This window comes from Vipera berus (assembly GCF_964194415.1).
Source record: "Vipera berus genome assembly, chromosome: 5".
NCBI lineage: Eukaryota > Metazoa > Chordata > Lepidosauria > Squamata > Viperidae > Vipera > Vipera berus.
This window is the reverse complement of record NC_138207.1, coordinates 2860856-2931230: the sequence shown is the minus strand read 5'-3', so window position 1 is coordinate 2931230 and position 70375 is coordinate 2860856. Positions and strand designations below refer to the sequence as shown.

Sequence of the window (70375 nt, the reverse complement as noted above, 5' to 3'; positions counted from 1 at the left end):
TGGCATGTGCGGGGGAACCTTTACCTTTACTTTTTAGCATAGCAGAGAATAGAATAGAATAACAGAGATGGAAGGGACCTTGGAGGTCTTCTAGTCTAACCCTGGTTTATATCTATGACGGTGGCAGTGTCCCAAAGTCACGCGATCCCCTTTTACGACTTTATGACAAGGAAAGCCAATGGGGAAGCCGGATTCACTTAACAACCGATGGTGGTTCACTTAACAAGCACAGCCAGAAAGCTCATAAAATGGGACAACATTCACGTAACTAATGTTTCACCTACCAGCAGAAATTTTGGGGTCAGTTGTGGTCATAAGTCAAGGACAACCTGCCACAAGAAGCCACGAGAAGCCCAGGGCTCAACATCTGGATCTGAGGGTTCAAAAATTGCTGAAACTTCTTTTTTTTTTTTCAGGCCGGATGTGGAGGCCCCAAGCTCTAATTACTCTGGCTTTAAATAAACTTAAATCAGCTTTCGTCTCAAGTTTAAGTAAACGGTTTAAAAAGTTTCCTTTTGAGAGATTTTTCTCTTCCCCTCCCAAAAATGTCCGGAGTATCTCACAAATTCCTCTCTGATTCCTCAACTCTTCGCTGTGGCTAAACTGGCCGAGAGTCCCCACTTCTTTATAGATAGTCCTCGAGTTACAACGGGTCTATTTAGTGACCGCTCTAAGCTTACAATGGGGATTTTAAAAAGGTAACGTACGACCGTTTTTCACACTTAACAACCGTGATAGCACCCCAAAGGGTCACGTGATCAACATTTGGGTGCTTGGCCACTAACTCATATTTATAACGGTCGCTGCGTCCCAGTGTGTGTGTGTGTGTGTGTGTGTCTGTGTCTGTGTCACACGATTCCCCTTTTGCGACCTTCTGACAAGCAAAGTCAACTTAACGACTGTCTTACTTAACAACTGCAGCGATTCGTTTAACGACTGTGGCAAGAGCAGTTGTGAAACGGGGCAAAATTTGCAACGTCTCGCTTAGCCAGAGACCTTTTGACCTCAATCGTTTGTCGTAAATCGAGGATTACCTGTATTTAGGGGACCAAGGAAGCGGAGCTGAGTCGGTTGGGCAGGGCATGTGCGTTGGAAGGGCAGGGTCCACAGCCCCCTCCCTAAAGTGTGTGTGGGGGGGTCTTAAAGCCTCTTTTATTCCAATTGACTAATAAAAACACCCAGTTCCGGGGGAGGCGGGCGCTCCTTTTAATGCATTTCCCTTTAAATATGTCTTTTTTTTGGGGGGGGTGCAACACAAGGCCAACCCCCTTTGCTGAGCAACTGCTGCGATGTGTCACTCCAGGAGGTTTTGCAGGAGAGGAAGGGGGTCTCAGAGGGGGGCAAAAAAGTCAAGATGGTGGCTGCAACCCTCCATTTGAAGCCCTGCCCTCCCCTGCCGAGAGGCGGAGCTTTACATGTTAGCCATCCTTCTGCAACCTGGCTAGGGGATTCTGGGACTTGAAGTCCAACCATCTTCGAGTGGCCCAGGTTGAGAAACGTCTATTGATTCCACTCCATTCTCCATTCTCTCTTCTCTTCCCCTTCTCTACTTTTCATTTTCATTTCCTCCCTTCTCCCATTCCCTCCTGTTTCTCTTTCTCTCCCTCCCTCCTTCCTTCCTCCCCTCTTTTTTCTTTTTCTCCTTCCTTCCCTTATTCCCCTTCCCTTCCCTCCTTTCTTTTTCTTCCTTCCTTCCTCCCTCCCTCCTTTCCTTTTTCTTTCTCCTTCCTTCCTTCCTCCCTCCCTCCTTCCCTTCCTTTTTCATTTTCTCCTTTTCTCCTTTCTTCCCTTATTCCTCTTCTCTTCCCTCCTTCCCTCCCCTCCGTTTTCTTTTTTCCTTCTTCCCTCCCTCCTTCCCTTCCTTCCTTTTTCTCTTTTTCTCCTTTTCTCCTTCCTTCCTTCCCTTACTCCCCTTTTCCTTCTTTCCCTCCCCTCCTTTTTCTCTTTTTCTCCTTCCTTCCTTCCTTCCTTTCTTCCTTCCTTCCTTCCTTCCTTCCTTTCTTCCCTCCTTCCTTCCTTCCTTCCTTCCTGCCTTCCTTCCTTCTTCCCTCCCTTCCTTCCTTCTTCCTTCCTTCCTTCCTTCCTTCTTCCCTCCCTTCCTTCCTTCCTTCTTCCTTTCTTTTCTCCTTCCTTCCTTCCTTCCTTCCTTCCTTCCTTCCTTCCTTCCTTCTTCTCTCCCTTCCTTCCTTCCTTCCTTCCTTCCTTCCTTCCTTCCCTGCTGGCTGGAGAATTCCGGGAATTGACGTCTATGTGTCTTGGGAAAGCCTCCTGGAAGCAAAGCAAGCCGAGGAATCGGGATGTGCTTTGGGTCCTCGCCTTTAAGGCCCAGGGTGAACCCTCTTTCTGTGCTCACCCTCTCCAGAGTCCAGCATCGCAGGCCTTGTGGCTTGCTTGCACAAGTTGTATGCGCTTAGAACACGTGCCCAGGGTAAAGCTTCACACATCGGGCAAAGGCAGACTTGGGCAGTGGGTTGATTCAGTCAGCAGGCAATTCCGTCTGTTTTGATGACGGCACGCTCGTGTCTATTTGTCTGTATCAGACGGACCTTCCCTTGGAATAAAGTAAACAATTATATGGGCTTTCCTTGCACGCTCCGCAAGGGTGGCTGGCTTGCTGCTTGGATGCAATATTTGTTTTAATTACACCACCCAAACTTCCCCGCCAACACATCAACACTGATTTTTTTTTTTTAAAAAAAGGAAATTTATCGCTCGCTTGCAAACCTTTTATGGCTAGTCCTTCGCTTACAGCCAGAACGGGAGGCCAAATTTACTCTGGCTAAACAAGACAACTCTGGAGTGAGTTTTGCCCCAGTTTGCAACCTTCCTGGCCACCGCTGTTAAGCAAATCAGGGCAGCGATTCACGTGGTTCAGGGAACGTGGCTTCCCTGTGGAGTCTGCTTCTGTCAGACGGTCGCAAAAGGGGATGGCAGGATACCCACCCACACACACCCCGCCGGGCACGGCAACTGTCATAAATACGAGTCGGTGGCTGGGTGGCTGAACTTTCCATCACGTGACCGTGCATGAAAAAAATGGCCATCAGTCCCTTTTTTTTTTCCAGGGCCGCTGCAACTTCAGTCACTAAATGAGTGGCTGTAAGCCGAGGACTGCCCGTGGCTTGTGTTTGTTTTTTTTTCCAGCTTTCCATCAAGGCTTTGATGGTTACTGTGTTTCTTGCGCGACGGACGGGGAGCCTGCCCTTTAATCTGGCTCGTTGCTACATGCAGGAATGCGGGCATGTTTTTCCAGGCAGGGAAGATGGAAATAGATGGGATGGGCGCTGTAGTCTTTGCAATTAAAGGTAGCCCATTAAGGCTTCTGACTCATCCCGCCCACGTCTTCCGTGGATACCCTCAATGGGACTGCTTGGAGCCCGGCTAGACGGGCATCCCGAGCATGCAAGGCTGGATGCTGAAGGACGCTAATGGAAGATCTGGGTGATTGATGGTCCTCCGTGGCTTTATAATGATAACGATAATGATAATGATAATGATAACTTTATTGTCACTTTGAATGTACACCAATCGGCATACATCAAAATGAAATTTCATTGCATACAGCTCTCAAAGGGTCACCACCTCCGATATATACTCCTTGTTCGTGGCCCGCTCAAATTTCACATTGTCCATTTTAGTCTCTAGGGAGTGAACGATGGCAAACAGGACAGATGGAAATGGGGCTTCATGTGGATTAGTCCTCAAGTTAGCTTGTATTCTGACAACCTCGCCTTCTTTCCTTTTCCTGACTCTTCCACCCTTTCCTTAAAGAGGCCTTGCTTCTTTTCGCCCCTGGAGCACGCTGCTGCCGCCGCCACCCACTCCTCCAAAAGCCTCTCTCTCTTCCTCTGGGCCTGCCGACAGCCTCATCCAGTTCCTTCGCCCCATAAGCTCCAGGTCCTCTCCTCCTCTGCCTCCCCTGAAAACAGCCCTGATTTGCAGTAGAATCCATCACTGGGCCAGCAGTCAGATCTTGCTGCTGGTAGAACAAATCCAAACAGCGCCAACGACTTTAACGGTCTCACCAACAGTTCCAAAACAACTAGAAACTCGCCAGGCCAGCAAAGATTGTCAGTCGTATGTCGTATGTTACCTTAGTTCCACCACGTTGCTCAAACACGTTACAATCTTCCTGATCATGTGGCCTATAGCCCTTACTATCCCTCCCAAAACTATTCGCCTTCAAGAGCCAATGCAGCCGCAGCCATTCCAGGCGCCGCCATCTTAGATCAAGATTTTATATATATATATAATGTGTGTGTGTGTGTGTGTGTGTGTGTGTGTGTACCAAAACACTGCATAGATAAAAGCTTTTGGCCTCTGCAGGGCAAAATTAGTCCTCTGGGGAAAGTTTGCACACACAGCAGGAAGCAGAAAAGGAGGGCGGGGGGTGGGGGTTAAAAAAATGTTGGAGATTTTGTGTCCTGTCATGGAGAAGGTTGAGACACAGGCAAGGAGCTGGTCAGGGCATGGGGTCCCCTCAGGGTAGCCCTGCAGGGCTGGTGGAACAGCGTGGGAAGGTTAGGAGAGAAAAGAACTACTTCCACCGATCCGTCCATCCATCCGTCCATCCATCCGTCCATCCATGCATTTTTTATTTATATGCATGTTTACATATTTATCAAATTTATACAACTGCCCATCTCCTTCCGAAGGGGACTCTGGATGATAAAAAGCCGGCTGGGTGACTTTGTGCCAATCACCGGGAGACGGTGAGTTCTAGTCCTGCCTCAGGAATGGAAGCCGACTGGGTGACTTTGTGCCAATCACTGGGAGACGGGGAGTTCTAGTCCTGCCTCAGGAATGGAAGCCGACTGGGTGACTTTGGGCCAATCACCGGGAGACGGTGAGTTCTAGTCCCGCCTCAGGAATGGAAGCCGACTGGGTGACTTTGTGCCAATCACCGGGAGACGGTGAGTTCTAGTCCCGCCTCAGGAATGGAAGCCGACTGGGTGACTTTGTGCCAATCACTGGGAGACGGGGAGTTCTAGTCCTGCCTCAGGAATGGAAGCCGACTGGGTGACTTTGTGCCAATCACCGGGAGACGGTGAGTTCTAGTCCTGCCTCAGGAATGGAAGCCGACTGGGTGACTTTGTGCCAATCACCGGGAGACGGTGAGTTCTAGTCCAGCCTTAGGCATATAAGCCAGCTGGATAAGTTGGGGCCAGTCATTCTCTCAGCCTAACCCACCTCACAGGGTTGTTGTGGGGAAAATAGAAGAAGGAAGCAGGTCCAGTCAGTCCTCGACTTACACCCATTTGTTTACTGACTGTTCAAAGTTTGGATGCTGCTGAACAAAGCGACTTACATCCCTTCCTCAAACTAACAACCGTCACAGACTCATCATGGTCCTGTGGTCAAAATCGTCACCTCGGGGTGTGGTGATCACCATCTGCAACCTTCTCAGCCCAGTTCCCACAAGTCAACGGGCGAAGCAGGATTTGCATAACAACCATGTAACTCTCTTTAAGGACCACAATAACGCTGGCAAAAGTGTTCATGAAGTGGGGCACCCCTCACTTAGCCACCGTCTTGCCTGGCAACGGAAACTCAGGTGCCAATTGTGGTCGTACTTTGAGTTGTACTGGCTGGCTTGGGAATTCTGGAAGTTGAAGTCCACGTATCTTAAAGTCGCCAAGATTGAGGAGCCCGGCCCTAGATCGTGGATTGTTATTTATTTGAATTTCTAAACTGCCCACTTCCAACAGGCTCTTTCAGGGCTATGCTTAAAACAGGCCTTTTCAACCAGTGGTACGGGTACCACCCGTGGTACATTGGCACCTGGCAGGTGGTACGCGACCATCCTAGAAAAGTGGTAGCGGGGGAGGGAATGAGCTGAACCGGTGGCAGCACCGCCCAAGCCGGAGCGAGAGACGGCTGGAGCTGCAGGGCTGTCGGGGCTCAGCGGAAGCGCCAGGATCCAGCTGGAGCTCAGTGCTAATTCTGGCACTTCTGAGCCCAGAAGAAGCGCCGATCAGCTGGAATGTGGCAGCATCTCCAGGGTCTTGTGATTTACATACAGATGCTTGGTAACTGGTTCATATTTATGATGGTCAGTGTACCAGGGTCATGTGAAGTGACCAAAACCTGCTGCAACCCTTCAGCAGATGGGGGTGATAAAAACCAAACACCCCCCACCCCACCCCCGCTGCCAATCCGCAACAGAAATGCTCACAACCATGAAAACCTCGGACAGGAGGAAGAGCGCCGCGTGGGGGGCAGGTAGGTGTCTTGCTCGGCTGTGGCTTGGGGGGCCCTTTTTTCAGTGCCATTGTAACTTCAGTCACTAAGCGAACTGTTGTAAGTCGAGGACTACCTGTACTTCATCACTTTTTTCCTTTTTTGTTTTTGGGTCATCAAGTTTTTGACACCTTGCTGGGCGACTGGTGCTACTCGGATGTTGCCGTGTCCTAAAAGTGGTACAATGGGTGAAAAGGTTGAAAAGCCCTGCCTTAAAACACCAAGCAAATACTTTCTGGCTTTCAGTTACTACCCTAACTGGGCACCTGCCTGCCGTCTTCTGCCACCCGCTTCTCTTCAGCCAGCTTTCCTGTCTCCCCGTGGATGCTTCCACCCATCATCCCCAGCGAGACCGCAAGGCATCCCCCCTCTTCTCCAAGAGCTTTATTTGGATTTCCAAAAATCAAAGGGCAGCTGCTATCTTCGATGGCATCAAGGATGGTGCCAGAGGCAAGTCTGCAACGAGATCAGGTTGGGATCCAGCAGGTCACTGCCCGGAGGCCTATCAGCGAGTGGCGCCTTCAAAAAAAGGAAAATATTTACTCACCCACGCGTGGCGAAATGCCCCAGCCTGCAAGAGACTGCGGAAGCTCCTTACCTGAGAGGGCTGCAGCGGGCAAAAGGTGTAGGGATGGTTACCCCAAATTTTGGACCCCATTGAAAAACCTCTCGTCGGGAGGAAACCCAGATAGTCCTTGACTTACAGCCATGTGTGTAATGTCCTTTGGAAGTGACAACGGTGAGGTGAGTGGGAACCAATCTGATTCTCTTCTCAGCCCAGTCTACCTCGCAAGGTTGTTGTGAAAATAGCAGGAGGCGGGGGGGCTAAGCGCATCGCTCATACATGTAGGACCATTAGCTTAGTCCAGGGGTCTTCAAACGTAGCCCTTTTATGACTTGTGGACTTCAACTCCCAGAATTCCTCAGCCAGCGTCCCTTTTGGCCTGCTTGCTCTCTTATAATCCCTTCCTCTGCAATCTCTCCAATCTAGAGAGAAGGAGAGGGGGAAGAAAAAATAGGCAAGCTGGCTGAGGAATTCTGGGAGTTGAAGTCCACAAGTCATAAAAGGGCCACGTTTGAAGACCCCTGGCTTCGTGTTTACTGCTCAAAGGGTGTGTAGATTCACACAACAAAGGCTTCGCTTAGCAACAGAAACTTTGGGCTCCACTGTGGTCATAAGTCAAGGACTACCTGTAACACTTCCGGCGAGGGCATTCTGATTCGCCAGTTGTAAAAAGGGGCCCTTTGCAAAGTTGCCAGATCAGGGACCAAACCCAGCACAGTCCGGCTGCACAGATGAATGGGTCCCCCGCGCAGACGACGCTGCCTGTTTACTGCTGTATAACCACCACCACCACCACCCCCAAAAAATTCCACAACTGTGGCGATCAATCCCACCCACGAACTGCGCCTTTCCTGACAATCGTTCAAATCCGAAAAGCCGCGTTGGATTGATTAGGCAGTAAAAGCTAGACCGAACATGTCCTGGAGAACCCCAGATCCAAGCGCAGAGGCAGCTGCAAATGAACCGGGGTGGGGCCTTTTGCAAAGCGAGTGTGAAAATGTGCAAGCTTTGCCACTCGGTTTGGTCGGGTTCGTTAGCTGGGAAACTTTTTGCCCCGCTTGCAAAACGTCTGGCGAGGATACACACAAGCCCAGCCCCTTTCCTCTGCCTTGGAGGGAAAGTAGCCGGTCACCATTGTTGATGCTCCGCCTGGCACGTACTTCTCCCACGTAGGAGCAGTTGACTCCTTTCCCACCGGAGGCAAGGCAGAAATCATAAACAAGACAGGACGTTCTTGCAAAGTTGGCTTGCAGGATCGTCCTCTCTGGCAAGAACCAGAAAAGACATCTCGGCTTGCAAATCTCCAGTTGCGCCGAGGTGCAGAGATGATGAGCGCAAGGATGCAAGGTGGCACCTTGGCCACTGAAGCCGGCTGGGTTGGCTTCCCCTGGCCAGATTAAAGGCCTAACGAGTGCGTTCACAAGACGTGCCAAACCTGGCTAGCATCAACGTGGTTTAGCTGGTTTGTGGTTTAAAAGGTGGCAGGAGCCCAGCCTGTTTGGTTGTTATGATTCAGTGGATAGTTGGAATATAACATATAAGGAACGGTTGCTGGAATTGGGGATGTCTAGTTTAATGAAGAGAAGGGTGAAGGGTGACATGATAGCAGTGTTCCAATATCTCAAGGGCTGCCCCAAAGAAGAGGGAGTCAAGCTATTCTCCAAAGCATCTGAAAGCAGGACAAGAAGCAACGGATGGAAACTAGTCAAGGAGAGAAGCAACCTAGAACTAAGGAGAAACTTCCTGACAGTTGGAACAATTAACCAGTGGAACAACTTGCCTCCAGAAGCCGTGAATGCTCCAACACTGGAGGTTTTTAAGAAGAGACTGGACAGCCATTTGCTTGAAATGGTACAGGGTTTCCTGCCTCAGCAGGGGGTTGGACTAGATGACCTCTAAGGTCCCTTCCAACGTTGTTGTTATTATTATTGTTATTGTTATTATTAAAGTTGATTTATACCGCTATACCAGGAGATGCCAGAGTCGAAGAAAAAGAACTGGAAAAAAATTACAAAATACCGCGACCTGGCCATCGAAACTGCGCGATTATGGATGAAACGCGTAACAGTGATCCCCATTGTCATCGGGGCACTGGGAACCATGTCCAAAAACTTTGCAAAATACATCAAGAACTTGCAGCTTCCTGCAATAACTCCAGCAAAGCTGCAAAAAACTGCGCTACTCGGAACATCTTCCATTTTAAGGAGATACCTGGTTGATACCTAGGATGCTGGCAGCAACCCGTGTCAACCATTACTGCCAGTCAATCTGAGTGTTCATTTGACTGAGTATCATGTTTTATGAATAAAAGTTTTATTTAATAATGATAATAAAATAATAATAACAACAATAATACATTATTTGCAAAATACATCAAGAGGTCACTCATGCGCTCATAACCTCCCGATTGGACTACTGCAACACTCTCTACATGGGGCTGCCCTTGAGGACCACCCGGAGGCTTCAGCTGGTGCAGAATGCAGCCGCGCGGGTTGTGATGGGGGTTTCCCGATACTGCCACGTAACACCTCTGCTCCGCGAGCTGCATTGGCTTCCGGTTGCCCTCCGGGTGAGATTCAAGGTGCTGGTTATGACCTATAAAGCCCTAAATGGCGAGGGTCCGGGATATCTGAGGGAACACCTGCTGCCGGCATCAAGCTCCCTTCGTCCAGTGCGCTCCCACAGGGAGGGTCTTCTCAGGGTACCGCAGGTAAAAGATTGCCAGTGGACAATACCCAGGGGGAGGGCCTTCTCTGTGGGTGCGCCTGCCCTTTGGAACCAGCTGCCTGTAGAGCTTAGGACTGCCCCTGACCTCCGCTCATTCCGCCGGGACCTGAAGACCTGGCTCTTTGAGCTTTCTGGCCTGGACTGAGAGTATTAACTGGGGTTTCAATTGTATTTTAATTGGGGTTTTTATTTCAAGGTTAATGTAATCATTTTAATTGTTTTTAATTTTTGTAATTTGCTGTATTGTTTTTAAAAAACCTTGTGAACCGCCCTGAGTCCTACGGGAGAAGGGCGGTATATAAGTCCAATAAAATAAAATAAAAAATAAAATAAATAAATTGCAGCTTCCTGCAATAACTCCAGCAAAGCTGGAAAAAACTGCGCTACTCGGAGCATCTTTAAGGAGATACCTGGTTGATACCTAGGATGCTGGCAGCTACCCGTGTCAACCATTACTGCCAGTCAATTTGAGTGTTCAGTTGACTGAGTTTCATGTTTAATGAATAAAAGTTTTATAATAATAATGATAGAGAAAAAGGCTTAATCTCTATCCAGTCAGTGAGCTGCAGGATTTGGGGAGTTGAAGCCCACCCTTGCCGGCTGGGGAATTTGAGGAGTCGAAGCCCACCCCCGATTGGTGCAGGATTGTGGGAGTCATAGCCCAGGGATCCCCAACACTCGATCCATGGACCAGCATTGTTCCACAGCACACCAGGCAAACAGGCTAAGCCCCATCGGTGGGATGCAGGCAGCATGCAAAATCAGACCCCCTCTGTTCCGCAGAAAAACCTTTCTCCACGGAGCCGGTTCCTAGGATCCAAAGGTTTGGGGGCTGCTGTCATAGCCCCTCCCTGATGTTTGGGGAATTCTGGGGATTAAGGAATTCTGGGAGTTGAAGTCCTGCCTCCCCTGACCAATAGGTGAGAGGTCTACGGCTTGACTGCTCAGCTCTCGTGCAACTACATCTCCCCACCCCACACCCACCCAGTGGCATAGCGTGGGGGGTGCAGGGGGGGCCGGCCGCACCGGGCGCAACATCTGGGGGGGCGCATTAGATGCATTTTACTTTAATTACATCAGTATTTTCATAACAAACAATACATGTGCTTAGGGGGTAAGGGTTTCTTTAACTAATCTAGTGGAAGAGACTCGAGTGCTAAAATCCACGGGTTAAGGGGCGCAAATTACTTGCCTTGCCCCGGGTGCTGACAACCCACGCTACGCCACTGCACCCACCCACCCCAAAAAATGGGGTAGGCGAAGCAGGGGGGGAATCTTTCGCACCCAAAGCCCTAAAATAAGGGGGAGGCTCCAAACTTGACAACTTTTAAGACGGGTGGGCTTCAGCTCTCAGAATTCCTCATCCAGCATGGCTTGTGCACTTCCGCTCCCAGAATTTGGACACACACACACACACACACACACACACACACACACACACAGAGACACACACACACACAGAGACACTCTCTCTCTCTCTCTCCCTCTCCTTCTCTCTCTCTCTCTCCCCCCCTCTCTCTCTCTCCCCCTCTCTCTCTCTCCCTCTCCCCCCTCTCTCTCTCCCCCTCTCCCTCTCTCTCTCTCTCTCCCCTCTCTCCCTCTCTCTCTCTCCCCCTCTCTCCCTCTCTCTCTCTCCCCCTCTCTCCCTCTCTCCCTCTCCCTCTCTCTCTCCCTCTCTCTCTCTCCCCCTCCCTCTCTCTCTCTCCCCCTCCCTCTCTCCCTCTCTCCCCCTCTCTCTCCCTCTCTCCCCCTCTCCCTCTCTCTCTCTCCCCCTCTCTCCCTTTCTCCCTCTCTCTCTCTCTCTCCCCCTCTCTCCCTCTCTCTCTCTCTCCCCCTCTCCCCCTCTCTCCCTCTCTCTCTCTCTCTCCCCCTCTCTGCCTCTCCCCCTCTCTCTCTCTCTCTCCCTCTCTCCCTCTCTCTCTCTCTCTCCCCCTCTCTCCCTCTCTCCCTCTCTCTCTCTCTCTCTCCCTCTCTCTCTCTCTCCCCCCCCCCTCTTTCTCTCTCCCCCTCTCTCCACTCTCTCTCTCTCTCTCTCTCTCTCTCTCTCTCTCCCCTCTCCCTCTCTCTCTCCCCCTCTCTCCCCCCCCCTCTCTCTCTCAAAGAATATCTGCCCAGGCTTAGCCCGGAAGGATCAGAGCTTGTTTTGTTTTTTCCTTTGAAAACATTTTGCTTTTCATCCGAGAAGCTTCTTCGGTTCTCATGGACTGGTGGGCAGTGGAAGGATTTATTAGTACATTCCTTGCCTGCGTCTGGTCGGTGGCACTTTGAGAGTCTTGGAGATTTATCTGTACCCTCAAAGGTGGGCCTGGAACTTTCTTGGGACTGCTCCCCCCCCTTCTTTTTTTTTCTCAAAGGGAGAAAAAGGAAAAAAAACTCTTTGGCAAAAAAGGCACTTTTGCAACAACCAGGACCTTGGGTGATTAAGAATCTCCCTAGACAGGAGCTGCAAGGAGAAAACTGGGTGTTAGAGCAAGGGGTCCCCAAGTTTTCTGGTTTGGCGGCCCGGTGGGAAAGGGACGGCCAGGTGCCTCTATGCGCATGCACAAGCACGAACAGAGCCGCAAGCATGCGCACGGCATAAATGGGGGCCAGGAGCGTGTGCGAGGTGGTGCGAGGGGTGGTGGTGAGTGCATGCACATATGCGCTTGTACTGGCCAGCCGCTCGTGCGACCCAAGTAGCCAAGAGACTGTGGCCCAGTCGTGGGCCACGGCCCGCAGATTGTGGACCCCCCTGCTCTGGAACATCTTGTCCCTCCGATGTGAGGTTGGCCCCAACCCTCCTATCCTTCCATAAGGGCCTAAAGAGCTGGCTCTTGCCAGTTGGCCCGGGAACCCAACAGGGGAACAGCACAATGATCGATCAAGGAAGAAGAGACCCCATCTCCACACACCCCCTCCCCACCGGTCCTTGATTTTAATCTCTGGTTTTAATTTCTTCAGGTTTTAATCTAGGTGTGGGTGGGTGTTTGGGTTTGGTAGCTAGGTTGCGCGTCTTGTGTGAATCGCAGGAGGTGGAGAATGGCAGGTGCTCATGGAGCGCAGCGACACAATAATAACAACAACAACATCTTAGGTTTTAAGGAGATACCTGGTTGATACCTAGGAGGCTGGCAGCACCCCGTGTCAACCATTAGGGCCAGTCAATTTGAGTGTTCAGTTGACTGAGTTTCATGTTTTATGAATAAAAGTTTTATAATAATAATAATTATGATGATGGTGATGATGTCAACCATTAGGGCCAGTCAATTTGAGTGTTCAGTTGACTAAGTTTCATGTTTTATGAATAAATGTTTAATAATAATAATAATAATAATAATAATAATAATAATAATGTCAACCATTAGTGCCAGTCAATTTGAGTGTTCAGTTGACTGAGTTTCATGTTTTATGAATAAAAGTTTTATAATAATAATAATAATAATAATGATGATGATGATGATGTTGGAGGGGACCTTGGAGGTCATCTAGTCCAACCCCCTGCTCAGGCAGGAAACCCTATACCATTTCAGACAAAATGGCTGTCCAGGCTCCCTCTTCCCCAGGATATTCGGGCAAGGATGCAGGACCCAGATGGCAGAGGGCAGGATTGCCGTCTCTGGCTGGCCCTGATAGAGCGCGCGTCTCTCCTCCTCTGAACCAAGGCATTTTTCCTCTTCCCCTCCTACAAGCTCACTTAGCTGGTTAGGAGGGTGTGAACAGGGCTGGCCTTGCAAACCGGAGATAAGGTAGCCTTCCCTTCTCTGCCTCCCTGACGTTCTGGGCTTCCAATTTGGATCAGGGCTCCCAGCTTACCTACAGCTAGTCCTCGACTTACAACCGTTCTCTTACTGACCGTTCGAAGTTACGACGGCACTGGAAAAAAGGGTCTTAGGACCGGTTTTCAGACTTACGAGCGATGTAGCCTTCCCTAGGGTCACGCGATCAAAATTCAAACTTGGCAACTGGCTCGTATTTACGACGGTCGCAGTATCCCGGGGTCAGGTGATTTCCCCCTCTTGTGACCTTCCGACAAGCAAAGTCAACGGGGGGGAGCCAGATTCATTTAACAACCATGGGACTGCAGAGATTCACTTAACGACCGTGGCGAGGAAGGCCGTCAAAGGGGGCAAACCTCCCCTAAGAAATGTCTCACTCAGCCACAGAAATGTTGGGCTCAGTTGGGGACGTAAGCTGAGGACTACCTGAGCCGTGTCAGACAAATTCACTTAACAACGGTGGCGAGAAAGGTCTTAAAACAGGGCACAACTCACTTAACAACGTTCTCGCTTAGCAATGGAAATTGTTGCCCGGTTCTGGCTGTAAGCCAAGGACTCCCTGTATAACAAAGCCTTGCGAAGATTTCCTTCTTTGTGGCTCACACTTTGTGGTGAGCAAAAGCGTGTTCTGTGCTTAACCAGGTTACTAAAAGGCAGGTTACTAAAAGTCGACTGGATCACTTTTCTGTTCCGTACTTGTGGCTTAATTAGCCATTTGCAAAAATCCAGCCCTCACTTGGTTCCTCGAGGCTTTGGGCACCCTGCGAACTTAGAAAACAAGCATATTAAATAACGCGAGGAAGTGTAATCTGGAAAGGTTGCGTACGGTTGGGTTTGTGCAATAAGCCAGGATTGTGGTTCCCTGAACGTTGATTTAGGGGTTGCATTGGGACCCGTGAAGCAGAAACGCCGCAGTATTAAAGTAGTAGTAGAGACCTTCTCAAAGTGTAGGATAAGACTTGGACTAAATAGTTCCTAACTTTGCCGACTTTAAGAAGTATGGACTTCAGCTCCCAGAATTCCCTAGCAAGGCTGGCTGGGGGATTCTGGGAACTGAAGTCCACACTTGTTGGCTGGGAAGTGCTGAAAGTTGAATATAATGCATGCCGGCTGGGGAATTCTGGGAACTGAAGTCCACACTTGTTGGCTGGGAAATGCTGAAAGTTGAAAATAATGCATGCCGGCTGGGGAATTCTGGGAATTGAAGTCCACACTTGTTGGCTGGGAAGTGCTGAAAGTTGAAAATAATGCATGCTGGCTGGAGGATTCTGGGAACTGAAGTCCACACTTGTTGGCTGGGAAGTGCTGAAAGTTGAAAATATTGCATGCTGGCTGGAGGATTCTGGGAACTGAAGTCCACACTTGTTGGCTGGGAAGTGCTGAAAGTTGAAAATAATGCATGCTGGCTGGAGGATTCTGGGAACTGAAGTCCACATTTGTTGGCTGGGAAGTGCTGAAAGTTGAAAATAATGCATGCTGGCTGGAGGATTCTGGGAACTGAAGTCCACACTTGTTGGCTGGGAAGTGCTGAAAGTTGAAAATAATGCATGCTGGCTGGAGGATTCTGGGAACTGAAGTCCACACTTGTTGGCTGGGAAATGCTGAAAGTCGAAAATAATGTATGCTGGCTAGAGGATTCTGGGAATTGAAGTCCACACATGCCGGGTGAGGAATTCTGAGAACTGAAGTGTCGTTTCCCCTGCCCCCCCCCCACCGCCCTTCATGCCGGCTGGGGAATTCTGGGAATTGAAGTCCACGCATCTTAAAGTTGCCCAGATAACCCTGCCCTAAACTGAGATAACTGCTCACTTATCAGCGGTGAAGCAGAGAGAGGGAGGGGAACTTTATCTCTGAGCCCCCGCTGAAAATTCACTCCTCGCTTGGAGGAGATTCTGCCTGCCAAGATAAAGGATTTTCCTGCCCAGCCATTCTCGGTTTCATCTCCAAACGCTGCTTGCTAATCCCAGCATCGTTAAACCCCTAAACCTGGTTTGTGGGGGGGATATGGGAGAAAATAAAACGTCGGATCAAGGAGAGAAGGGCTAATGAGCCTTCAAAGAAGTGACTTAGGTGGATCCGAACCCTTCTGAAATTCTCTCCGTTGTTTTCCTGCCATCCCACCCCCAAGTATAATCTCCAAAGGGGGAAAGGGACTGATGCCAAGGAAGACCCCCCCTCCCTTTGCTAAGGGGAGGGGGGGCAGAGGCAGGAAAGCAGCTGGCCAGGCGGTGTGTGTGTGTGTGTGTGTGTGTGTGTGTGTGTGTGTGAATGCCAGGGAATGAAAACAGGAGATGCCACCCAGGTGGAGAAACCACAGCCTGAGTTTGCAAGTTGTTGTTGGACCACATGCGTGGCGCACGGCCTGCGTTAAGCAGCACGCTTTAGGGGCAGCCGGGAAGGAAGAAGGCAAGCTGAATAGGCCAGGATTCAGAATTTAGATCTGGGGGTTGTTGAACCGTGGCTAGACGAACCACCTAGAACAGCCTTAGTTTCACAGAAAAGGTAAAGTTTCCCCCGCACATGCGTGCTAGTCGTTTCCGACTCTAGGGGCCGGTGCTCATCTCCGTTTCAAAGCCAAAGAGCCAGCGCTTGTCCGAGGACGTCTCCGTGGTCAGGTGGCCGGCATGACTAGACGCCAAAGGCGCACGGAATGCCGTTACCTTCCCACTGGAGTGGTCCCTATTTTTCTACTTGCGTTTTTATGGGCTTCCGAACTGTTAGGTTGGCAGAAGCTGGGACGAGTAACAGGCGCTCACTCTGCTACGCGGCACTCGGGAATTCGACCCGCCAAACTGCCGACCTTCTGATCGACAAGCTCAGCGTCCTAACCCACTGAGCCACTGCGTCCCTATAGTTTCACAGAAGGAAGGAGCAAAGGTAAAGATGCTTCCCAGGTATGCCACTGCCAGGGACCTCCTAGGAACACAGAATCATCAGGCTGGAAGGGACCTTGGAGGTCATCTAGTCCAACCCCCTGCTCAGGCAGGAAACCGTATACAATTTCAGACAAACGGCTGTCCAGTCTCTTCTTCAAAACCTCCAATGATGGAGCATCCATAACTTCTGGAGGCAAGGAGTTCCCCTGGTTAATTGTTCTCACTGTTGGAAACTCCTCCTTAGTTATTAAGTGAAACTGGATTTTCCCCCTTGGCTTTTGCTGGTCAGAAGATGGCAAAAGGGGAATCCCTGGGGACACTGCAACCGTCATAAATACGAGTTCGTGGCCAAGCATCTAAGATTTTGATCACGTGACCATGGGGACACCGCAACGGTCGCTAAGTGAGAAAAATGGTCCTAAGCCAGGGACTTTTTTCAAGGACGTCGTAACTTTGAGCGGTTGTAAGCCGAGGACTACAACTTTAATACATAAACGAATAAATAACTCAGCCAGCTGGGTGCAAGGTTATCCCAAGCTGAAACTGCAAAACCACACCTGTAGAGCAAAGAAGGGCTGATGGGGACACTCCGTGCCCAGGGCCCTTTCCGTAGAAAACGGGAGATTTTTGGCAAGATCTGGGAGTTATTTTTTTTCTTCTTCTTCACTGGAAGAAGAGAGAGAGAGAGAGATGGAGAGAGAGAGAAGCGGAGAAGGAAGGAGAGGAGGCAGCAAGCTAATGCAATATTTCTTGTTCCTTGCATAATAGCCGGTTTGTTTTAAAGGATATGAAAAAACTGGCGCAGCAAGATTTCGGTCCCAGGAGATGAATCTTAGATCAGATTTCACATTTGCACCCTGTGGGCCGGAGGCTTTGGGCCAGAGGGCTCGCCCCTGCGTGTGCACAGCCACAACACGCTCATGTGGGCTGTCTCGCACACACACGTACCCTAATTTTACCATGCGTTTATTTGCGTGCCGCCTATAGCTCAAGGCGGCGAACGCTTTCCTCCTCCTGTTTTCCACACAACAACAATCCTGTGAGGTGGGGTGGGCTGAGAGAGAGGGACTGGCCCAAAGTCACCCAGCCGGCTTTCATGGCTAAGGCAGGATTAGAACTCACCGTCTCCTGGTGATTGGCCCAAAGTCACCCAGCCGGCTCTCATGCCTAAGGCGGGACTAGAACTCCCTGTCTCCTGGTGATTGGCCCAAAGTCACCCAGCCGCCTTTCATGCCTAAGGCGGGACTAGAACTCCCCGTCTCCTGGTGATTGGCCCAAAGTCACCCAGCCGCCTTTCATGCCTAAGGCGGAACTAGAACTCCCCGTCTCCTGGTGATTGGCCCAAAGTCACCCAGCCGGCTTTCATGCCTCAGTCGGGACTAGAACTCCCCGTCTCCTGGTGGTTGGCCCAAAGTCACCCAGCCGGCTTTCATGCCTCAGGTGGGACTAGAACTCCCCGTCTCCTGGTGGTTGGCCCAAAGTCACCCAGCCGGCTTTCATGCCTCAGTCGGGACTAGAACTCCCCGTCTCCTGGTGATTGGCCCAAAGTCACCCAGCCGGCTTTCATGCCTCAGTCGGGACTAGAACTCCCCGTCTCCTGGTGATTGGCCCAAAGTCACCCAGCCGGCTCTCATGCCTCAGGCGGGACTAGAACTTCCCGTCTCCTGGTGATTGGCCCAAAGTCACCCATCCGGCTTTCATGCCTCAGGTGGGACTAGAACTCCTTGTCTCCAGGGTTCTAGCCTGATGTCTTAATGACTAAACCACGTTGACTATCAATTGCTTACTGTATTTTTCTTCCCTGGAAGCCATGCCTCTGCACAGGAGGAGTCTCCCCCCCACCCCATGGTTCCCTCCATGTGCCATTTTGCATCATTTCCAACTGAAGGTGGGCTTGAGGAAGACACTTCAGGTGCAGTTGACATCATAGGACATCTAGAGAGGGAAAGATCAGCCGCAGAGGGAAGATTTCCCTTGGAGAATTCAAGTAGATACGGCAGTTTGAAATACAGGAACAGCTAAATCATAAACAAACAAACACACAAATCAAATAAAATATAATAAAATAAACAATACATACATACATACATACACACAGTGCTTTTTTTGTAAAAGAAAAAGGTGCCGGAACTCACACATGTCATACAACCCTAACCCTTGCCTATCCTACAAGGCTCCATCCAAAAAAGGTGCCGGAACTCCATTCTGAGCGTTCTATGACAAAAAAAGCCCGGCATACACAGACACAGACAGACAGACAGAAAGACAGACAGACAAGATAGATAGATAGATAGATAGATAGATAGATAGATAGATAGATAGATAGATAGATAGATAGATAGATAGATAGATAGATAGATATAGATCTCCAATTGATTTCCAGAACTCTGGAAAGAGTGCAGAGAAGAGCAACAAAGACGATTAGGGGACTGGAGGCTAAAACGTATGAAGGACGGTTGCTGGAATTGAGTATGTCTGGTCTAATGAAGAGAAGGACAGGATAGCACTCTTTCCAGTCTCTCAGGGGCTGCCCCAAAGAAGAGGGAGTCAAGCTATTCTCCAAAGCGCCCGAAGGCAGGACAAGAAGCAAAGGATGGAAACTCATCAAGGAGAGAAGCAACCTGGAGCTAAGGAGAAACTTCCTTACAGTTAGAACAATTAACCAGTGGAACAACCTGCCTCCAGAAGCTGCGAGTGCTCCAACACTGGAAGATTTAAGGAAGAGATTGGACAACCAATGAAAGGGTGTAGGATTTCCAGCCTGAGCAGGGGGTTGGACTAGAAGACCTCCAAGGTCCCTTCCAACTCTGTTATTCGGTTAAATGAAGCAAGGAATAGCAGCAAATAACTTCTGCAGCTGTCTTGGCAAATACCACACGTTGGAGGACACCATACAATTATGAGCTCACCCCCAAATCTGCAAAAGACCAAGGCTGGGTGGCTCCACCAAAGCCCCAGATTAAGGCAAAATCTTTTTGTGGTAAAGCATTGAAATCGTTGCATTTCCCCCCAGCCTGGGCTCTTGAAGGGACGTGTGTGGTATGGAATCCACTTCCAGCCTGGTAGAAAAGTGAGTGTGCCAGAAGCAGAGTGGCCAGCCCTGTGGGTGGATAAACACATTGCATTTGTTGGGCAGCAGCCATGAGAGCAATTCGGAAGAATTCCTTTCGATGTGCAAAAGTATTTCTTTGCGCACAAAGGCAGGGCAAAGGCATTCAGGAAGGAAGGAAGGAAGGAAGGAAGGAAGGAAGGAAGGAAGGAAGGAAGGAAGGAAGGAAGGAAGGAAGGAAGGTGGAAGGAGATGAAGAATAAAGGAGACAGGAGGAGATGAGAAGAGAAAGGAGGAGTGTGAGAGGAATGAGGGAAGGAAGGAAGGAAGGAAGGAAGGAAGGAAGGAAGGAAGGAAGGAAGGAAGGAAGGAAGGAAGGAAGGAAGGTGGAAGGAGATGAAGAATAAAGGAGACAGGAGGAGATGAGAAGAGAAAGGAGGAGTGTGAGAGGAATGAGGGAAGGAAGGAAGGAAGGAAGGAAGGAAGGAAGGAAGGAAGGAAGGAAGGAAGGAAGGAAGGAAGGTGGAAGGAGATGAAGAATAAAGGAGACAGGAGGAGAAGAGAAGAGGAAGGAAGGAGTGTGAGAGGAATAAGGGAAGGGAGGAAGGAGAGGAAGGTCGAAAGAAAGAAATGAGAGGAAGAAAGGAAGGAAGGAAGGAAGGAAGGAAGGAAGGAAGGAAGGAAGGAAGGAAGGAAGGGAGATGGAAGGAGTTGAAGAATAAAGGAGAGGAGGAGATGAGAAGAGAAAGGAGGAGTATGAGAGGAATGAGGGAAGGAAGGAAGGAGAGGAAGGAAGAAAGGAGAGGAAGGAAGAAAGGAGAGGAAGGGAGGAAACAGAAATGAGAAGAGAACTAGGAAGGAAACGGAATGAGATGTGAATTGCCCGTTCTTATCGAACTAAATTCCTTTCCAGCTTTCTTCTCTGCCCCAATTTATCACCTTTCACAAGGTCTCCCCAGCTGCCAGATGTGCTGACCGCCTCCGAAGCGGCCTTCGCTGAGAGATACCCGCTTATCTGGACGTGAGCCAAGGCAGCCTTGGTGATAAAACAGTCGCACATCTTCTAAGCCGTTTGCTGAATTCCCAGCACCGAAGCATCCATGGTGAAGTACTAATACCACTTTACAAGGCCTTGGTAAGGCCAGACTTGGAGCACTGCATCCAGTTTTGGTCACCACGATGTAAAAAAGATCTTGAGGCTCTGGAAAAGAGTGCAGAGAAGAGCAACAAAGAGGATCAGGGGACTGGAGGCTCAAACATACAAGGAACGGTTGCTGGAATTGGGCAGGTCCAGTTTAATGAAGAGGAGGACCAGGGGAGACAGGATAGGAGTCTTCCAGTATCTCAGGGGCTGCCCCAAAGAAGAGGGAGTCAAGCTCTTCTCCAAAGCCCCTGAAGGCAGGAGAAGAAGCAACGGAGGGAAACTCATCAAGGAAAGAAGCAACCTGGAATTAAGGAGAAATTTCTGGACAGGGAAAACAATTAACCAGTGGAACTCCTTGCCTCCAGAAGTTCTGGTTGCTCCATCACTGGAGGTTTTTAGAGACTGGACAGCGCTTTGTCTGGAATGGTAGAGGGTTTCCTGCATGAGCAGGGGGTTGGGCTAGATGACCTCCAAGGTCCCTTCCAACTACTACTACTACTACTTCTTCTTCTTCTTCTTCTTCTTCTTCTTCTTCTTCTTCTTCTTCTTCTTCTTATTATTATTATTATTATTATTATTATTATTATTATTATTATTATTATTATTATTATTATTATACCTGAATTCAGACATGCAGGTCCCTCCAGAACCATCCAATTTCTTGCCCCTTTTAGGGGTCTTGCTTATTTGGTTTTCTGAAAGCCCCTGAAAGCCGGACAAGAAGCAACGGAGGGAAACTAGTCAAGGAGAGAAGCAACCTAGAACTAAGGAGGAACTTCCTGACAGTCAGAACAATTAACCAGTGGAACTCCTTGCCTCCAGAAGCTGTGAATGCTCCAACACTGGAAGTTTTTAAGAAGAGACAGGACAGCCGTTTGTCTGAAATGGTATAGGGTTTCCTGCCTGAGCAGGGGGTTGGACTAGATGACCTCCGAGGTCCCTTCCAACTCTTTTATTCTGTCCTGTTGTGATTCTTTGAGTTCAGAATATATGTGAGCCTTGAAAAGACTTCACCTTCCTTTCTGACCGCCTGCTCTCATGGATGCCTCTGATGTGCAAGCAATTCCCAGAATTCCTTAGTGGGTTTCAACTCTGACAACTTTAAGATGGGTGACCTTCACGCCGAGAATTTCTGACTCGGTGTCTTTCAGTCTTGACAACTCTAAGAGGGGTGGACTTCGAATCCCAGAATTCCCTAGTTATTGTCTCTCAACCTTGACAGCTTTAAGACAGGTCGACTTCAACTCCCAGAATTCCCTAGCCAATTCCCTATTCCTTGGCTGGCTGGGGAATTCTGGGAGTTGAAGTCCACCTGTCTTGAAGTTGCCAAGGAGTTTGAGAAACACAGAGTGTTAAACCAAGTCAGCTGCTGGGATTTATAAAGTATTGCTTTTGCCTTAGCTTAACAAGCTATTGCTAAACCATAGCTTGCCATGCTGCACATCATGTTCATTAAGATGGTAACCATTTCACAAGAGTGAAGGCTTCTAAGCTGGCTTCATTTCACTTCTCCGACCACCTTCTTGGCAGCTGTCTTCCCCAGCTAGATGGTGGTGATAACCCAAAACATCTGGAAGACGCCTGTCTGTAGAAGACGGCATTGTGCTGCTGTGAGATCTGCTTTTTGCTTGCGCAATACAGGTGGTCCTCTAGTTACAACAGTTCGTTTAGTGACCGTTCAAAGTTACAACAGCAGTGAAAAAAGCAGCTTAGGACTGTGTTATCACGCTTAGGACCTTGGTAGCATCCCCACGTGATCAAAATTCAGACGCTTGGCCACGGATTTCTATTTAGGACGGTCAGAGTGCTCCGGGATCCCCTTTTGCGACGTTCTGACAACTAAAGTCAATGGGGAAGCCAGATTCGCTTAACAGCCATCTGACTAACGTATCAACTGCAGCCATTCGCTTAACGACGGTGGCAAGAAAGGTCCTAAAATGAGGCAAAGCTCATTTCACAAAGGCCTCGCAATATAAATTTGGGGCTCAACGGAGGGCCTAAGTCGAGGGCCCGCCTGAACCCACAACACACATTTTTTTTGTGTGTTAACCGTTGTCCCGCTTAGCAACGGAAACTGTCGCTAAGGAATTCTGGGAGTTGAAGTCCACCAGTCTTCAAGTTGCCAAGGTTCGGCACCCCTGTTCTAAACCGTGATTTGATTTTGGAGGCAATTTTAACCTTTCCTCTTTTCTTTCTCTTAATTTCCACCCTCAGCAAATGCCAAGAGGATTGGAAAACCGGAAGAGCTGGTCTTGAAGGATTATTTCGGCGGGTCATAAAAGCTGAAATATTCTAATCTACTGCATATGGATTAAAGGTATAATGGTTAACGTTTTTAAGTATTTGTAAGTTTTTATGTCCCAGGAAGTTTATTTCCCCCAGGAAAAAGAAAAAAATCAGCCTAAAGGTATCGGTGGGAAGTTTAAATGCTGGACAGCTTAAAAATGCAACTTGCAAAGAGCGATCTGGAAAACAGAGCTGAGCATGTGGTAGTTGCAAAGCGGATTAATTCCATCAGTGAAGAATTCCAAGTTCTCAAGACTCAGAATCCAGCTCCTTTGCAAGTACAGATAGTCCTCGACTTACGACAGCTCATTTAGCAACCGTTACAATGGCCCTGGGGGAAAAAAATGACACGATAGGAAAAGGGAGTTACGACCGTTTTTCACACTTGCAAGCGTGGCAGCATCCCCATGGCCGCGGGATCAAAATTCAGAGGATTGGTGACAGACTCGAATTTATGACGGTTGCAGTGTCCTGGGGTCATGTGATTTCCCCCCCACCTTCCGACATGCAAAGTTAGCGGGCAAATCCAGATTCGTTGAACTACCATCTCACTAATGCAATGGTTCGCTTAACACGTGTGGCGAGAAACGTCATAAAACGGGGCAAAACTCACTAAATAGCCGTCTCAGTGACACAAATTTGGGATTCCATGGTGGTCATAACTTGAGGACATTTATTTCCTCAACCTTTTGTCTCCAGAGAATACAGCTATTCCTCCACTTAACAACCACGAGGGAGCCTAACATTTCCAGGCTAAGCCAGAAAGTTGTTAAGTGAGTTTTGCCCCATCTGTTAAGTGAATCACTGCATTTGTTAAGTTATTAACAGGGCTGTGAAGTGAAGATGGCTTCCCCATTGACTTTGTTTGCCCGAAGGTTGCAAAAGGGGGGCCATTCAAAGTTATAAAGCCCCCCCCCAAAAAGGTGACATGACCATTTTTCGTGCTTATGACCGTTGCATCATCCCCATGGTCAGATAATCAAAATTCGGGTCTGAATTGTGTTATTAAGTCACGGACCACCTATATCCCAATGACTGTTATACTAAAAAGTTTTTTTTTTTAAAAAAAAAGAAAATTAAGGTGTGGGGAAGAGGGGAGAAAAGAGAGAAAAATAACAAAGCTCCAGCTTAATCAGCGGAGCAATTAAGCAGGGATTTTCCTGGCCTCCAATTAATACTTTAACTGCTATTTACAGTTTCTTTGCAGTTAGCAGAAAAGCACCTAGTTTTTTTTGTGTGTTTTTTTATTGTGCAGGAAATTGGGTGGTCTCAGATGATCAGACTCACCTTTGCACGATCAGGAAAAGCCCCAGCAATTTTCTTGGTGATTCAAAAGGGGAAAATTTTCCCAATTTTTCCTTTTTTCTTTTTAGTCTTAAGGTCTTTAGACTTACTTCTCTTTTTCACCTGCACTTGACTAATTGCAATTGCTAGGTGGGGCCTTTTCCCCCCATGCTACTATTGTGGTCGTAACTGTCCTTCCTCTTTCACTTCTCTTAAATTGGATTTCAATTAATGAGTTTCAGTTGCTCAGTTCCTGCTTGATGAATAAATGTGCCTGCAAGAGCTTTTAAGGCCTGCTTAAGGAAGCCTAGGCCAGGGGTAGGCATCCTTGGCTCTTTGATGACTGGTGGACTTCAACTCCCAGAATGCCTGAGCCAGCATGGCTCAGCTTGGAAACCCTCTCCCTTTCCCCTCAGCGTGGCTGGCTCACGAATTCTGGGAGTTGAAGTCCACAAATCTTACTAAACCAGGGGTAGGCAACCTTGGCTTTTTTATGACTCATGGACTTCAACTCCCAGAATTCCTGAGCCAGCACGGGGGAAAACTTTGGCCCCCTCATGACTCGCGGACTTCAACTCCCAGAATTCTTGAGCCAGCATGGCTCAGCTTGGAAACCTCTTCCCTTTCCCCTCAGCATGGCTGGCTCAGGAATTCTGGGAGTTGAAGTCCACAAATCTTACTAAACCAGGGGTAGGCAACCTTGGCTTTTTTATGACCCGTGGACTTCAACTCCCAGAATTCCTGAGCCAGTATGGGGAAAACTTTGGCCCCCTCATGACTCGTGGACTTCAACTCCCAGAATGCCTGAGCAAGCATGGCTCAGCTTGGAAACCTCTCCCTTTCCCCTCAGCATGGCTGGCTCAGGAATTCTGGGAGTTGAAGTCCACAAATCTTACTAAACCAGCGGTAGGCAACCTTGGCTTTTTTTGACTCGTGGACTTCAACTCCCAGAATTCCTGAGCCAGCACGGGGGAAAACTTTGGCCCCCTCATGACTCGCGGACTTCAACTCCCAGAATTCTTGAGCCAGCATGGCTCAGCTTGGAAACCCTCTCCCTTTCCCCTCAGCATGGCTGGTTCAGGAATTCTGGGAGTTGAAGTCCATGAGTCATCAAAGAGCCAAGGTGGCCTACCCCTAGCCTAGGGCCACTGTTTCTCAACCTTGCCCACTGCAAGATGGACTTCAACTCCCAGAATTCCCCAGCCAGCTGTGCTGTAACCACCTGAATGCTGACGAAAGCCAAAAGCCAAGACTGTTTCACCCTGCATTCACACCACCCTGATGAAGACTTTTCCTTCAACAATTTTTCGTCATGGTTCAGCCCAAGCTGGGAACAAACAACATGGCGACTGCTTTAGAAAGAAGTTTGCAGTTTATCAAAGAGGAGAAGCAGACAGAAAGATGGCTCTCCTCTTCGATAAACTGCAACCTTTCTAAAGCAGACGCCATGTTGCTTGTTCCCGCCTTGGACTGAACCCTGATGAAGGCTTTTCCTTCGACAACCCGTTTATCCTAAGGAATTAATTTTGGGTTTTCCCCCAGGACATCCTCAGTCAGAAACATATCAACCAGGCTGAGTTTGTTTGCACCACATGCTAAACCAGGAAAATACTAATACTAATACTAATACTAATACTAATACTAATACTAATACTAATAATACTCGCCCACAGCCAGTTGAGCATGTGATACGAATGCAGGAATTGAGTTTATGATTGACCTGATCAGACGTGCTGCCTGAACCCAAACAGAGAGAGGCAATATTTGGATCCAAGGTATCTTTGTCCATTTTTAATCCTAATATTGCACACCCCTCCGGCCGGCACATATACATCCATTCTCTCGTAAACAGCCGGCGCCAGAGCTGTTCGTGACCCTCAGGGTTTCTGAGTAAATTTTCAACGGGAAGGCTGGGTCCAAATATTTGGTTGCTTAGTTCAAACAAAGATTGGAAAAGCTGGCCCTGATTTGTAACCTTGTGGCGCCTTAATTGCGAGACCTTCATGAGTTGCCTTGCCGAGAGTTTGTTTTAATGTGTGTGTGTGTGTGTGTGTGTGTGTGTGAGGGGGCGGGATGTTTTCCTTCCCCCAGAGTTGTTTCTCCTTGACCCTGTAAAGTGTGGTGGGGATGATGTTCTGTTTCTCTGCTAATTGGGCCTTCAGGTTTTTGTGGGTTTAGAATAGGGGTGTCCAACTTTGGCAATTTTAAGACGTTTCGGACTCCAATTCCCAGAATTCCCCAGCCAGCTGGCTGGGGAATTCTGGGAGTTGAAGTCCACCAGTTGAAAGTCGCGGCGGTGGCTAAGCAAAGCACTCATGTGGTTGCCCGGCTTAACAACTACAATGCCAGCTCTTCCTGTCGCAGTTGTTTAAGTCAGTACACAGATTGTTAAGTGCAACCCAGAGTGCCTCGGGGCGGGGGGGGGCAAGTTCTGTGAGGAGGACCTTTCCTTTGCGACACTGCACAATTGCTCCACATTGGGTAAAGCATTTATTTGTGTTAATTCAAGGCACGCACACACACAGAGAGAATTTCTTCTCGACAATAATTAAAATTATAGTTTCGGGTGTAATGCAGAAAGTCCTCAACTTACAACCAAAGTTGGAATTAGGATTTCCATTGCTGAGCAAGGCGGTTCTTGCCCAATTTTACAAGGTTTTTTTTTTGTGCCAAGGTTGTTAAAGTCAGTCATGGCAACTGATCGAGCCAAGGCTAAGAAAATCCGGCTGCCTCCTTGATTTTGCCAGTTGGAAGCCAGCTAGGAAGTCACAAATAACACATGCCTATGGTACGTATTATATATCATAGGTGTATATTGTTTGCAAAACCATGCCTAGGATCACAGGTCCAAATTTTGATCACATGACCGTGGGGAATGCTGCAACGGTCAGAAGTGTGAGGATTGTAAGTCAGTTTTTTTCCAGTTAGACTGGATGGTCTCTAAATAAATAGTTGTAAGTTGAAAAGCAATTAAGACGCTCAAAGGCCTGGAGACTAAAGCATACGAAAAACGATTGCAGGATTTGGGAATGGCCAGTCTAGAGAAAAGAAGGACTAGGCGGGGTACATGATAGCTGTATTCCAGAATTTTGAGGGGCTGCCCCAAAGAATACAGGGGTCAGCATCTTCTCCAAAGCACCTGAAGGCAGGACAAGAAGCAATGGATGGAAACTCATCAAGGAGAGAAGGAACTTGAAACTAAGGAGAAACTTCCTGATAGTAAGAACAATCAACCAGTGGAACAGCTTGCCACCAGACGTTGTGGGTGCTCCATCACTGGAGAATTTTAAGAAGAGGCCGGACAGCCACTTGTCTGGAATGGTATAGGGCCGTGGTGGTGAACTTATAGCACGGGTGCCACAGGTGGCACGCAGAGTCTTCTCTGTGGGCACGCGCACCGTCGCCCCAGTCCTAGGCCTTCAGCTGGGTTTTATAAAACCTTTTCGCTTCAGGCCTCTACCGCTGTGTGCAAAAAAAAAAAGGTTCAATCAATTTCAACTTCTCGCAGGGAAAAAAAAAGATCTCACAAAGTTGGAATTGATTGATTGAACTTTTTAGTCCCACCCAGTCTTCCGTCACCACCGCAGGCACGCCCTCTCAATTGGCCACATCCACCCAATGGGCCATATCCCAATGGGCCATATCCACCCGGCACCCGACGATACATAAGTGGGTTTTGGATTGCAGTTTGGGCACTCGGTGTCTAAAAGGTTCGCCATCACTGGTATAGGGTCTCCTGCATGAGCAGAGGGCTGGACTAGATGACCTCCAAAGGTCCTTCCAGCTCTATTCTAATCGATTGAGGATTACTGTACCTGTAATTAAACGAGGATATATTCAGTTAAGTTTATGTTGAGTTACCTACAAAACAAGAAATAATAACAATAACAATAATAATAATAATTCCTTGAGTTATGGCTGCATTTGAAGCCAAAATTTCTGTTCCTAAGTAGGACCTTGGTTAAATAAGTTTTGCCCCATTTTACAGCGTTGCTTGCCAGACGTATTAAGTGAATCACTGCAGTTGTTAAGTTAGTAACACGGTTGTAAAGTGAATCTGGCTTCCCCTTTGACTTTGCTGGCCAGAAGGTCGCAAAGGAGGATCACGTGACCCCAGGATGCTGCGACCATCATAAAGACACGCCAGTTGCCAAGCGTCCGAATCTTGAACACATGACCCTGGGGACGCTGCAAAATCCAGAATTCACGTTGCTAAGCGAGACGGTTGCTAACATTTCCCCCGTTATCGGGATCGAGGGAGACCCTTCCGAAGATGCCCCCCGTTGTCAGGGGTTTGACACACTGGTGCGCACACTGCCGAGGCAGAGACGCCCCTGCCTCCCTCTTTCAGCATTTAAGATGCTGGCGAATAATCATCTCTTCCCTCAAGATTTAAATCTTAAATGGTATACATAAATTGTGTAAGTTGTATGTGTGTTTGTTTTAATCCTGATGTTCTGATCTTGTTCAGTTTCTTACCGATTAGCCCAAAGTCACCCAGTTGGCTTTCACTGCACTAGAACTCCCCATCTCCTGGTGATTGGTCCACAGTCACCCGGCCAGCTTCATGGCTAAGGTGGGACTAGAACTCTCTGCCTCCTGGTGATTGGTCCACAGTCACCCAGCTAGCTTTCATGGCTAAGGTAGGACTAGAACTCCCTGTCTCCTGGTGATTGGCCCAAAGTCACCCAGCCAGCTTCATGGCTAAGGTGGGACTAGAACTCTCCGCCTCCTGGTGATTGGTCCACAGTCACCCAGCTAGCTTTCATGGCTAAGGTGGGACTAGAATTCCCCATCTCCTGGTAATTGGAATCCAGAATTTATATTGCTAGGCAAGACAGTTGCTAAGCGAGTTGTGCCCTGTTTTACGACCCCCGTCATTTGCCACAGTCGTTGAGCAAATCAATGCAGTTGCTAAGTGAATCATGCGGTCATTAAGCTTCCCCATGGGCTTTGCTTGTTCGAGGCCAGCTGGCAAGGTTACAAACACTGGTCACATGATCTCAGGCCAATGCAACCGTCATAAATACATGCTAGCAAGCTGGCTGAGGAATTCTGGGAGTTGAAGTCCACAAGTCACAAAAGGGCCAAGTTTGAAGACTCCTGTTTTACAGCATCAAGCACCCACATCTGGCTATCCCAGGTTCTCAAGAAGGACTCAAGAGGTGGACAAAAATGGCAAATTCAGTCTAAGCATCTGGCCAACCAACTATATAATACTAGCAGCGTTACTGCATAAAATCAAAATTGTGCCGTTTGGAAAATAAGCAGTTAGGTCCCAAAGGCGCAGCTTTGCAGGATACGCACTCTGGGCATAGCTTCCTGCAGAAACCTCAACAAACCACGGTTTATAACCACAGACTAGCATTAAGCAGGCATGGAAGGATTGCTTCATTCTGTTTCGAAATCACATTGCACTTTTACTTCCTGTGGTTGGATAAAAGATGGGGAACTCATGGGAAAAGCAAACTACTAGATGATAATTAAAAAATAGGAAATAATTCAGTTAAATCTTGTGATCTCCTTCTTTGGAAATTGGTGCAAAAGAAAACTGAAGTAGCTTATAACTGTTTCCTATTTTTGCAAAAACAAATGTTATAAAAACTAGGGTTGTTTTTTTTCCCAACCTTCAGACTTTTGTGTGTTTAGAACGGGGTGTCCAACTTTGGCAATTTTGAGATTTTGTGGACTCCAACTCCCAGAATTCCCCAACCAGCTGGCTGGGGAATTCTGGGAATTGGAGTCCACACATCTTATAACGACAGAAACTTTGTTGCACTTCCAATGGGGCTCCAGCTGGCTAGGAATTTTCCAATTTCTAATTCAATTGAGATTAAAAAGAAGGCAGCCATTAGAGACATAATGGTCTTTTGCAATCAGGAATGTTTAATCACTGGCTCTTTAATTAATTGCAGCTCGTTCCTCTGCTTGTGTGTCCCTCCCAGCTTTTAATTAATTAGTTACTTTGTGCTGCACGTATGGTTTTTGCAGCTGGTGAGGCATTTCATTTCTGCTTCTATTTTTTTTTAAAAAAAACCCTTTTCAGACTGAAAAAATGGTATATCGACATATTGAACGATCTCCGTCCCGCCTGGGAGTGTTTCCCGCCTTTTTGCTTGGCCCCGCCCTCTTCCCCAACCTTCAAAGGCCTTCTCCCGCCCTCTGATTGGCCGACTGGAATGCCAAACGAGACGAAGCAGTCCTTTTTTTTTCCTGTGAAGGAGCCTTCTTGGGCCTGAGGTGATTTCTATCCCGCGTTTCTCGCCTCGTCTGGTGCCCTCCCAACCTCAGACACGCTGGAGCCGTGACCCACGGCTGTCCATTCCTCATTCTGACGTTCTATTGCTGAACACGAGGATCGGATCTAATCTTCGCCTTCCCTCATAGTACCCCCCCCTCCCATCGCCCACCCGCCAGCGAGGCCGATAGGCTGCCAGGCTGCCAATCCTAATAGTGCCGCCCCTCTGCATAGAACCCGCCGGGGGGGGTTGGAGAAGGGGCGCGCGGAGGCGAAACGAGGCGCTCTGATTACCCCCTCCGGGAGACCGATTGGCCGGCCGGCGGGTGGAGGGGCGGGGTGGAGAAGGGGGCGCGGAGGCTGCCGCCAACCAGCGACGGGCGTTCGGCGCGAGAGGCAAAGGCGGCGCTCCGATTGGCCGGCGGTAACCGCTTATAAGTACGCGCGGCGGCGGAGTCCGCGTGCAGTGGAGGGAGGGCGCGCTAGTGGAAGGAGGGCCGCTCGCCGCTTACGGGTGAGGTTACGCAAGGGCGGGGCCTGCGGGGAAGGGCGGGGCCTGCTGGTGTCACGTAGGCGCCGGGGGATCCTTGCTGCCCTTCGCCGGGAAAGAACTGGCCGGGGAAGGTGAAACGTTGCGCGCGGGAGGGCACACGGCGACGGCTGCTGGGGTTGGAGGGGGATTTTTGGCATGGGTGCACGTCTGAATGCAAGCATGCCTGCATTGCATGCCCCTCCTTTTTGCCTGCAAGGCGTGTGTAAAGGACCAGCCTGGATAGGGGGAAGCAAGCAAGCCAAGCGGCTTGCAAAGCCCTGCAGCGGCCTTGCCCCATGTGCACCTGGGAGGCCATTTTGGACGGTGGGAGTGGAGGGTCGTCTCTCCAAGCAGAGCCCCTAACCCCCCCCCCCGGGACTTCAAACCAGAAAGGGAACAGGCCTCACGTGGAGGGGGTGGGGGGGTTCGGCGCGCGGCGTGGAGCGCTTGGCTGGCCGCCACGTGCCTCGGAGCACGTGGCCCAGCTGCGTCCTCACTTTGGAGAAGGGTGAGCCCGGGGGGGGGGGCGAGAGAGACCCCCCCCCGAGGAAGCACCTAAATATATATGATAAGCGCCTAATTGATATTATAGGCTCGATTTATATGCTGTGCAAAGTGTCTCTGGGCGGCTTTGCAGCGGCATAAATCCACCTTGCCTATGTTTTAAAGACCTGGGGACTCCAACTCCCAGAATCCCCCAGCCAGCTGCGTTTCCCCCCCCACACACACACCCACCTTCCTCTCCCAGGTCTTGAAAGTTGCAAGACTGGACACCCTTGGCATAAAGGGTGTAGAAGTGCCCAGAATGCTGCTTTGTGCACCTAACCCTAGGAAAATAACATATATATATATATATATATATATATATATATATATATATATATATATATATATATATATATATATATATATATATATATATATATATATATATATATATATATATATAAAATCTATACATTGGGTTGATGAAAGCTTGGGTTGGATTCAGGTGTGTTGTGGGAAACTTGTCCTGCTTTTCTTGTTTCTGTGACATTGAGGCTCAAGTTCCTTCTTGAGCCACGGTTTTTTTTTTTTTTGCTCCAATGGCTTGCCGTACTTTAAAGTTAAATTCCCTCTCTCCAGCCATAGTGGCGTGCCCTGACCTCTTTTGTCCTCTGGGATGGATGATGCAGAAATTGGACTCCAAATTTCTTGACAGCCCATATCTGGAGACCGAGTTAATGGCTCGCCTTTAAACTTAGCCAGGGGGATACTTGCTAGGAGGAGTGAAATCCTGCAATTGCTTTTAGTGGCTTAAGTGGAGAGGAGGAGGAAGCCTTGAGCTGTTAGTTAGCACTAGGCTTTGGTGTTTGCTGCAGCTGAATTGCACTCTTGGCTTATGGCTTTGCTGAATAAATGAACGTTGTTGGATTTTTCAGCCATGGTTTATATATACTTGAAAAGAGTTTGAGAGCCGCTTTCATTGTTCCCTCAGGCGAGGAAGCAGGAAACTGAGTTCTAATCCTGCCTTAGGTATGAAAGCTGGTTAAGTGACTTTGAGCCAGTCCCTTGCTCTCAACCCCGACCTACCTTGCTGGCTTGTGGGGAAAATGGGAGGAAGGCGTATTAGATATGTTTTCAACCCTGAGTTATTTATATAAATAATAAAGGGGATGAAAAACTAACACCCCCCCCCCCTCAAGTTAATTATAAAAGGAACTAATTTATGTCAAGTTTACATTACATTATAAAAATAAATTTAAAAAACTAATTTCAAAGAAGGACAAAGTCCAGTTGCCTCTTGAAAAAGCATCTTTGGGATAATTTTAAAAATCGAAGGAAACTACCTCTTTGGTATTCTGTGTCTCCCCGCCCTCTTTTTAATGTTAGAATTTTTAAAGATTTGTTTCTAATCAGAATGAAGGACTTTTTGTCTTGGTTTGTAATATTTTAGGAACTGTTTCTTGCTATGTGCCTATGTATATTTCCTTGTAAAAGAAAACAGTTTTAAGATTTTTTTAAAGCTATGAATGACTCCCCCTTCGGTGTCCTCTCCTTTCTTCATAAGGGACTTGCTTGAGGGGATTTGTCCAACCTCTTAATAATTATGGCTAAAAATACAGTAAACTGTAAATAGCAATTTTAGTTTTATTCCTTTCCTTATTGTTTCCATCGCGTTGCTTGCCTTTTCCTATGACTTCTTCCTGAATCAGCACCTGAGTTGTCCACCATAACATTAATTTTCCTTTTTAATCATTGCTAAGTTCCACACATGGAAGAAGCTATTTTGATAACACTTGGATGGAAAATAGAATTCAGTGAAGATGGGGGGGCATTGTAGGGCTGAGTCTAATTTGACAAACATAAATAGATCTGTACATGAGACTTGTTAGTTTATGTCTCCCCTTTAGGAAATTTATCTTTACCTTTAATATTACCAACTGGTAACGTTACTTTAAAACATGGAGGGAGTAAATTGGTTTAGAACCCATGGAGGAAGTAGCATAAATACTGTATATGTGGTTGGTATACACACACACACACACACACTACAGATATGTTGTAAAAATGCTATCGAGTATGCTTTTCTGCATTTGACACAATAGTAAAGTTTTACCTACAGAATTTTGTGCTTTTTATTTTAACAGTTTTAGAAGTGTGCCACAAATGCAGTCGGATACGTTTTTTTTGTATTTTTTTAAAAGTTGTATTAACACAAAAGAGCAATTTGGGCAGTTAGTCCAGTATTAGAAAGCCCTGCATGTGTAAATTGCATTTGCTTTTAAAAGATATGTAAATAATTTTGTTAGACGTTTGAATTTAGGAAATTTGAATGGAGGGTCAGGCTGAACCTGTTCATCTGTCGTTTTCTCTCAGATTTTTAGACTGCTGCTCTCAAATGTCAGATAAAAAGAGCAGATAAAAGGGGTCAATGTGTGTGGGAAAGACCTTTGGTTGGGCTTAAAGATATTGAAAAGTGTTTTAATATTTTGAGATCCGTAAGTTTCTCTCATGTTTTTTTTCTTCTCCTGAAATGACTCCATATTCATGCGTTCCAACTGAAGATTAACTTCTAATTGTTGCAACAGTACTTTAAACTGGATAGACTCAGCCAACTTCAATAGTTCCTTTACAAATGTGAAGTCTTTGAATAGTGTAGCTGCATAGCTTGCTATGTTCAAACGGTAACCAGTTCCTTTCTGCATAGGTGACTTGTATTACAAAAAAAAAAGTCAGCCATTTATGAAAGATAATTTTTCATAGCCTGGGCAGTGACCCATGAACCCTTTTCCCCCCCTTTATTTGTTTAAATGCAAATGTAGTTCCTTATTTTAGCTAATATTGAAAGGAAATAGACCCAGTTTGCTGCTTCCTCAGAAAGCAGTAATTTTACGTTTGTTTCTTGTTCAGACAATTAGGGAAGAGCATACAAGCATGAAGCTTTTCAATGCGTCCCAGTAAGTAAAGATAAATCGGAAGAGCTTGTTACAAAAGAGCTACGTTCCATTTTTTTATTTATTCGACTTTTCTGTTGTAAAGTACTAAGTTGCCTCTCTGTTAACATTTGCAGTGGCGCATTGCTTCCTATCTTCTCCTGAAAGGCGGGGTCTGATTTGCTTCTTATCTCATGCCTAGCAGCCCAAATTAGCCAGAAAACATCCAGTTTTCCTTGAAACGGTTAATCTCTTCTAGCCAGAACATGTGCAGGCACCCAAGAGCTTGCCAAAGGATTAAGATTTCTATCGTTGCCTTGCAACTTCTTGCTCAACTGTAAAATACTCTTCCATTACCTTGATTCTAAATATACAGCTGCAGTGTTTCACTTCACAACTGTGGCAAAAGAAAAAGTTACAGAAGGGGGCAGAAGTCCCTTAGCTGCCTTGCTTAGCAACAGAACGGTTGGGCTGGACTGTGGTCATAAGCTAAGGACCGCCTGTATATCGCTTTCCGATGAGCACTATGGAAAGGGGAAGCAAAGGGAGATAAATTGTCGGCCTAAAGGCACACTGTGAGATGATATAATTGCAATTTAATAATAATAAAGTTGAAAGGGACCTTGGAGGTCATCTAGTCCAACCCCCTGCTCAGGCAGGAAACACTATCATTTCAGACAAATGGCTCTCTAGTCTCTTCTTGAAAACTTCCATTGTTGGAGCATTCACAGCTTCTGGAGGCAAGGAGTTCCACTGGTTAATTGTTTTCACTGTCACAAAGTTTCTTCTTAGTTCCAGGTTGCTCCTCTCCTTGATGAGTTTCCATCCGTTGCTTCTTGTCCTGCCTTCGTGCACTTTGGAGAATAGCCTGACTCCCTCTTCTTTGGGGCAGCCCCTGAGATGTTGGAAGGCTGCTATGCTGTCCCCCCTCGTCCTTCTCGCCATTAAACTAGACACACCCAATTCCAGCCACCGTTCTTTGTATGTTTTAGCCTCCAGTCCCCTAATCATCTTTGTTGCTCTTCTCTGCACTCTTTTTCCACAGCCTCAATATCTTTTTTTACACTGTGGTGACCAAAACTGGATGCCACATTCCAAGTGTGGCCGTACCAAGGTCTTGTAAAGCGGTATTAGCGCTTCACGCGCGCACGATCTTGATTCCATCCTTTAAATTTAAAAGCAATTTGTGTTCTGAGCCATCCTGATAGTTCTCGGCTGGCTGGATGCCTTGAAATGCTGCGTCTGAAATGGGAAATGGACGTGCATGTGTGTTTGTTCTCAACTGCTCTGTTCTTAGTGCTAATCCTGCTTTTGTCTAGATCTTTTAATCCCAAACCTACATTTCTGTTGATTTTTTTATATATATATTTCCTGTTTTAGGACAGTGTAGGAAATACGTCTTTGGACTCACAGCTGTTCGGCTTTCTAAGTTTCTTGTACAAATTACAATGGAAAATGCAATTCAGAGCTATTTTCTAAATGTAGATTTTTGCTGACGGCCACCTCCACTACAGGGTGGTCCTCAGCTTACAACCATAATTGAGCCCAAGGTCCCTCCTAACTGAGACGTTTGCTAAGTGAGTTTTTTTGCCCCATTTTATACAACCTTTTTTTGCCACAGTTGTTAACTGAATCACCGCAATCATTTAAGCTAGTACAGGGGTCTTCCAGCTTGGCCCTTTCGTGACTTGTGGACTTCAACTCCCAGAATTCCTCTGCCTGGCTGAGGAATTCTGGGAGTTGGAAGTCCACAGGCCATGAAAGGGCCAAGCTGGAAGACCCCTGAGCTAGTAGCATGGCATTGACTTAATGGTTAGCAGGTCGCAAACGGGGCATCACGTGACCCCGGGTTACTGCGCCCGTCCTAAATACGAGTCCGTTGCCAACCGGCTGAATTTTGATCCCGCGACCGTGAGGATGTTGCAACGGCCATTAAGTGTGAAAAGTCCCTTTTCACAAGATTGAACGCTCGCCAAACGTAAGTTGAGGACTAGGCGTGCCTAAGGCACTTGAAACTTCAGGCCTAGACTTCTCAGTCCTTCCAAATAAGCACCTTTGTTTGCTTTCCAGTCCCGGAATACAAGACCGTGTCTGTACCCTTAAAAGTTTTGATTAATTCCCTGGGTCGGGGTCGGGGGGGGGCGTCTTGTGTTCTGCCTCTCAAGTCGAGAGAGGATGGCGCCGGCTGCAGGAGCGGTCTGCTTTCAGTTGCTGTTAGCAGAAGGTCAGCGAGCTCAACTGCGACGCTGGAGACGATAATTCCAGCTAATGCCGGGAAACCGCATTATTCCGTCGATAATGCAGTAACTGCAAGAGCAGATGGGTGTGGTTCTTCAGTCTCTCTGGGGAATAGATGCCGTCTTCTCACACCCTTAAAAAAAAAGAGTTGGAAGGGACCTTGGGGGTCTTCTAGTCCAGGGGTCCCCAACCCCCCCGCCCCGTGGACCGGTACCGGGCCGCGGCATGCCAGCAACCGGTCCGCACCAACAAGCGCAGCCCCATCCATGAGATGCAGGCAGCACACAAAACCACGCACCCTTCGGGCCACGGAAAAACCTCTCTCCACGGAACCGGTCCCTGGTGCCCCAAGGTTTGGGGGGACCTCTGTTCTAGTCCAACTCCCCTGCTCAGGGGAGGAGACCCTATACCAGGGGTCCCCAATCTTTGGGGCACCAAGGACCGGTTCCGTGGAGAAAAGTTTATCCGTGGACCGGAGAGAGTGTGGGGTTCATGTGCTGCCTGCATCCCGTGGATGTGGCTTTGCTTGTTTGTGTGGACCGGTTGCTGGCATGCCATGGCCCAGTACCAGTCCATGGACCGGGGGTTGGGGACCCCAGTCCTATACCATTCCAGACAAATAGTTGTCCGATCTCTTCTCAAGAACCTCCAGTGATGGAGCAGCCACAACTTCTAGAGGCAGGTTGTTCCACAGGTGAATTGTCCTCACTGTCAGGAAATTCCTCCTTAGTTCCAGGTTGGTGTGCTTCCATCCGTCACCTCTTTGTCTTGCCTTCTAGTGCTTTGCAGAATAGGTGGGAACCCCCCCCCCATTTTTTGTGACAGCCCCTCAAATATTGGAAGGCTGCTGTCACGTCAACTTCTAGTCCTTTTCCTTAGACGTACCCAATTCCTACAAACTTGCTTTTTATATGCCTTCATGTAATCTAGTGCACAAGTCGTGCATTAAACTCTCATCAGTTGTAATCTAATGGGCAAGCTGCATAACGGTACAGCTTGTACCCTGTTCACCACGATCTTCTAAACTTGCGTTATTAAAACAAATTGTAATTAATTTCTAGAAGACCCGGTAGCTGTGCCATTGTCAATTTTGTTTTCACGCCAACAAAACGTTGCTAAGTTGCTGTGTGTTTTCTGACTTCTAGGTTGCAGTTGAGGAGCTGAAGGACTCTGGAATTATGAATCACGCCAGGAAAGCAATATTTAACGTGGTAAGGAGGTTGTATTTATTAGAATGAATGTGTCTGTCCTCTGTTTTTTCAACCCATTGCTGTAAACCAGGGGTAGGCAACCTTGGCTCTTTTATGACTCGTGGACTTCAACTCCCAGAATTCCTCAGCCAGCCATGCTGAGGAATTCTGGGAATTGGAAGTCCACGAGCCAAGGTTGCCTACCCCTGCTGTAGACAGTCCTTGGTTAGCCACCACTTGTTCAGCGACCGTTTAAGGCAGGGGTCCCCAACCCCCGGTCCGCACAAACATGCAAAGCCCCATCCTCGGGATGCAGGCCGCACACAAAACCACACCCCCTCCGGTCCACGGAAAAAAAACTTCACGTAACCGGTCCCTGGTGCCCAAGAGGTTGGGGGATCTCTGGTTTAAAGTAGGATAGTGGTTATAATTGGTCTGACCTTCTCGGCGCTTCCACGGTCGCATGAACGCAATCTGGGTGCTTGGCAGCCGGCTGGCGGCGACATACGTGGGCATGTGTTTGTGATTGGCAAGCTTCCCGGCTGACCCACAAGCAAAGTCGGCGGGGAGGCCAACAGGGAAGGCGGCAAGTTGTTGCGGGAAGCCCGCCCCATGCGCCTTTCTCCAGCCCCTCTGCACTCAACCGCCGCTTGCATACCCTTCCCCAAGCCTTGCTGTGCTCCTATCATGCGTTGGGAGGGGCCTCAGAGGTCATCTAGTCCAGCTCCCTGCTCACGCGAGAGACTCTGCCTACACCGTTTCAGACAAATGGCTGTCCAGTCCTTTCTTAAAAGCCTCCAGCATTTAGACCAGAGGCCCCCAGCCTTTTGGGCACCACAGACCGGTGCCGTGGAGAAAGGTTTTTCCGTGGACCAGAGGGGGTGTGGTTTTGTGGGCTGCCTGCATCTCACGGACGGGGCTTTGCTTGTTTTTGTGGACCAGTTGCTGGCATGCTGCGGATCGGTGCCGGTCCAGGGACTTGGGGTTGGGGACCCCTGGTTTGGAGCACCCACAACTTCTGGAGGCAAGTCGTTCCACTGGTTGATTGATCTCACTGTCAGAACACCCGTCCACCCTCTCTCATCTGGCATTAGCTCTGCAACCCCAACTGTAATCGGGGTGCCCCTTCTCCGCCCCCTGTGCACCTCCCCCAAGCCCTCTTACACCCAGCAGTAGCCAATGGCCTTACCCACCCAGGACTTCAATTAACCAGTGAAACTCCTTGCCTCCAGAAACGGTGAATGCTCCAACACTGGAGGCTTTTCAAGAAGAGACTGGACAGCCGTTTGTCTGAAATGGTCTAGGGTTTCCTGCCTGAGCAGGGGTTGGACTAGATGACCTGCAAGGTCCCTTCCAACTTTATTATTATTATTATTCCTAATTGCAAGGCCTTTTCACTGACTTTGGTTGATGGAAGCTGGCTGGAAGTTACAAGGAGGTGCCTGCTGAGTGATCCACGATGCTCACTTAACAAGGGCACGGCATTGCACATTTTGCCTGCAAAGGAAATCCCACACCCACTTGCTGTTGTAACTCAAGGACCATGTGTCAATCAAAGACATCCCTTCTTTTGCAGGTGGCCCCAGTCTGTTTTAGCCATTGGTACGCTGTTAAGGCCTGCTGAAAATTGCTGGCTATGTGTTGGCTAACCAGCAAACTCGGTCTGCCTGTTTTTTTAACTCCTACATGTCAGACCACAGTGTAATGAGCTAGCCTCCAGGCAGCAAGCAGAAGAATGAGGCAACCTCTGACTTCAGTGCTAGCTTGATTTCAGGGCTGTTGAAATGTGTGAAGAAAGAATTTCAGCTCCTGTGCCTCCAGCACAACAGAAAGATTAAGGAGGAGACAGTGGTTTGTTCTAGTGGCGAAGACACCAGGCTAAAATATAGGAAACACTTGAGTTCTGGTCCTCTCTTAGCCATGAAAGCTGGCTGTGTGACTGTGGACCAATCACCAGGAGGCGGAGAGTTCTAGTTCCGCCTTAGCCATGAAAGCTGGCTGGGTGACTTTGGGCCAATCGCCAGGAGAAAGGGAGTTCTAGTCCCACCTTAACCATGAAAGCTGGCTGGGTGACTGTGGACCAATCACCAGGAGGCGGAGAGTTCTAGTCCCGCCTTAGCCATGAAAGCTGGCCGAGTGACTTTGGGCCAATCACCAGGAGACAGGGAGTTCTAGTCCCACCTTAACCATAAAAGCTGGCTGGGTGACTGGGCCAATCACCAGGAGACGGGGAGTTCTAGTCCCACCTTAACCATGAAAGCTGGCTAGGTGACTTTGGGCCAATCACCAGGAGACGGGGAATTCTAGTCCCACCTTAACCATGAAAGCCGGCTGGGTGACTTTGGGCCAATCACCAGGTGACAGAGTTCTAGTCCAGCGAAAGCCAGCTGGGTGACTTTGGGCTAATCGGCAAGAAACTGAACAACATCAGAATATTAAAACAAACATACAAATTGCACAATTTATGTATACCATTTAAGATTTAAATCTTGAGGGAAGAGATGGTTATTTGCCAGCATCTTAAATGCTGAAAGAGGGAGCCACTAGTGTGCGCACCAGTGTGTCAAACCCCTGACAACGGGGGGGGCATCTTCGGAAGGGTCTCTCTCGATCCGGATAACGGGGGAAATTTTAGCAACCGTCTCGCTTAGCAACGTGAATTCTGGAGTCCGTTGTTGGCCGTAAGCCCAGGACTGCCTGTCTTTGAGTGGCCCACAAGGCCTTCCTGCTCAGCTGAGCTTGTGCCCTTTCTTGTGCAAGGCCCTTTTGCTCATCCTCCTCCTCCTCCTCCTCCTCCGTCTAGTTTGGGGCAGAGCCCCTTTCCTACACCCGCTTCAGCTTGGCCCGGCAGCCGGACGGGGACAGCAGCCATGTGGAAATGAAGCTCTCGGCCGAGGAAGAGGAAGGCGGAGAAAACGGCACCATCCACCACCTTCCCCCCAGGAAAGGCAGCGCCCGAAGCCCCCGGCACCTGGGCATCCTCTGCGGAGTATCCGCCCTGCTCTTCCTGATAGGTAAGGGGGGGCGGGGGTGGGGGCGGGGATGCTGGCCTAAATGGTTGGCTCTTGGAGTTGGAATGTGAGCCAGCCGTGTGATGTCGGCCTAAAGGCACACTGGTTCTCGGGGTCTTCCAAGAGAAGCATAGGCAGTCTTTGACTCGGTGACGGTTAGGGCCAGCCTTTCCGTCGCTCAGCAAGGCAGTTTGATAAGCGAGCCGGGCCCAATTACACTACCGCGTTGGTCACCGTCGTTAAGCGAATCGGGGCACTTGTTGAGTTGGTTGTCGTGGGAAATTCTGATCCCAGCTGTGATCGCACGGCGAGGACCGCCTGTGTAATGTCCAAGTTACGGGAAATAGATCTACTTTGGTCTGATCCCACAGTTGCCCTCCTCTTCGCTCTGCAAGCCCCCCTCCCTTCCAGCACTGATGATGCTCCCTAGCTGGGTGTTGAAAGGTCTGCAAGAAAGCCACCCAGCTCAGAGAAAGCACCAAGGACCCCACAGCTACCGATACACCCCCCCACTAAGAGCAAATTAACCTTTGTCCATAAAACGCCTTCCTTTTTCATATACAGATGGTCCTCAGTTGGGGACCGTTCCAACTTACAATAGCGCCCAGCGGGGTGATAACCACCAGTCCTCGTCCTTATAAGGGTGGCGGTCATGTGATCGGCAACTGGCTTACACTTAACCAGGGTTATAAAGTCCTGTGAGCACGTGAGCGTGATTTTATGACCTTATTTGCGGTGTCCGTCCTGGAAGCACAAGCCAGCAGGAGGCTGCAAATGGCCATCGGGTCGATGTCCCGCTTAACAATGTTGCAGGGGTTCACGTAATGAGGGCTATTGGAAGCGCCCCAATTTCCATCGCTCCGTGGCACAGTCAGGTGACATTGCACTTTAGGGATGAAAATCCTGGGCCCCTGCGAGCGTTGCTCAGCGAGGGCTACCGAGTAAACTTTTTAAAATAATAATCGTGGAGCCATCGATAGAATCGTGCTGTTATTCGGTGGGTTATTGTTACAGAAGTGGCTAGCATTTACTGTTTTCGTCCCAAGGAAAAAGCTGAGAGCATAATTCTATTAAGTAACCGAACTGCGTTGAAAGAGGTGGGAAGTCGCTGCTTTTTATTTCTTTTTTGTCCTCACTTTATCCCTTCCCCACTATTTGCCACTGTCTTTATTTTCATTTGTCTTTCGTGTTAAAAAAAAACAACTCTTTTCAACAACGTCTACGGAGTTTCTCAGTCCTTGCAGGTCACCGTTGTCGCAAGGGTGCTTTTTGCAAAAGGCAATTGGACTTCCTTGGTTTTTGGTTTTTTTCCCCCCCTCCTTGAAAATCTTCCTCTTCTCATCCCAAAAGCTTCTTCGCTTCTAACTTCGGAGGAAGCAAAACGGTTTCTAAGACCAAAAACGAAGGAAGTCCAGTTGCTTTTGCTTCTCAGCGAGGCAGATGTGTGTGAATTGGGCTGTTCTTTTCAGCGTTGCGTCTTCAGGCAGTAAATCCTGACCTCTTCCTTCGCCAGGATTTCTCTTTGGCTACATCACTTTCCGCGCCCGGATGCAACAAGTGGCGACGTGTAGCAACGGGGCCGGCTCCTCGAACAACGAGGCCCACTATTCCCCCGAATACTCTGTAACCAGCAACAACGCCCCCTCCGATCCAATGCTGTATTGGGGTGACTTGAAGAAATTATTGGCCAGTCGGCTAGCCAGGGCGAGATTCCAAGACAAGATCCGGTAAGGATTTCCAGAAAGTCGCTTGGAAAAGCTCTTCTGATGATGATGATGAAGAAGAAGAAGAAGAAGGGTTTCAGCATGTGGGCAGCTGCAGCTCTGGCTGTGTGGGATGCAGGAAGGGACTTTGGAGGTCTTCTAGTCCATCCCCCTTGCTCAAGCAGGAAACCCTATAGCAGTGGTGGTGAACCTATGGCACGCGTGCCGGGGGGGCACTCAGAGCCCTCTCTGTGGGCATACGCGCCGTTGCCCCAGTCCCGCAGCCTTATCCTCACCAGCAGCCCCCCCCCCCAGGAGGAGAGTTGCCCCCGGGCATGGCCCACGCAGAGCAGCTAAGGATGTGGCAGCAGGGGACAAGATTCCACCCTTGCACCCCGTTGCACGCAGATGATAGTGCAGGGTGTGAGTGGAGGCGCTGCAGGACCACCTGGGTGATCTGTGGAGGCGGTGGGTGGCCCTGCGGGCTGAAGCAGGGGCAGAGCGGTTGGGCTGGGGGGACCGGGGTGTTTTTTGGGCACTCGGTCTCTAAAAGGTTTGCCACCCATGCCCTATACCCGTGGTGGCGAACCTGTGGCACGCGTGCCACATGTGGCACCCAGAGCCCTCTCTGTGGGCACTTGCCCCGTCGCCCCAGTCCTAGGCCTTCAGCTGGGTTTTATAAAACCTTTTCGCTTCAGGCCTCCGCCGCTGTGCAAAAACAAAAAAAAAAAGGTTCAATCAACTTCAACTTAACTTCTCGCGGGGGAAAAAAAGATCTCGCAAAGTTGGAATTGATTGATTGAACTTTTCAGTCCCACTGCAGCCACGCCCACCCGGCACCCGATGATACACAAGTGGGTTTTGGGTTGCAGTTTGGATACTCGGTCTCTGAAAGGTTCGCCATCACTGACCTATACCATTTCAGACAAATGGTTGTCTCGTCTCTTCTTAAAAGCATCCGGTGACAGAGCGCCCACAACTTCTGAAGTTCAGTGATTAATTGTTCTCACTGTCAGGAAGTTTCTCCTTAGTTCCAGGTTGCTTCTCTCCTTGATGTGTTTCCATCCGTTGCTTCTCGTCCTGCCTTCAGGCGCTCTGGAGAATAGCTTGACTTCCTCTTCTTTGGGGCAGCCCCTGAGATACTGGAACATTGGCTATCATGTCACCCTTAGTCCTTCTCTTCATTAGACTAGATATACCCAATTCCTCCTCATAGATTTTAGCCTCCTAATCCTCTTCGTTGCTCTTCTCTGCACTCTTTCTTAGGGTCTCAAACTCTTTTTTTATATTGTGGCTGTCACGGTTCCGATTATAGAGAGAAGAAGAAAGCAGAAGTCCGTTGCTTGTGAATTCCTCAAAGAACATGTTTATTGGTTACATACAAAGTATGGGCACGGGTCAAAAGCGAAACCTAGTCTGAATTGCCCACAAAAAAAATTACCCAGTCACAATGTATGAAGTCCCACCCTCAGGAATATGCATTTTACTACGTTCCCGAATAGAAATGTTGGGCAGGCTTTCTAATATACCGCCCCGCCTCTAGTCCCGGGAATAAGAGATGACCTTGGTTCCCATGGGACAGAATATTGTTTAGACGAGTAGAGAGAGAGTAATAATAATAATAGGAAGGGATCTTGCAGGTCATCTAGTCCTGCTCAGGCAGGAAACTCCATAGGATTTCAGACAAATGGCTGTCCAGTCACTTCTTAAAAGTGGAGCATTCACCACTTCTGGAGGCAGGTTGTTCCACTGGTTAATTGTTCTGTCAGGAAGTTTCTCCTTAGCTCCAGGTTGCTTTTCTCTCCTTGATTAATTTCCATCTGTTGCTTCTTGTCCTGCCTTCAGGCGCTTTGGAGAAGAGCTTGACTCCCTCTTCTTTGGGGCAGCCCCTGAGATACTGGAACGCTGCTATCATGTCACCCCTCACCCTTCTCTTCATTAAACTAGACAGACCCAATTCCAGAATGAGACAGGGAAAGAGGGCTGCAGCTAGCCTACTTGTAGAGATGGCAGGAGTGAGCAAAAATGGATGCAACATTCCAAGTGTGGAGCGTCACCAAGGCATCCTAAAGTGGTATTAACACTGTGTGAAGATGGGGGTGTGACAGAACTCCTGACTTTCGATTTATTGGCATTTTCTTTCAGGTCAGTGTCCTCCGGCAATCACGAAGCCGGCAGTTTACGGGATGAGGTTCTGGCCAATGACATCCACGAACAGTTTAAGTTATTCAAGTTGGACAAAGTCTGGGAGGATGAGCATTATGTCCGTCTCCAAGCCAGGTAGGAGGTTTGGCTCGCAATAATTCGGGGAGGTCTTCCTTTCAACTGCATTTAGCAAAGGTTGCCATTTGGATTCCCGATCCCATGAGCAAGTCTCACGAAAAATAAATCGCTTTAGGAAAGAGCCAGTTTGGTCTAGAGGTTAGGAGACTAGAAAGAAAGAAATTGTGAGGACCAGCATAGACATGAAAGCCGGCTGGGTGACTTTGGGCCAATCAACAGGAGACGGTGAATTCTAGTCCCGCCTTAGGCATGAAAACCAGCTGGGTGACTTTGGGCCAATCACCAGGAGGTGGTAAGTTCTAGTCCTGCCTTAGGCATTGAAAACCCATCTGGGTGACTTTGGGCCAATCACCAGGAGACTGAGTTCTACTCCTGCCTTAGGCATGAAAGCCGACTGGGTGACTTTGGGCCAATCACCAGGAGACGGTGAGTTCTAGTCCCACTTTAGGCATGAAAGCCGGCTGGGTCACTTTAGTCTAATCTAATCTGCCTCTTTAAGGAGGGCGCTCCAACCTTGGCCGCTTTTAAAAGTGCGGTGGATGTTTTAAAATGCAGTATTTTGAAGCGTGGAGTGATGGCCGGGTTCCTGTATTTATTTTATTTTTTTTAGGTCTACAAATGCCGTTTTTTTGGGAGATGCTGGAAACACAATCCTGGAGGCCTCCGATGCGTTTGTAGCCTATAGTAAAAACGGAGAAGTTTCGGTAAGTCTCTCCTACAAGACTTCTTCCCACTTCGCCGCAGCCCGGTGGCCAAGAGCTCAGGGCCAGATCCCGGACTGCGGACCCTAGTTTGTGGGGGAACCCCCGTCTTAGACCACTTGATGGTGCTATGTTGGCTAACCAAGCTTCTCCGTTCTAGGGCAAGCTGGTTTTTGCCAATTATGGCCTGAAGGAAGATTTCAAAGCCCTCCTAGGCCAAGGTATCGTCATGAATGGCACGGTGGTCATTGTGAGAGCCGGCAGCATTACTTTTGCTGAGAAGGTAAAATGATTTGTAAACAATCGATCTTCACAGAGTGATTCTGGGCGGTATACAGATAAGACCTAAAAACTGTGTACTTCAAACACAAAGCGGATTAAAAGCAGGGATGAAATGTTTTAAATGTCCTGGTTCCAACACATGAAACTCTTCAAAAGAACTTCAAGGCATTGTTTACCTTAAGGCAGTGATGGCGAACCTTTTAGAGACCGAGTGCCCAAACTACAACCTAAAACCCACATGTATCGTCGGGTACCGGGTGGGCGTGGCCCATTGGGTAGGCGTGGCTGCGGTGGTAATGGCAGACTGGGTGGGACTAAAAAGTTCAATCAATTCCAACTTCGTGAGATCTTTTTTTTCCCCGCGAGAAGTTGAAATTGATTGAACTTTTTTTTTTTTTTGCACATGGCAGCAGAGGCCTAAAGCGAAAAGGTTTTATAAAACCCAGCTGAAGGCCTAGGACTGGGGCAACAGTGCGCATGCCCACAGAAAGGGCTCTGCGTGCCACAGGTTCGCCACCACGGCCTTAAGGAATCTTTTATTCGAATAGCAGAATATCGGCACTTACATAATCGAAGCCATAATGGTGGGCACATAATATCAAAGCACAATTCCCTCCTCCAATTAACAGTCACAAATCATGTTCCCCAATTAGCTTGAATCGCGGGCTTCTTCTCCAGCCCGCCAATTCTTTTATCAGCTCTGGGCTCAGTAACCTTGATTCCCACGCTGAGTTTAGTGTTGTCTAGCCGGATTCTCGTTCACATCCACTCCTCCCAGCATCGCCTAACTCGAAAAGGGAAAAGATGGCTAACGTTTCCATCTGTTGTCAATGCAAAAACACGTGCGATGTTAGCAGCCTTGACATTCAAATTCAGAATTAAAAGCCGGGGGGGGGGGCGGGGGAAGTCTTTTCAAGGCTGCAGGAGGGCCCCAAGCGAGTCGGCAGAATTGGCATGCCACGAGCAGCGGAAAACGTGACACTTCCCCCCCCCCCCACAAAAAACCACAAACAGAGTGTAAAAGTTAAGAGAAAAAAAAACCAAGCGGCGGGCAAATTGGGTGTCTGTTCCAAGAGTTGGCATTCTCCGTTGCCCAATCCGGTTACCTAAAAAGAAAAAAAGAAAAAAAAACCGGATGTGGTGAAGGAGAAAAATTCTAGAAGGCACCTTTTGTGAGGCTTACTATGCCTTTCCGTCTCGGTCAATCATAACGTCCTATTGTCAATTTTTAAAAAAGGGGGGGACCCCCACTAATGTAAATAAAGGCCGTAAAAGAAAGAGCTAGCTAGCCGAATAAATTGCAAAATATAACCTTCATTCCTGTCGTTCCCACATTAATGTGGGACTGAGGGGTCCTCTGCTTGCTTAAGCTGGATTGCTTCCTTGGCTGCGTTTCATTACCGTGGGCCACCCCTTGGACGCTTTTCCACCCACCTGTTTAAAAACACCACCTATCTCCTCCTAAGGTTGCCAATGCCGAGGCACGGGGCGCTGTCGGAGTGTTAATCTACCCGGATCCTTTGGATTACCAGAACCTTGGAGAAAGGGAGGCCCTGTTTGGACACGTGAGTTTCGAACCCTTCTCTTGTCCGTGAACTTCTCCTGCCTCTTTTTTAAAGGAGGGCTCTCCAACCAACCTGGGCCGCTTTTAAAAGAGCGGTGGGCTTTTTTCTGGGAGTTGAAAGCAATTACTCCAACAAAAGCAATTACTCCCCCCATGAACAACAGCCAAAATTAAGTGAGGTTTGCCTCCCAGTGACACGTCTGGTGTGTTACGCGCTCCAGAGACTTGCTTGTCGGTTGCTTTTAGTGTCCCAAGGACCACAAATGTTTTTTGGAAAAAAAAAACAATATACAATGAGTAAACCCCCCCCCCCGACCGAGGTTGTCTTAAAATTAGCGTGTCTGCTTGCTTTCCCCCCCCCCCCCCCCACTTTTTCTCGCCCTCCTGTTTGGAAATCCAGTCCTTCAGCGTGGACGTCTCAGGGCTGTGATGGTCTTAATAAAACAAAACTCTTTTTTTGGCTCAAGAAGGAGGAAAATAAAGTAGCTGTGCAGATAGTCCTTGACTTACGACCACGATTGAGCAAGACAGTTGTTAACGTGAGTTTTGTCCCCTTGGATGACCTTCCTTGCCCACAGCCGTTAAGTGAAACGCCGCAGTTAAGTCAGTAACACAGGGTGGTTCGGCAAAATCTGCCTTCCCCATTGGCTTGTTTCAAAATATGAGTCAGTTGCCAAGTGTCTGAATTTTGATCGCGTAACCGCGAGGATGTTGCAACGGTCGTGAGTGTGAAAAACTCATAAGTCCCTTTTCTTTCATTGGCTGCTGTAATTTGGAACGGTCAGTAAACAAATGTTTGTAAGTTGGGGACATCCTCTAATCCAGGGCTTTTCAACCAGTGGCACGGGTACCGCCTGTGGTACCTTGGCACCTGGCAGGTGGTACGCGACCATCCTAGAAAAATGGTAGCGCGGGAAGGGAATGAGCTGAACCGGTGGCAGCACCGCCCAAGCCTGAGCGAGAGACGGCTGGAGCTGCAGGGCTGTCGGGGCTCAGCGGAAGCACCAGGATCAGCGCCAGGATCCAGCTGGAGCTCAGCACTGATCCTGGTGCTTCCGTTGAGCCCAGAAGAAGCGCCGTTCAGCTGGAATGTTGCAGCATCTCCAGGGTCTTGTGATTTACATCCAGACGCTTGGCAACTGATTCATATTTATGACGGTCACAGTGTCCCAGGGTCATGTGAAGTGACCAAAACCTTCTGCAACCACCCATCAAGGGGGGGGGGGGGAATAAAAACCAAACACACCCCACCCCACCCCCGCTGCCAATCCTCAACAGAAATGCTCACAACAACCTCAGACAGGAGGAAGAGCGTTGCCGGGCGGGCAGGCAGGTGTCTTACTCGGCTGTGGCTTGGGGGACCCTTTTTTCAGTCCCATTGTAACTTCGAACAGTCACTAAGCGAACTGTTGTAAGTCGAGGACTACCTGTACTTCATCACTTTTTTCCTTTTGGGGGGGGTCATCAAGTTTTTGACACCTTGCTAGGCGACTGGTGGTACTCGGATCTTGCCATATCCTAAAAAGGGTACGATGGGTGAAAAGGTTGAAAAGCCAGGCCAGAACTGAGCAACGGTTTAGAGATGGTGGTGTAAGCTCCATAAAGGACCTGGAAGGAAACTCCCAATTTTATCTTTTTTTTTTTTTTTTGGTAACTCCCGGGATTTCTTGTCTTTCAGGCTCACCTTGGTACCGGTGACCCTTACACCCCTGGATTTCCTTCTTTCAACCACACCCAGTTTCCCCCCGTTCAGTCTTCGGCTCTGCCCGGCATCCCCGTCGCAAGTATTTCACTCTCAGACGCACGGAAATTAATCAGGTAACCGGCCACCGTTTGGCAAACTTCTTGTATGTAGATTTGGGTGTCGCTGGCTCCAAACTCCGTTGTTTCAACCGTTCTCCAGAAGGCAAAAAAAAAGATTAAAAATGGGCTTCTCCACACACAGCAGTTAAAAAACTTAGGACAGGGGTCTTCAAACGTGGCCCTTTGGTGACTTGTGGACTTCAACTCCCAGAATTCCTCAGCCAGGCACGCTTGCTGAGGAATTCTGGGAGTTGAAGTCCACTCCTCAAAGTCTATATCGGGTCTTCAAACTACCTACCTACCCACCCACATCTATCTGTCTGTCTGTCTATCTATCTTTCTTTTCTATCTACTTCTATCTAACCATCTATCTCAGAAGTCTTCAAACTTGGCCCTTTGATGACTTGTGGACTTCAACTCCCAGAATTCCTCAGCCAGGCACGCTTGCTGAGGAATTCTGGGAGTTGCAGTCCACTCCTCAAAGTCTATATCGGGTCTTCAAACTACCTACCTACCCACCCACATCTATCTATCTGTCTGTCTGTCTGTCTATTTCTTTTCTATCTACTTCTATCTAACCATCTATCTCAGAAGTCTTCAAACTTGGCCCTTTGATGACTTGTGGACTTCAACTCCCAGAATTCCTCAGCCTGGTACTCTCTGTCTGTCTGTCTGTCTCTATCCATCCATCCATCCATCCATCCACTGGTATCTTTCTTTCTTTTCTTTTTCTTGAGTTGAAGTCCACAAGTCATCAAAGGGCCAAGTTTGAAGACCCCTGACTTAGGACCACAATTGAGCTCACAATTTCCGTTGCCAAAGTGAAAAGAGACGTATTTTGCCCCATTTTTGCGACTTTTCTCGCCACACTTGTTAAGCAGTTGTGAAGTTAGTAACCCGGTCGTTACATATATCCAGCTTTTCCCCCCCCCCTTGACTTTGCTTGTCAAAAGGTCGCAAAAAGGGGATCGCGTTAACACCCCCCCACAGGGGGGAGACTGCAACCGTCATAAATACGGGTCAGTTGCCAAGCGTTTGAATTTTGATTGGGTGACCCCGGGGAACGCTGCGACAGTCGCGGGCATGAAAAACGCTCCTACGTCACTTCTCCCAACACCGTCATAACTTTGAGTGGTCACTAAACGAATGGTTATACTGGCATCCTGTTCCTCGAAAGAAGTAGGAAACTTGCTCGTTTCGAAGGTGCCTGAACGTGTTGCAGGATGTTGGGGAGCACATCCAGCTTCGTTGAGTAACGAGTTCCGGTTGTGCTTTCAGCGTCCTGAGTGGGTCGGACTGTCCAACCCTGTGGCAAAGGACCATCTTTCGCAAGTGTGTGACCCTTCCGACGGGAATGAACGTGCGCCTCAAAATCGAGAACAACCTGGTCGAGAAAAAAATCCTGAACATTTTCGGCGTCATTAAAGGTTTTGTGGAACCAGGTAAGCCTCGTGAAGTTTGAGAGAAGGTTGAATTTGAACTCTGCGTCCTGGGCGCTCTATCCGGTCCTTCGACACTTCCAGTTGGAAGGGGTCGCTGAGGCCACAGGGCAGGAGCCCACCCTCCCCCCCCGCCCCAAAATCAAAGCATCTCCCAAAATTGGCTGTTTGGCCTCTCCGGGTATATCACAGGGAGTCCTCAATTTACGGCCACTGTGAAGCACCCCCCAGTTTCTGTTGCTAAGCAAGACAGTTGTTAAAGGAATTTGCCCCATTTCACAACCTCCCTTGCTACGATTGTCAAACGAACCACCGAAGGGAAGCGAATCACGGGGGCTGTTCAGCCAATTGACTTTGCTGGTCAAAAAAAGTGTCTCGCTTAACGACAGAAACGTTGGGCTCCATTGTGGCCGTAAGTGGAGGACTACCTGTCAGTGACCGGAGTCAGGCCATATCCTGGACCCAGAGCTTTCAACTGCCCCGTTGGCCCTCATCCTACCCCCTTTGCTTCATCGCACCTTTTTTTGGAGTCGCTTTTAATGCCGCTTTCTCCCGCAGACCGCTATATCGTGATCGGAGCCCAGCGCGATGCCTGGAAAGCCGGCACGGTGAAAGCCGCGGTCGGGACGGCCCTGTTGCTGGAGCTGGCCCACACCCTCTCCGAGATGGTCAAAACCGGTGAGGCTTCGGAGAGAAATGGACCAAGGAGACGAAAAAATCTGGGGTTGTTTGGGGCAGCAATTGAACTGAACAGAATAGCTGATTTCTCTCTCTCTCTGTCTCTCTCTCTCTCTCTCTCTCTCTCTCTCTCTCTCTCTCTCTCTCTCTCTCTCTCTCTCTCTCTCTCACACACACACACACACACACACTTTCTCTCCTGCGCTTTTCAGATGGCTACAAACCACACAGGAGCATCATCTTTGCCAGCTGGAGCGCTGGCGAATTCGGAGCCGTTGGTGCCACGGAATGGCTGGAGGTAAGAGTTGGATTTAAGAATAAAAATAAAAATTGGGAAATCCTTCTGTGCTAAAGAGGTTTTTTGTGAGGTTTTTTTTGCGCTCACCAAAGTCAGAACACACTTCCGGGTTGAAAGGGTTAGACCAGGGGTGGGCAACCTTTGGCTCTTTGATGTCTCGTGGAATCAACTCCCAGAATTCCTGAGCCTGCATGGCTGAGCTTGGAAACCTCTCCCTTTCCCCTCAGCGTGGCTGGCTGAGGAATTCTGGGAGTTGAAGTCCACCAGTCATGAGGGGGCCATAGTTCCCCCATGCTGGCTGAGGAATTCTGGGAGTTGAAGTCTGCAAGTCATGAAGGGGCCATACTTCCACCACGCTAGCTGAGGAATTCTGGGAGTTGAAGTCCGCAAGTTATGAAGGGGCCATAGTTCCTCCACGCTGGCTGAGGAATTCTGGGAGTTGAAGTCCGCAAGTCATGAAGGGGCCATAGTTCCCCCACGGTGGCTGAGGAATTCTGGGAGTTGAAGTCCACAAGTCATGAAGGGGCCAAGTTTGAAGACCCCTGTTCTAGTTCAACACCCACCCACCCCTGCCGCCGCCGCTCAAACAGGAGACCCTTGATCAGGGGTCTCCAAGCTTGGCAACTTTCAGACTTGTGGACTTCAACTCCCAGAATTCCCTGGCTCCTATCGCTCAGCCATCTTCCCTGCTCTGGTTTGCACTTGCGAATTACCATCAAGGGGCCAAAGTTTCCCCCATGCTGGCTGAGGAATTCTGGGAGTTGAAGTCTGCAAGTCATGAAGGGGCCGTAGTTCCCCCACGCTGGCTGAGGAATTCTGGGAGTTGAAGCCCACCAGTCATAAAAGAGCCAAGGTTGCCCATCCCTGGATTAGACATTGCCATTGCTGGATGCCCAGTTGGGGGCCCCTTTCATGCCCCCCATAGGAGCTGGAGTAAAGGACGAATGCTCAGCCCTGCCCCCCCAGGGCAGCTCTGGGGTTTCGAACGCAGCTTGCTAACCTCTCGCCCAGCGTTGCAACCACTCAAAAGCACCACGCTCTTTTTTTCCTGTGAGATGAGCGGCTGTATAAACTGGGTTGATAACTAAGGGAATCTGAGCTTGTAGAAGAGTTTGCAAATCACACTTTTTCACTCCCCCACCCCCTCTCTAAACCCTCTCAGGGCTACGCCGCCTCGCTGCACCTGAAGGCGTTTGCTTACATCAATCTGGACGCAGCCGTTTCAGGTACGGGTCCGGGATAGTCGGTAAAGGTTTGAATTGGGCAAAAATATCTCGCTGTCTTGAAAAGCAAGAACAGGGAAGTGGCAGGAAAAGTGCTTTGTTCTTTGAGTAGCTGGGCTAGACCTGGATGCCCAGTTTTTTTTGGGGGGGGAGCCCACAGGCGCAGCGTTAGGCCTGCCAGCCTAATTCCTGCTATCTCTTAAACTTTTCCTGTCTAGAATGGAATGGAATAGAGAAATATAGAACAATATATAGAATAGAATAGAGAAATATAGAATAGAATAGAATGAACGAATAGAATTATAGAATAGAATAGTATAGAGTGCAGAATAGAATATAGAATGGAATAGAATATGGAATAGAATAAGGAATAGAATAAAATAGAATGAAAGAATAGAATTACAGAATGGAATTATAGAATAGAATAGTATAGAATGCAGAAGAGAAGAGAATGCAGAATAGAATTATAGAATAGAATGCAGAATAAAATAGAATGAAAAGAGAATATGGAATAGAATAAGGAGTAGAATAAAATAGAATGAAAGAATAGAATTACAGAATGGAATTATAGAATAGAATAGTATAGAATGCAGAATAGAAGAGAAGAGAATGCAGAATAGAATTATAGAATAGAATGCAGAATAAAATATAGAATAGAAGAGAATATGGAATAGAATAAGGAGTAGAATAAAATATACTGCTCAAAAAAATAAAGGGAACACTTAAACAACACAATGTACTGTATTTAATAGTAGGATGTCTTAATCTTCTGTTCCCTTTATTTTTTTGAGCAGTATAGAATAAGGAATAGAGCAGAATAAGGAATGGAATAGAATTTAGATTCTTTTACTTAAGAATATGACTGGGGAGCTGCAGAGCATCTGCCCTCAGCGTAACGTTTGTTTGCATGACTCGGAACCTTGTACAAACCCCAGAAACATGCTTAGAACATTAAAGGATTGTTTTTAAGTAAGTCAAGGCAGCGAATATGCCTAATACCTCTTCCTCCTTCCCCCCCCCCCCACAACTACCCTGTGAGGTGGATTAGCAACTGGCCCAAAGTCTCCTGTTTAAGGCAGGACTAGAACTCACCGTCTCCCAGTGATTGGCTCGAAGACAACCCCCCCCCCAAAAAAACCCACTGTCTTTTATGCCTGCAAGACTAGAACTCGCCGTCTCCCGGTTTCTAGGCCCGCACCTTTGCTAATAGACCAAAGTCTTTGTAAGAGGGCTGCTTGCAAACCAAAGTTAAGCTTGCCTTCTACGCAGAAGGACAGCCATTTTGTGAGAGCGCCCCTAACACTCAAAATCCCAGTTTTTCTATCTTGGGTTGGGTGGGTGGGGGGAGCGCGGGTGTCTTACGGTTGAACGCCACATAGGGAGAAGATGTCACATTTCGTCTTAATTTTGGCTGCCGTGGTGGGGCAGGAGTGCATTATGAGAAGAAAAAAATGTCCAAATCTTGGCCTCTTTGGAGTGTGGGGGGGGGAAAGTAGGCTGAGCAGATTGTCCCACGTGAGAATTAAGGTAGCTGGATACCAAGCCATAGGAGAAGGGAGCCAGGTTGCCGGCAAAGTCTCGGCACTTCGGTCTCAAATCGGGCAGCCTTCGTCGTATGCTCTGGAGCTCGAGAAGAGAAGATAACTTTTATTGCCCTTTTTTTTTTTACTGTGGGCACAACGGCACGCATCGAAAATGAAATTTAGTTGCCCGCCCTCAAAGCGGAACACGTGCATGACACACACCTAAGCATACTACATACGATATATGTATAGACCAGGAGTAGGCAACCTCGGCTCTTTTATGACTCATGGGCTTCAACTCCCAGAATTCCTGAGCCAGCCACGCTGACTCAGGAATTCTGGGAGTTGAAGTCCATGAGTCATAAAAGAGCCGAGGTTGCCTACCCCTGGTATAGACCCACACCCCCTACATTACATAACAAATAAATATTAAATACTGTCCCATCTCGAATATATAACGGGTGGAGGACGCCTGAGAGTTCACGCAAGCTTTAATGCCGCGTGGAGTAAAAACTCTGGCCGCGTCTGGATGTTCTGCGGCGGATCCCACGAAGCCCCCTCCTCCCAGAAGGAAAACGGGATTGTGATGCCTCTCTTTCCATCTGACAGGGTCCAAGGCCTTCCGCTTCTCTTCCAGCCCCTTGTTGAAAAAGCTGCTGGAAGAAGCCGTCACGGAGGTGAGCGGGGCTGGCCTCTTTGGAGGGCTTGCGGGGAAAGGATAAAAGTTGAGCCAGGGCAGCTGTGGTGCCTCCCCTCGCCCTGATCTGCTGATTCCTCGGTCCACATTTGTTTGATCTGTTCGTTTTTATCCTGCCTGCCTTTACTGATTTGATGGTGTAAAAGTTCAAGGCAGCAAACGTATCTAACCCTCCTTCCTATTTTGCCACAAGAGTCTTCTGGGTTGGGTTGGTCTGTGAGGGGGGGGAACTGGCCCCGGGTCACCCAGCCAGCTTGGTGTGCCTAAGGAGGGACTAGAACTCGATTCTCATCTCCTGGTGATTGGTGAGCAGGCACCCAGCAAACTCTTCAGCCTGAGGCAGGTCTAGAATTCACCGTCTCCTGGTGGTTGGTCTACATTCAACCAGCTGGCCTTCGTGCCTAAGGCAGGACTAGAACTCACAGTCTCCTGATTTCTAGGCTGGTGTCTTCAATAGTAGGCCAGACTGGTTCTTGTGATGGATGGACGGATTGACAGACAGACAATTAGGTAGATACATAGATAGAGATGGATAGACACAGACAGACAGATAGATAGGGATGGATAGATAGATACATACATACATACATAGACACATACATAGGGATGGATGGATGGATATAGACATGGTAGATAGGGATGGATAGACATACATAGATACATAGGGATGGATAGATAATTAGATAAATGATAGATATAGACATAGATGGTAGATAGGGGTGGGTGGGTGGATAGATATGGATAGATACATAGGGATGGATCGATAGATAGGGATGGATATAGATTTAGATAATTAGATAATGATAGATATAGACAGATGGTAGATAGGGATGGATAGATAAATAGGGATGGAGGGATAGTTATTACACAGATAAATAGAGATGGAGGGATAGATACATAGGGATGGATGGAGGGATAGAGATAATTAGATAAATGATAGATATAGACAGATGGTAGATAGGGATGGATATACATAGATACATAGGGATGGATAGATAATTAGATAAATGATAGATATAGATATAGATGGTAGATAGGGGTGGGTGGGTGGATAGATATGGATAGATACATAGGGATGGATGGATAGATAGGGATGGATATAGATTTAGATAATTAGATAATGATAGATATAGACAGATGGTAGATAGGGATGGATAGATAAATAGGGATGGAGGGATAAATATTACACAGATAAATAGGGATGGAGGGATAGAGATGGAGGGATAGATACATAGACAGGGATGGATGGATGGATAGAGATAGATAATTGATATAGACAGATGATAGGGACGGATAGATACGTACATAGACAGATACATAGGGAGGGATGGATAGATATAGATAGATTTAGATAGATAATTAGATAATGAGATATAGACAGATGATAGATAGGGATGGATAGACAGACACACATAGATACATAGATAGGGATGGATGGATAGATATGGATAGATACATAGGGATGGAAATAGATTTAGATAGATAATTAGATAATGATAGATATAGACATGGTAGATAGGGATGGAGGGATAGATAGATATTACACAGATAAATGGAGGGATAGAGGTGGAGGGATAGATATTACACAGATAAATAGGGATGGAGGGATAGAGATGGAGGGATAGATATTTCACAGAGATAAATAGGGATGGAGGGATAGAGATGGAGGGATAGATAGATATTACAGAAAGATAAATAGGGATGGAGGGATAGATAGGGATGGATAGAGATGGAGGGATAGATAGATGTTGTTAGCTGAGAAGTCGTGTCCGACCCATCGTGACCCTATGGACAACGTTCCTCCAGGCCTTCCTGTCCTCCACCATCTTCTGGAGTCCATCTAGGCTCACGCCTCCTGCTTCAGTGACTCCATCCAGCCACCTCCTTCTCTGTCGTCCCCTTCTTCTCTTGCCCTCAACCTTTCCCAGCATTAGGCTCTTCTCCAGTGAGTCCTTCCTTCTCATTAGATGGCCAGATATTACACAGAGATAAATAGGGATGGAGGGATAGGTAGATAGATAGATAGATAGATAGATAGATAGATAGATAGATAGATAGATAGATAGATATTACACACAGACTTCACCTTCTCTATGCTGTGCTCTTGAACCTCTGTTGCTTTCTGATTGAAGATCTGCAGCAGCAGAAATTTCAGGCAAGGGAGCAGGATTTGAAATCGAGCTTTAAGTCTTCGGGGGGAGGGTGTGTGTGTTGTGGATTATCCCTGTTAACGGAAAAAGTGTGATGCGTTTCTCTTTTCTTTTTTTTAGACCTCCTTTTTGCTGCTCAATCCCCGTGCCGCTTTTGCAAGCCAAGAGTAAGTAAAGCTTTGGCTCTCCCTGATCTTCTTGCCGGCCCTGTTAGGACTCCCGCTTGGCAGCTGGCGGTTCCGAGAAGCAGCTTAAAAACTGCCACTGATAAAGTCAGATTTTATAAAACCTAAACGTTTCCCCCCCGCCCCCCCCAACACACACACACACACACACACACACAAGAGAAGTCTCCAAGCTTTCTGGCCTTGCCTGCTGCATTTGCGAGGCTTCGCCATTGCCCCGTCTACTGCGCCGCCCCCTCTGTCCAAACGCAAGGCGCAAATCCTAAAGGCGTGTCTCCCTTAAACCAGATTCTGCACTGAGCTGCTTCTAGCTACTGAAAATAAATATAAATGCTGCTGCACTTCAGTGGTTAGACCCACCTAGAGACTGGCATTTGAACGTAGATCTCCTTCACAATTTATCTTTTATTGGGGTCTGCTAATCTAAGATTAAGAAGGGACGCAGTGGCTCAGTGGGTTAGGACGCTGAGCTTGTCGATCAGAAGGTCGGCAGTTTGGTGGGTCGAATCCCGAGTGCCACGTAGCAGAGTGAGCGCCTGTTACTCGTCCCAGCCTCTGCCAACCTAGCAGTTCGAAAGCACGTAAAAATGCAAGTAGAAAAATAGGGACCACTCTGGTGGGAAGGTAACAGCGTTCCATGCGCCTTTGGCGTCCAGTCATGTCGGCCAGATGACCACGGAGACGTTCTCGGACAAACGCTGGCTCTTCGGCTTTGAAACGGAGATGAGCACCGGCCCCTAGAGTCGGAAACGACGAGCACGCGTGTGAAGGGGGAACCTTGACCTTTAATCTAGATTAAATGTTAATATAGCTTGCTAGTCCATGTGTGACAGGCCGTGCGCTAAATAAATGAATAACATTCAGGCTGGGCAGGAGAGCTGCTTCCGTAGCGTCTTCCCGCGTGCAGGTGGCCTCTGTTGCAAGGTCTACTCTGCAGGTAGAGCCTTTTCAGGCGGAATAATAAGCTGCCCACAACTTCGCAGCGGGTCATAAATTCTGCTGTGCCCTTTTTTTCTGAAAAGTGAATTGGAAGAGGGATCGAAGGCCGAGCTCGGGAGGAAAGCAGCAGGATTTTCCTTCTCCGTATAAATAAATAATATTGAGGAAAACTTAACGTTTCGTCCCATCCTGGCCCTGAACTTATTTTCAGATTGCTGGGATGTACTGGAATGCAGTATCGATAAGTCAGAAACTTCAGTCTAAAACTTGGCCCAGCCCCAAAAAATCGTGATATTGCTGCTTCCTTGTAACTTGGTTATTGGTGCTTACTGGTTCTGATGCCGTAGTTTATTGATTACATTTCTCTTACATTTATAAATTTATAAGTTACTCAAGACTGAGAGCAGACGCCGTGCTCATTCCTCCTATTTTCCCCACAACAACCCTGTGAGGTGGGTTGGGCTGAGAGAGAGAGAGAGTGGTCACCCAGCTACCTTTCATACCTAAGGAGGAATTAGAACTCACTTCCTCCTGAAGATTGGCCTTAAGTCACTTAATGGCTTTCATGCCTAGGGCGGGACTAGAACTCACCGTCTCCTGGTGATTGGCCCAGAGTCACCTAGATGGCTTTTCATGCCTCAGGCGGGACTAGAACTCACCGTCTCCTGGTGATTGGCCCAGAGTCACCCAGCTGGCTTTCATGCCTAAGGCGGGACTAGAACTCACTGTCTCCTGGCGATTGGCCCAGAGTCACCTAGATGGCTTTTCATGCCTCAGGCGGGACTAGAACTCACCGTCTCCTGGTGATTGGCCCAGAGTCACCCAGCTGGCTTTCATGGCTAAGGCGGGACTAGAACTCACTGTCTCCTGGCGATTGGCCCAGAGTCACCCAGCTGGCTTTCATGACTAAGGCGGGACTAAAACTCACCGTCTCCTGGCGATTGGCCCAAAGTCACCCAGCCGGCTTTTCTGTCTAAAGCAGTTCTAGCATTCCGTATTCCTGGGTTCCTAGGTGAACGCTTTCACCATTAGGCCATACTGGCTCTCTAAAAAGCTATAAGGCAGAGGCTGAAAAGTGTTTCTCTTTCTCTCTCCCCCCCCCCTTCTTTCTTCTCTTCTCCCCCCCCCCAAAAAAAATCCAGAGTTCCGTTTCGGGTAGATGACGCAGCCAGAGCCTTCATCGCATATTCGGGGATCCCGGCCGTCTCTTTCAGCATCAACAATGTGAGTTCTGAACTTGCCCTGCAGTTGCAGCAGCTTTCCAACCACCTCTGTTGACGCTGGGAGTGTGCAAACCGCTTTCAGAACTTGGTGTGTGTGTGTGTGGGTCAGTGTGGACATGCCCACCCTCAGACGTCGGGTTCCAAAGAGTTTGCTCTCTGTCCATTGATGAAGAGTCTTAAGGCGGGGGTCTCCAAACGTGGCCACTTTTAAGCCTCGTGGACCTGGCTGGCTGAGGAATTCTGGGAGTTGAAGTCCACAAGTCTTTTAAGTGGCCACTTTGGAGACACACACACACACACCTAATCTGAGGGGATGGTCCAAGCCAGCGCTGACCAACAAACAGGTGTCAAAAATTTAGAAGAGAGAAAAGACCCCAACTTGAGCGCAAACTTTCTGCTGCTGAGTGAAGTAGTCGTGAAGTGAATTTTGCCCCATTTTTATTATTATTTACCACTTTTCCTTCCACGGTGTGGTTAAGCGGATCTGGCTTCCTCCTTGCCTTGGCTTGTCAAAAAGTCACAAAAGGTGATGACACGACCCCGAGGCACCGCAACCGTCAGGAATGTGAACCAGGTCGTTGTAACCTTGGAATGGTCGCTAAATAAACCGTTGTAAAGTCAGGGACTTCCTGTATAAGGGGAGGAGGGGCCTGTCCATTGGAGCAGAGATCGGATAGAATCTTTCAGAGGGCGGGACATAATTTTGCCAGAGGTTTTGAACGTATTTTGTGTTCAACTATGGAAAACATGTCGAGATGGAAAAGATGCTGAGACTCTAGAAAGAGTGCAGAGAAGAGCAACAAAGATGATCGGGAGATTGGAGGCTAAAACATGAACCGTTGCAGGAATTGGGTATGTCTAGTTCAGGGGTAGGCAACCTCGGCTCTTTTATGACTCGTGGACTTCAACTCCCAGAATTCCTGAGCCAGCTTGGCTCAGCTTGGAAACCTCTCCATTTCCCCTCAGCGTGGCTGGCTCAGGAATTCTGGGAGTTGAAGTCCATGAGTCATAAAAGAGCCGAGGTTGCCTACCCCTGGTCTAGTTTAATGAACAGAAGGATTAGGAGTAATGGGATAGCAGCCTTCCAGTATCTCAGGGGCTGCCCCAAAGAAGAGGCAGTCAAGCTCTTCTCCGAAGCACCCGAAGGCTGGACAAGAAGCAACGGGTGGAAACTAATCAAGGAGAGAAGCAACCTAGAACACTTAAGGAAAAATTTTCTGACAGAACAATTAACCGGTGGAACAACCTGCCTCCAGAAGCTGTGAATGCTCCCAACACTGGAAGTTTTTAAGAAGAGATTGGACAGAAATGGTCTAGGGTTTCCTGCCTGAGCAGGGGGTTGGACTAGGTGACCTCCAAGGTCCCCTTCCAGCTCTATCCTGATTGATGGATGGATTGATTGATTGATATGGAGAACAGTTGCTGGAATTGGTTATGTCTAGATTAATGAAGAGAAGGGACGAGGGGTGATTTGTCTGAAATGGTGTAGGGTTTCCTGCCTGAGCGGCGGGTTGGATTGGATGACCTCCAAGGTCCCTTCTAACATTTATTATGATGATTCTCACGCTTGCTTCTAAGTACCGACGGAGCAGCCGGAAAACGGGATGCTTCCTTACGAGGCTCAGCTCACAAACGCCCTATGTTTTTTCTCTTGACAGTCTCTCGCTAGTCAGATTGGAGGCAAAAACCAGGGCCCGGAAAAAGACACCATTGTGCGTGGCACGGCTCACTGTTGTTGTTTTGTTTGTTTGTTTCTTACCTCGTAGGGCTTGGACACCTATCCCTACCCCTACTTCGGCACAGCCGAAGACAGTCCAGACAACTTGCTGGCGGCCTTTGGCAATAGTGCGAACCTGATGGAAAACGCAGTCCGCCTGGCCGGCGAAATAGCCGGCCGGATGGCTCTCCGCTTGACCCACGATCGGGAACTCTATCTGGACTACAAGAGCTACGACAGCCGGCTACACAATTTTGTCAGCAGCTTGCTCCCTCACCAGAAGGAAATGAGGGTAAGGCTCCCCAACCTAGGCAGGCCGGGCCCTCTCGGCACTCCCTGCCACTCAACGCTGGTGCCCCTGAGTGCAGGCGCACGGGCACGAACGAGGCCGCCAGTGCCGCGCCGATGCACACGGCCCTGTTTGTGTTGGCGCGCACAGGCGCGCCAATTTTGGAAGCTGGTGTTTTTCCCTCCGGGCGGTGAGCCTGGAAAAGTCGGAAACCTTTGCGTTGTAGGACCCATGGCCGGGGGGTGGTTTTACTAGTGGTGGTACAGCGGAAGACACAGCAGGAGGGAAGGACTCCCCCCCCATCTCTAGAAAAGTTAAAAGAAAAATAAAAGGTGAAGCTTTTCCCCTGTCCGGTTGTGTCCGGCGCTACGGCACGGTGCTCCTCTCCGTTGCTTAGCCGAGGGAGCCGGCATTGTCCAAAGACATTTTCTGTGGTCGTGTGGCAACCACCGGCTGTATGCCAAGGGCTCCTCGGACGCCGTTCCCTTTTCCCACCGAAGCGGTACCTATTTGTCTACTCGCATTTGCGTGTTTTTTTTTTTCAACCGCTAGGTGGGCGGGAGCCGGAGGCAAAGAATGGGATCTCAGCTTGTCGCACGCGGCTGTCGGGTCTCAAATCTGGGCTGTTCAGCTTTTCGCTTCACCAACATCTTTTAACCGCTGAGCCACCCCACCTACCTATAGAAAGAGGGGGGGGGGTGTTTGTTTGCTAAGTTGATGGGCCGCCCATTTCGTTGTCAAAGTAACTCTAGGACGCTTGAAAGCAAGTACAGAGTGTATTAAAATAAAACAGATTGGATCAGTTAAAAACCAAAATGCATTCTTCCGGAAATGCTCGGGTATCAAAAAAAAAAAGAGAGAGAGAAAGAGAGAATGTTTATCTCTTGTGCTTGGGCGCTCTCTGAGCTGGGTGGTTTTCTTCCAGACATTTCATTACCAAACTAGGTAATATCAGTGCTAGAAAGTGGGGGGGGGGGGTTGCCCTGATGATATAACCTAGTTGGGTAATAAAATGTCTGCAAGAAACCAACCGAGCTCAAGACGGCATCAAGGAATGCCAAAATACCCTGCGGTCCTGGGTATCTTAGCCATGAGGGTGAAGGTTTGTTTTCTGAATTGTGGAGGGTTGGTTTCTGAATGTTTTGTTACCAGGCTGGGTAACTGTTGGGGCTACAGCAGAGAAGCTGTGAATGCTCCAACACTGGAAGTTTTTAAGAAGCGACTGGACAGCCATTTGTCTGAAATGGGATAGGGCTTCCTGCCTGAGCAGGGGGTTGGACTAGATGACCTCCAAGGTCCCTTTTAACTTTACTATTATGATTATTTGGACAGGATTGAAAGAATAGAGTAGAGTAGAATATAGAAAATGAATAGAATGGAATGGAATATAGAATAGAAATAGAATATAGAAATAGAATAAGGATAGAACAACAGAATAGAATAAATATTGGAATATGGAATGGAACAGAACAAAACAAAATAGAATAGAATAAGAAAGGAATAGAATAGAATAGAAAATAGAATAAGAGAATAGAATAGCATAGCATAGAATAGGAAAGGAATAGAATAGAATAGAAAATAGAATAAAAAATAGAATAAGAAAGAATAGCATAGGATAGAATAAGAAAGGAATAGAATAGAATAGAATGGAATAAGAATAGAATAGAATAGAATAGAATAGAATAGAATAGAATAGAGCTGGAAGGGACCCTGGAGGTCTTCTAGTCCAGCCCTCTGCTCAAGCAGGAGAACTATACCATTTCAGACAAGTGACTGTCTAGCCTCTTCTTAAAAAGGTTCAAGACACAGGCAGGAACGGAGGCTGCTTGAAAGCACAACGCAACCATCCAAATGAGTTTGTGTCTGGACTGTCAACAATCCTGGTTTCCCGCGCCCACCGTGAATGTCCGACGGAGCCTGAAATAACCGGCGGTGCGGCTCTGTTGTGCGTCCTTGATTGCTAACTTAGCGCTCCCGTTTTCTCTTCTGCCGCAGAGACGGGGTTTGGACATTCAGTGGCTCTTTCAGGCCCGGGGAGATTTTACTCGCGCCACAACTGCTCTGACCCAGGATGTGAAAAACACAGACCTCGACGACAGGGACGCGTCCCGTCTCCTGAATGACCGGCTCATGAAAGTGAGTTTTTTTACAATTTTCTTTTGCCCCTCTTGCTAACGACGGTTCTGCCTGTAGGAGTCGGCTAAGCTTAACGCTTTGCTATTGATGTTGGTCGCCTTCAGTCAGGGGTAGGCAACCTTGGCTCTTTTATGACTCGTGGACTTCAACTCCCAGAATTCCTGAGCCAGCTTGGCTGGCTCAGGAATTCTGGGAGTTGAAGTCCGCGAGTCATAAAAGAGGCAAGGTTGCCTACCCCTGCCTTTTAAGTATTCAGGAGAACAGAACAGAGCTGGAAGGGACCTTAAAGAATAACGGAGCTGGAAGGGACCTTGGAGGTCTTCTAGTCCAACCCCCGTCTCAAACAGGAGACCCTGTACCACTTCAGACAAGAGGCAGTCCAGTCTCTTCTTAAAAACCTCCAGGGATGGAGCACCCACGACTTCTGAAGGCAACTTCTGTTGCACCGATTCATTGTTCTTCCTGTTGGGGGTGAGAACAGGTGACTTCTCTCCTTGATGAGTTTCCATCCCTTGTTGCTTATCCTGCCTTCTGGTGCTTTGGAGAAGAGGTGGACCTCCTCCTTTTCTTTGGGTGGTTGTTGTTAGTTGCGAAGTTGTGTCCGACCCATCACGACCCCATGGACAACGTTCCTCCAGGCCTTCCTGTCCTCCACCATCTTCTGGAGTCCATTTAGGCTCACGCCTCCTGCTTCAGAGACTCCATCCAGCCACCTCCTTCTCCGTCATCCCCTTCTTCTCTTGCCCTCCACCTTTCCCAGCATTAGGCTCTTCTCCAGTGAGCCCTTCCTTCTCATTAGGTGGCCAAAGGATTTGAGTTTCCACTTCAGGATCTGGCCTTCTAAAGAGCCATCAGGGCTGATCTCTAGGACTGACCGGTTTGATCGCCTTGCAGTCCGAGGGACCGGCGGGAGTCTTCTCCAGCACCAGAGTTCAAAGGCTTCAATTCTTTGGCGCTCAGCCTTTCTTATGGTCCAACTTTCACAGCCATACATTGCAACTGGGAAGACCACAGCCTTGACTATACGCACTTTTGTTGACAGGGTGACGTCTCTGCTTTTTAGTGTGCTGTCTAGATTTGCCATGGCTTTCCTCCCCAGGAGCAAGCATCTTTTAATTTCTTGGCTGCAGTCCCCGTCTGCGGATCAGAATCAGAATCAGAATCAGAATAGAGTTGGAAGGGACCTTGGAGGTCTTCTAGTCCAACCCCCGTCTCAAACAGGAGACCCTGTACCACTTCAGACAAGAGGCAGTCCAGTCTCTTCTTAAAAACCTCCAGGGATGGAGCGCCCACGACTTCTGAAGGCAACTTCTGTTGCACCGATTCATTGTTCTTCCTGTTGGGGGTGAGAACAGGTGACTTCTCTCCTTGATGAGTTTCCATCCCTTGTTGCTTATCCTGCCTTCTGTTGCTTTGGAGAAGAGGTGGACCTCCTCCTTTTCTTTGGGTGGTTGTTGTTAGTTGCGAAGTCGTGTCCGACCCATCGCGACCCTATGGACAATGTTCCTCCAGGCCTTCCTGTCCTCCACCATCTTCTGGAGTCCATTTAAGCTCACGCCTCCTGCTTCAGTGACTCCATCCAGCCACCTCATTCTCTGCCGTCCCCTTCTTCTCTTGCCCTCAATCTTTCCCAGCATGAGGCTCTTCTCCAGTGAGTCCTTCCTTCTCATTAGGTGGCCAAAGTATTTGAGTTTTAGCTTCAGGATCTGGCCTTCTAAAGAGCAGTCAGGGTTGATCTCCTCTAGGACTGACCGGTTTGATCGCCTTGCAGTCCAAGGGACTCGCAGGAGTCTTCTCCAGCACCAGAGTTCAAAGGCTTCAATTCTTTGGCGCTCAGCCTTTCTTATGGTCCAACTTTCACAGCCATACATTGCAACTGGGAAGACCACAGCCTTGACTATACACACTTTTGTTGACAGGGTGACGTCTCTGCTTTTTAGTGTGCTGTCTAGATTTGCCATGGCTTTCCTCCCCAGGAGCAAGCGTCTTTTAATTTCTTGGCTGCAGTCCCCATCTGCAGTGATCTTGGAGCCCAGGAAAATAAAATCTGTCACTACCTCCATTTCTTCCCCATCTATTTGCCAGGAATTGAGAGGGCCGGATGCCACGAGCTTGGTTTTCTTAATGTTAATGTTTCTTTGGGGCAGCCCCTCAAATATGGGAAGATGCTATCATGTCTTTCCTTCTCCCCCAGCCCCCCCATCCTTCTTTTCACTAGACTAGCCAAACCCAAATCCTGTGCAGCTGTCCTCCATACATTTTGATCTCCAAGGCTTTCGTCATCTCAGTTGCTGCTCTTTGCACTTTTCCCAAAGCCTTTGTCGTCGTTTAGAGCAGGGGTCCCCAACACCTGCTCCGCGGACCGGCACACCTGCAACCGGTTCGCACAAACAAGCAAAGCCCCATCTGTGGCATGCAGGCAGCACACAAAACCACGCGCTCTCCAGTCCGTGGAAAAAAACGTCTCTCCACAGAACCGGTCCCCGGTGCCGAAAAAGGTTGAGGGGACCTCTGGTTCCGAAGCGTTGCTGGCTGTGGAATTCTCTCGAAGCCCACGATGTCAACACCTGCAAACGTTGGGTGTTTTTGCTCCGACAGTATAAGAGGCAGCCTTTTTCTTTAAACTGTTTTGCTCTGAATAAAATGAAGCTTTGGGGGGCGGGGGGAGAATGCCACCCCGGTTGTTTAAATAAGATAAGGAATGGCAGCTATGTAACGGGGAAGTAAAGCTTGCGTTTTAAGCTAATTGGAGAACGTGATTTATGACGTTGAAATTAAGGGAGGGAAATTGTGTTCGATACGATGTGTTCAGGGGAGATGAATTCAGATTCTGGCGTCCATCCATGAGTGCCAATGCTTCGTTCTCATTATCCTAGACTTTTTAGAATAAACGAGGCCTGAATGTTCTTTGAACTGTCTCACTAGTCGGAACCATGACACGCGCCTCTTAAAACCGTTGGCCACGTCTGTGAAATCCCTCACCTTCAACCCTTGCTTTTCTTTTGCAGGTGGAGTACCAGTTCCTCTCCCCTTACGTGTCCCCCAAGGATACCCCTTTCCGCCACATTTTCCTGGGCTCCGGCTCCCACACCGTCCAGGCCCTGCTCGAAGAGGTCAGCCTCCTCAAGACCAACGCGAGCGCGTTCAACGAGGACCTCTTCCGCAACCAACTTGCCCTCTTGACGTGGACCATCCAAGGAGCCGCAAACGCCCTCTCCGGCGACGTTTGGGACATCAACAACGACTTCTGAAAAGCCTGGTTCCCCCGCCTCCCGAAGACCACCAGCCGATCTCTCTTCCCACCCCTTCACCCTCTTTTTTCCCCCCTCAACCCGTTGCGCCCTTACACATTCCCTTTAGCTTTTCGGCAGATTTTTAAGAGGCCCAAAATAAGATAAGGAAGCGTTCAAAAGCGTCGCGGGAGAGAGATTTTTTTAAGGTGCAAAAATCGGTGTCCCTGTCCCGTGCGCTTTTGCTCCCTTAGCGATCCGCTGAATTTCCAGGGTGGTTGTTTTTTTTTTTAAAGAGTAAATGAGCCTTCCGCGTTCGGCTGGACAGAGAAGCGCGTAAGCCGCCCACGTTCCAGTTGGCGTTAAAAGCTCCCGTGAAGCAAAAGGCCTAAATTGGTAGCGCTCGACCGCTTGGGGAGAAAGCGAGAGCCGTGTTCGAACCTCCCCACCTATAAACAGCCTTTTTCGCCATCGGCACCTGGAACGTGGAGCCTTCTGCCTTTTGTCCAGTCCACCCCCCCCCCCTCCGGCCGCTTACTCGCGGGAAATGAGGCTGACTGGGCTATGGGTCCCGGCGGCACGATTTAGGAATGAGCGACGGGAAGCCCCTTTTTTTTTGGAGGGGAGAGCCGCGTTGTGTCTTGTCTTCTTTGCTTTGTGGCCCGCCAGGAAAAACACGCACGAGTCTTTCCCGTCGGTCACAATGGGAGGATTGAGTTCGCCCGGACTTGGCCCTTCAAGGTATTTATAAGTTATTTATTTATCAGTGACAGCGTTCACTATAAATGCTATTTGTGTTCTACCGAATATAATTATCGGAAGCAGTGACTTCCATAATTATGACAGTTATACTGTCGTTTTTTTGATACAGTTAATAAAAGCAGCATCTGCTAACCGTCAGGGACTGGAGATTGGGGCCTTTGGCTGGCCTGCAGGATCGGCGGTCGACATCTGGAAATGGGGGGGAGGGAGGAAAGTTTTAGAAAAGGGGGACCGGATTTCCCTCCGCTGCAGCGTTGCAGAAGCTCACCGGTGGAAGAGAAGGTCTGCAGTCGTTGCCTCTTTCTGGTGCCCCGGGGGGGGAGGAAGTTGGGGGGGCAGAAAAACACCCTGGCACCCTCCAGAGGTCAGAATTTGAGCAGCTGTGCCACCGCTTGCAAATTCTGGCCCTCGGCATGTGCCCGTTTTGACACCCACGTGGGTGTCGATCCCTCTGAATTGTTTGCTCGGCTCGACAAGACCCAGTTGGGATCTTGTCCACTAGATTACTGCCTGTCCAGAAGTGACCAGCAACTGCAGACCTACCCCCCTGAGCTTCAACTCAGCCCCCCCCCCCGCCCTTTCCCGGCGAGGGCTAAGCGGAGGGAGTTTTGGCTGCGAGCTTGTAACCAACTGGGCCATTGCAGAAAACCCTCCAGTCCTGCAGGGTGGGGTGGGGACGGGGGACCCCCCTCCCCGACCTCCAGTCCCACCAAGTGAATTGTGATTCCCATTATCGGGGGCAGGGTCCTCCATAATGTCCAAGAACAAGGTAGCTTTTGCCTACCAAAGTGTTATATCGGAGGCAGTGACCTCCATTGCACTAAGGGTGTGTGTGTGTGATTATCGGGGACAGTGTTCCCCATAATTGGTTTATTTTTAAATCTCCATGCTCGTCACCAGCAGAGCACGGTCGTTAGTATCTAACATGGAATTATTCGAACCTGGTACGATTGTCTCTCTCTGTTCCGGGGCTGGCTGTGAGAAAGGGCCTGGTTTTTTTTGGGGGGGGGGGGGGAGAAATCATAGCTGACTCTGGCCTGGCGAGGTTTGCCCTGCTCACCCCCAGCGCCCAGGAGACGCCCTCAGCTCAGTTGCTCTGGCTTTAGTCCCTCCTTGCCCTGAGGAAGCAGAAACGGCCACCTCTCCTCTCTCGACCAGGAATCCTGGCTTGTTCTCCAAACAGCTGGAAGAGCTGCCAGTCAAAGCTTGGACCCTCTTCTAACTTTGCTGTGAGCTCAAAAAAAAAGGCCAGGGTGCATTTCTTCAGGGCACGGAGAAGCGTAGGCTTTCTCCGAATCTTCATAAGTGTCTTTTTTTCCCCAACCTCTCTTTCTCTCGTTTGAAAAGCTTCTAGCGACTTCAGCAAGTGGCCTGGGTTTGAATGTGTGTATGGGAATCGCTTGTGATTAGAGAAATCATCCGGGCAAGTCGGGAAACGGCCCAGAACCTGGGAAGCCATTGAGAGGTGTCGTGTTGTTGTTGTTTTTCCCCCCCGCATCTCTTAAGCCTAAACATCTGATCAAAATAACCCGTAGAAACCTTTCGGAAGGTGACTTTTTTTGAAGTGGAATGTATTTGCCCCGGCTTTCCAAAAAGTATAGCTGCTTTTTTGCTTTCTGCCGTTTGCAAGGAGCGGCAAAACCATAAAATTGAATTTGTCCGCCGAAGACTGACTTTGAGAGGGAGAAATCCAGGTGTGCTTCCCCTTAAATGCCTTGGGATGTTGGTGAGCTGGAAAGATGACGGGTGCCCCCGCTTTTAATCTTGTCTCTGGGTGTCGGCAGTTCAGTTCAAATCAAACGCCGCTTCCTTTCAAACTTCTTGTTTGTGTGAAGAAAAAAAATATCTTGGCTTAGTAACCTTCCCGTGCGAGGTTTTCTTCTCTTGTGTTTCATAAAGCGCGGTGTCTCTCTTGTGTGTTGTTTCCATAGCACTGCATGCATCCTTGGGTGCGCAAAAAAAAAAAAGCACTAGATGTAGTTGTGAAAAATGAACACCGGTCCAGAGACCACGTGTCGTCGTTCGTCCCGATAAGCTGCAACTTTCTCTAGCGCTAGAGACCGCTGTCTTGATGGCAATCACTGTTTGAAAAGTGCAAAATCCTTCATTAAAAGAAAAAAAGAACCACAACGCTGGCAGTTTGGGAGAACTTTTGTTGTTGTTGTTTATTGTGGGATGTTTGCAGTGGCCTGGCGGGACGGTGGGTGGGTAATGTATCTTTGAAATAAAGGAGGTCCTTGACTTACGACCGTAATTGAGCCCAAAATTTAGGTTGCTAAGTGAAACATTTGTTCAGTGAGTTTCACCCCGCTTTATATGGCTTTTCTTGCCTGAAGTGAACCGTTGCAGTTGTTCAGTTACAAACACGGCTGTTGTGAACCGGGCTTCCCCATTGACTCTGCTTTTCAGGAGGTCGCAAAAGGCGATCACACAAACCCAGGACACTGCATCCGTCGTAAATATGAGTCCGGTTGCCAAGCATCTGAATTTGGATCGCCTGACCCCGGGTGATGCTGCAACGGCCGTGTGACAAACGGTCACGGGTCGCTTTTTCCCCCCCACGCCATTGTAACTTTCAACGGTCACTTTAATGGAACCGTTGTAAGTCGAGGACTGGCTGCTGTGCTTTCCAACCCAGGAAGCGAACCCCTTTGCTGAACCATCAAAGCCTACGGAGGAGAAAACATGGGTGGACGAGAATGAGAAGGACGTACTGGGGGGGGGCGGGGAGGGTCTCTCCAAGCCTTGAAAAGAGCTGAGCGGCTGGCCAAGGCTGCAAATTATTTTTGTTCCATCGGCTGCTTTGCCCCCCAGGAGGAAGCACAGGCAAAGCACATCGGTGGGTCCAAAAATCTCTTGGATTTGGCCCAGCTTCCTTCCTTTAGCATAAAAAGGTAAAGGTTCCCCCGCACATGCGTGCTACTCGTTTCCGACTCTAGGGGCCGGTGCTCATCTCCGTTTCAAAGCCGAAGAGCCAGCGCTTGTCCGAGGACGTCTCC

General features: G+C 48.6%; 1 protein-coding gene and 1 long non-coding RNA gene across 4 annotated transcripts; both read left to right on the top strand.

Moving 5' to 3' along the window:
• Positions 1–22575: 22575 nt before the first annotated feature.
• LOC308668671 lies at positions 22576–28055 on the top strand. The gene is made up of 3 exons (XR_014026566.1): positions 22576–22673; positions 26601–26714; positions 28013–28055. It is a non-coding gene; the product is annotated as an uncharacterized lncRNA (long non-coding RNA).
• A 2583-nt stretch (positions 28056–30638) lies between these two features.
• On the top strand, positions 30639–69506 carry TFRC (transferrin receptor). 3 transcript variants are annotated; one of them, XR_014026647.1, is made up of 19 exons: positions 30639–30678; positions 37496–37561; positions 40344–40554; positions 42065–42278; positions 44400–44534; positions 45148–45241; positions 45399–45521; positions 46987–47085; positions 48763–48902; positions 50166–50329; positions 50885–51004; positions 51217–51302; positions 52465–52528; positions 54658–54725; positions 57016–57062; positions 59162–59243; positions 61009–61251; positions 63244–63477; positions 63611–64145. XR_014026647.1 is itself a non-coding variant. In XM_081329441.1 (19 exons), the coding sequence occupies exons 2-19, from the start codon at positions 37529–37531 to the stop codon at positions 66633–66635; spliced, it is 2307 nt and encodes a 768-aa protein (XP_081185567.1). In that variant the 5' UTR covers positions 30639–30678; positions 37496–37528; the 3' UTR covers positions 66636–69506. The 3 variants fall into 3 exon arrangements, 2 of the variants coding, with proteins under 2 accessions (XP_081185567.1, XP_081185568.1); XM_081329441.1 differs by lacking the exon at positions 63611–64145 and adding an exon at positions 66393–69506 and having other exon boundaries at positions 63244–63384; XM_081329442.1 differs by lacking the exon at positions 63611–64145 and adding an exon at positions 66393–69506 and having other exon boundaries at positions 30662–30788; positions 63244–63384.
• Positions 69507–70375: the final 869 nt, after the last annotated feature.

What these genes read in the sequence shown, in the direction of transcription:
- TFRC (XM_081329441.1), top strand. Translation starts at nt 37,529, where the DNA reads ATGAATCACGCCAGGAAAGCAATATTTAACGTG. An exon ending in CGCCCTGCTCTTCCTGATAG is followed by an intron (nt 40,555 to 42,064) that starts GTAAGGGGGGGC and finishes TTCCTTCGCCAG; the next exon opens with GATTTCTCTTTGGCTACATC. An exon ending in GGGAGGCCCTGTTTGGACAC is followed by an intron (nt 47,086 to 48,762) that starts GTGAGTTTCGAA and finishes CTTGTCTTTCAG; the next exon opens with GCTCACCTTGGTACCGGTGA.